The following is a 65,451-nucleotide window of genomic DNA, read 5'->3' as shown; positions in this document are numbered from 1 at the left end:
GGAATAGATCTGTAAAGGTGGTTGCCCCCCACATTTTAACAAAGACTTCAAATTTATGTTGCAATATTCCTGTGTCTGCAATCAATTTCATACCACAAAACAAAAGCTGTACCTAAGAAACAGAGTTGAAGAAGGAAATTAAATAAATCCAAACCAAAAACCTATTGGTCACCTTACTCTCTAATTCAGAGCTATGAACACTTAAAAACAGTTTTATCTGTTTATTTAAAAATAAATAACAAGGGGCATAAAGAAGATATAGCTAGACTCTTCTCAGGAGTATCCAATTACACAAGAAGAAATAATAAGCAGCACAAATTGCAATACAGAATATTCCAGTCAAACATAAAGGGAATGTTCTAACTATGAATGTTTAAGATTCCTATTAAGTTGTTGCAAGTTACTCAGCTACTGTTGATATAAAGCAGTCTTTTAACTTTAACAGAAGACCTTAAATTTTTCTGTACCTCACAGTTCAACAGCTTGGGGGTTGTTGTTAAAATAGATCTGTCTTCAGGAAATGAAGTCTTGGTCTACAGCTCTTATTCTGCTTCTGCAGAAAAACTGGAGAAACACTCACTGTCTGCCATTGGTGGATCACAGAATCAAGGTCATCTGTAATGAATCCTCTACTTCTTCCCCAAGAAATGTCTTTTAATTTATTGAATGTGGTTTATTATCTGAAAAAAACTTAATTAATAGGAGTGTTGAACATTGTCTACTCTGACAAAAATCAAAAGGAATTTCCTGCCTCTTCCAAAACTTACCAGATCTGAAACTCATTTAAAAATAAAATTATATAAAAAAAATATTTCCACTGATTATAATCACAGCATTTGAGAAGGATACCATGTCAGAATCCATAAAGGAACTAAAAAAAATTTAGTACAAGGTAAATTAGATGTTTTCCCTCTCAACTCACTACACTCTGTACCTTTTTCAGTAGTTGCACAATAGATGCTCTGTAACAAAGTTCAGAAGGAATTTACATACCCATCTGGATAAAATATAAAATTCATTAACACCTTATATTATAGATGAAAATTGCAAATTTAAAACCTTTCTTCTTGTGACAAACTGAAGTCTTTTTTTGCCAGTAGTGTGAATTGATGTTTCCCATCTTTTACTTCAAGTGTTTGGTGGGAAATGTACAATTTGCACTTCAAAGACTCACTCCAGATTAGTCCTGTGCTTTGTGGCTGCAGGAAAGTCTTGCAATTGTATCATTAGAGTCAAGACATTTCCATATATTTAAGGTGACAGGCTTATATTTATTTAATTCCATAGGAAGCATTGGACTGTATATTGTTCTGAGAAGCATTTCTGGTATTTTTAGATCTCTGATCTATTTATTTAATCACATAAATGATATGCTGGGTGCTGATTGCAGTACAAACCTTGTGTATGCGAGAAATAGTTTACCAAATAAGCCCAAAACATGAGGCAAAATTAAAGCCAGCTCCATGGCCCAAAGCAATCCTCTCAAAACTATTCCTCCTGCCTTAGGCCATTATTTGATTGTACAATTAGCTTTTAAATCCACGTGGTACCAGACTGAACCCTGACAACTTTACTCATTAAGTATTCTTGACGGGGAATGTCCATCACAGAGATTTTGTGTGGGAGGTTCATCAGGGAACCCATCATATCCTTTAAGCACCAGAAATTATTCCTGCTATGCATGTTTAGAGAATCAGCTCTGTAATAGCATGAAGGCTCTGAAAGGCTTGTTCCTGCATGGAGAATATTTCTTCACAAATGGATTTGGGAAATGTATGTTCCATAAAGTGCTATCTCAGCAAGTAGCTGAGATGGCCCCACTCTTGGTGGGTGCTGCATCCCTCCAGAGGGATGCACACCCTGCAGCATTCTGCTCCTGGCACTAGAGCCCCAGTGCTTCGTGGCAGGACACACACATCGCTCCTACCAGCTATGGGCACATGGAGCTGCTTATCCCCTGCTCACTGCTGTCTCCCCCTACATGGGAATATGGCAATAGAAATCAAGACACTGCTGCCTAAGATGTGGGCTGAATAGATCCTCTGGAAATTATCAAACCCTTGGGGGCACTATTTGCAATGAGTCTGTGACACTGTAGTTCAGGGGAGCTGCATCAAATCCAGTGGATAAAACCGTGCCAGGCACCCTGGGGGCAGTGGCTGCGGTGCCTAGCCAACCAGCCACGTCCTCAGCAATGTCCAAGAGGCCAGGGGAGGTGGCTGGGGTCAGGTGAGGTGGCTGGGGTCAGAAACAGCCCAGCCATCCCCTGGCACTTCCCCAGGGAGAGCCATCCTGGATGAGATGGGGTTGGCCGCTGCTGGAAGCCCCCAAGGCACTCAAGGCCAGAGCACCAATACTTCCCCCAAGTGAAACCAGCTGACATGTAGGGTTTTATTAGGCTTTTAAAGCTTTGATTCTGTGCTGTCCTTGACAGCCCAGCACCATCACCCTCCCAAAAACAGCACCCAAGCAGCAGAGACAGGGACAAACTACAGAGCTCTTCCACCAGCTCAGCAGGGCTGGTCTGAGTCCAGCCACTCATCCAGGGTGGGAATAGCCACAGGCTCGATCTTCCCATCATCAGACTGATCAACTTCCTCCTTGTAAAAACTGCAGCTACACCAGCAGCCAACAGAACTAACCCCAAGCTACTTTTTCCACCAGCTCCTCAGTAAAATGTAAAAAGAACTTTAATCCACACTCTAGTGAGGGTCAAGCATTTTGGGGGTTAAGTTTATTTCAAGGAATTTGTCTGTGTAAACAGTATGTCCATTCACAATAAAATGCTGATCACAAAAACAGAAGAATCTTGTAAGGTAAAGGTCTTATTTTGTCATCAACTCTAGCACAGCTCAGTCTAACATGGAAATACAGTGCTTGCAATAAAGAAAAAAAAAACAAACCAAAAAAAAACCAAAAAAACCCAAAAAAAACCCCACACCACAAAATCTAAAATCTAATGTCTAAAATCTCTAGTACTAAAACACTGTCAGCTAAAATTGATTGTTAAGCTAAAATAAATGCTATGGAGAATTCCTCAGTAGCAAAAAACCTTTTTTTTTCCATGAGGCATTCCATCCTCTATACCTTTGCATCACTAAATATCAAGTTCTTCACAAGCTTTAGTGCATTTATAACATTTCTGGAAGGTAGAGGAATACCACGATTTTTCATTTTACAGATGGAGAGCTGAGACAGAGGCATGATTTTTTGGCTGCCAAAAGGTGGACAAGAAGGGAACAGATTCTATACATATTTCTTCTTCAGGATTTGCCACAGAACTGTTCTGGGGAGCAGCCAGAAGAAATGGCTAAAAACTCTTAGTTACTTACAGTGTCTGTGGCCAAACTGTCCTAAGCCATCAGTATCAATGAAAATTTGGCACCAGCTGTAGGATCAGAATTTGTCCACTGCTGCTTTTTTTCTGGACTTTCTTAAATGGGCCTGAATTCTTTCATTCTTCCAAACACATATTTCTTCACTATAGAATACAGAATTTTTTTCTCTACAGAAGAAAATAATATAAAAAGATTACATAAACAAAATATTGCTGACTTTTCCACTGCCTTTTCCTGCATCACTTTCTATGGAATTGTGTTCTCCACAGACTTGTACAGTCACATTTATATTGTATCTCCATAGATAGTATTTCTCCTATGCTCCCAGATTCTAAACTCTGGTTATTCTGTATTCTGTCATCTAGTCTCCTTGTCTGTAGGTTAAAATATTTTATTTTTCTGTCTTTCTACTAGATAAAAAAAAATGGTATAGATTTAATGAATTAACTACATTGCTTCTGATATGAACTTATTTAAACTGTTCATGTTCATAAAACTGCATAGTTTATGAATCCTTCATACAAGTGGATGCAATCAGAGCTAGTCATTGCTGTACTGATAATTTTAGCACTTCAAAAAAGCCTGATTATAATGATCAGTCTCTTGGAGTTTGTTTTATAATTTCTGATCCTTTTGTTTTAACACTCTCTGTGGCTCTAATAAGATAAAAGGAATGCCCACTTTAAACAGAAAACCATGTTTTCTGCTTTCTTCCTCTTTCAGAAACTGAAACTCCTCCAATGTATGACAGATAATTGAATAATAAAAATGATGTACTCAGTGTTAACTGAAGAAAACCCAAACCCTCTTGCAGAGCAATTCAGTCTGGGAAGTCTGAAAGATAAGAGGAGCTGTTACGCAGCATTCAGATAAGGTCCTTCACTGTGCTTTGCAAGCAGACAAAATTCCTACTTGTTTTAATAGAAGTTTGGAGGAGACTAAAGTACTTTGATACTGAAAGCTTTTACATATGAAAACCATGGACATGAGAATGGAGGCTACCTATTTAACAAGAAAATCACCTCATAAGGAATCCAATTGGAAAGGATAAAATTTAGGGACAAGTAGATCTAATGTTACCTCTGTGAGTTGTAATGCCCTGAGTTTGGAAAATATCATGAGACCATAACTTACATAGATTACTTTAGTAGATAACCCAATTGATCACTGATACCTGCACAATGCACAACACTGAACAGAAAAATTCCAATATCATATCTGATTGATGCTATTTCCTTATACATATTGTGACAGTTTATTGTTCAAAAAATGTATTTTTAGTAAACAAATATTTATCTACTTATATTGGCTTCAATAAGAACTGCTATAGATTTGGGGGTTATTAATTGGAATTTGCTGATGGTAATTTTTAAAATTTGATTGAGAAAATACTAAAATGTCAGAGTAGACTGAAAAAAAATCATATTTTGTTTCCCTTCTGGGTTTATGTTCTTTTTATGTTCTTTTCCTATCATTACATGACATCTGAGTAGCAATAACTCCTACTGACATGTCATAATAATTGAAATGTTCTGTTAGTCATGCTCTCTTTCCATAACCAACACAAACAGTTGAATATTATCTTCAGATCTGAAGACAAGAAGATTTATTATAATATTGGGAAATATGCCTCCTGTGTCTGCTGTAATGAGAACACTGCCACTGGCACATACTCAGCTCCTCTGTATTGATTTACCAAAGTACTGCTATTTGCCATCTTGCCTTAATAATTTCAAAGAAAACCTAAAATGTAGACCAAAGGAGTGCTTTCAAACATGTTTCTTTCTTGCAGTAAAAGCAGAGCATTCTCATACTCATATTTTATTATATCTTCCCTGAGTTATCTCATACAAATGGCTGGAAGTCAGCACGGTGAGATGTATTTCTGTAATTTACTGGGTTACAAATGTTGAGAGGTGTCTTTTAGCTTGTTTTAACACAGAGGTTTTTCCATTGCTGAGTTCATACTTTTGACAGTGTGCTGGCAGAAATGAGAAAGCAATAGATCATGAGGGTAGGGGAAAAGAAAAAAAAAAAAAAAAAACCAAAAAGAGGAGAAGGGATGTTTCAGAACAGCTTCTCAATTTAAGACAAGCAGCCAGACTAGAAAGCTTAAGTGATGAAAAGACTTATGTGCAGAAAGCCTGACTCCACAGGTAAGATGGAAAACTGCTCCAACCACAGCAAGAATTTCCCAAACCCCAGAAGGTTTGCAGGCCATTGAGCAGCTGTGGTACACTCAGCTTTGGGACAAGTAACTGGAGCTACAGCAGCCAGGGACTCAATTGAGCTAGAATGACTGTGTATGAGAGAATTCTACAAACTATATCTGGGAACTGGGCTCTGCCAAAACTCTTTCCTGCTTCTGTTTTTATTATTTTCAAGCTTGTCTGTTCCCTGTTTCAATTCAGCCATGTAGTGAAGCCATAGTTTGAGCATCATTTAGACAGGAGTTCCAGCTTCTTTCATTTTTAATTACTCAAAAAAATTAGATGAGACAAGATCCAAATTAAGCAGATTGATGCAGGCTCAAGACCATTCCTTGTGAAAAAAATTCTGTAACTCTACATGCTTCCAAAGAAGCACACATCCATAAATCTTCAAAACACTCAGGATAGAACACTTCACAACATAAGCATACAAAGTAGGCAATTACTGGCTTGCTCGCTCTTTGTGCCATTCTGCAATTTCCACTTCACTTTGCCAAAATGCCTGGCAGGAAAATATGGAATAAGAATGAGAAGGAAAACAAACTTGAAGTGCCACCCTCAACAAGTTAGTAAGACATTAAGGGTAGTTTTAATGATATTTTCTGGAATGACTGTAGTGTCAAAGCATATTGAAAGAAATTCATGAAGAGCTGTGGAATAGGCACATAATAGACACTCAAATCCCTAAACTTTGGAGTGTGCAAGCATATAATTAGGAGAGTGCTACATAATAAACACCAAGTAAGCCAGAATAATCACAAGGGAAATAACAAAATGAATATGAAAGCAGGGAAACCAAAGCTATCTGCACACTGAAAAATATCATGAATTCAAAACAGTCTGTGTATGACTGCATACCTGAAATAAATAAGTAAATAAATTTATTATATATATATATATATATGTATAAGTATATTTTTTACTAAACTGGGCAGAGAGGGGGAAAGGATGTCATAAAAAATAACATCCTTGTTACAAACGTCTTCAACTGGGGTGAAATTAATATATAGGCACTATGTGATAAATTGTTTCACAAAAGACACTAAAAAATAAAAATAAAATAGGAAAAAACAAACAAACAAAGGATCACCTATAATCAATTATTTAAGATAAGAAGCTTAAATCTACTCACAGCCAAGACTGAACCTAAATACTTTAACATCAGCCTGATGCAATAACAAGAAAAGGTTTATTTTGCCTATGTGGCTTCACTGAAAGTCTTCTTCCTGTGACTCACAGGATCACAGGCATCTAGGCCATGGACAGCAACATTCTGCACAGCAACACCCTTTCCCTAACCAGTATCAATCCACCTGCTTCACATTCCTCTTTACTAACATTTCAAGTTCTTGATTACTATACCTAAAACAATTACAGTTATAGAAGTGTCTTACTTTCCCAAACATTGAGTGCTCTCATTCCCTTTGCCTGGTAAATAAAGGCCTCATTCTCACAAGGACTTAAAACTAATTTCACAAGGAATTTACTACATCAGTACTAAAATTCACATCAGTTGGGCTCTGTCCTGTAGAAGCACCCAGGTAGCTGTATTTAGTGCTGCACTTGTCACAGGAAAAAAAACTCTAGCCGTGTGAGTGTCTAAAATGTTAAACACGTGAGTTTATCTTGTGGCTTTTCATGGGGGAGTTATTTATAGAACAGAAATCCTTCCATTTCATCCAGCATCACTGTTGCAGCCTGACATCCAGCCTCTGGGTGCCTGCAAGTGTAAGGAGCCAATGAACTGGCAAATTCCCCTCTCTACAAAGTGATGGCATCAGCAATACCACCAAGAAGGAAGAAAATAAGGTAAAAGAGAAGGAAAAGATGCAAAGGCTATAGTTTAATTAGGTGACAGCTTTATTAAATCTGGGATCATTTCTCAGCAGTAAATTGTTCCAGATATAATTGCCTGAACACAGGAGGGCACTCATCACCCTGCTGACATGGTGGCAATCTTTCAGTCCCTCCTTGGCTAAAAATCAAATGAGAGCTGATCGCTATTATTTGTTACCCTGAGACCTCACAGAAAATAGGTATTTTAATGCCTTTCACCTTCTTCCTGACAGCTCATCTCCCACCTGGCTTATCAGACAACAAGACCTTGTAGTTCTTCTTCTACTGTGGATAGAGGTGGAGAAATATCAAAGCAGAACAAGCCAAAGAAACTTGACCAGTCCAGTCTCCTAATAAGAGTCCCCACTTGTTCACTTGCAATCTCCTGCAGTGTACAGCAGTCCTCAGTGTGAATTTTCAAACACACAAACAGCAAGGTGGGTGCTGGTCACTTTGTCATGTCTCAGGTGAAAGGATAAGAGGAAACCACCTCAAGCTACACCAGGGGAGGTTCAGATTAGATATACATAAAAAATAATTCACTGAAAGAATGGTTTAGCATTGGAATAATTACCCAGGAAGATGGTGGAACCACTGTCTCTGAAGTGTTCAAGGCATCTGGATGTTGCACTTGCAGATATGACTTAGGGGTTTATTGTAGTGCTGGGTTGATGGTTGGACTAGATGACCTTGAAGGTCTCTGGATCCTCCTAAATATTTACCTGTATATTGTTTAAAGCTAGATGATAAATTGTTAGACTTTTATATTTTTGACAATACATTATTTCTATAAAATGAAAAGTCAGAACAGAAAATAAAACACTATACTCAACAATATTGATTAGTATAAATTATTTATGGCTCATTTTGAATTACTTCTATAACCCAATATTCTCATCTTGCTAGTGGAGATAAATTAATAATAACATGAGGAGCCATTGTACAAAGGTTAAAAACAGGCATGCATGCATTCATCTGCAGAAAACAAGAAAGTTTAGGTTAATGAAATGTCTGAGGAAAGGAGTCTTATTAATTAGCAAGTTCACAGCATTCTTCACAGCTGTATTTTAGAGATGCCAAACTGTAATATATTAAAGCTGTAGGCAAAATCTGCATCTCCAGCTTGAAAATAATTTCAAGCTTCTTTTATTCAATGTTGGATCCTTCTAGTGATTTGTATGCTTGAAAGCTCTATCTCTTCTTCAAAGTCTTGCATGAGACAGGAACCAAGTGCAATGTTTATGTCCCTGTAGATAATGGGATAAAACTACTGCAAGACCTCTAATTATATTTATTTTTTAAAATGGATTGCATTTTCAAAGTTTCATTAACATACCTCATTTCCCCTTCACTGGCTTTAGATTTGATGTTGATATTATCACTTTTTGGTTTTTTTTTTTTGGTGTGGGGTAGATTGGGAGGGGGCTCATCCAAGCTCATTGCCATCAGGAGGAATTTTTCCACTGATTCTGCTGAATAATTCAAAGCCTGGTAAACAAAAAATAAGTACAATACCTTGCAACTTAACAAATGGGGAGCATAGAAGGCAGGGAGTGAGGAGTACTGGCACTAGCTATGACCCTGCTTCAGTCCTTTAATTGCAACCCAAAAGACATTCAGGGGAGATACTGTAGTGCTTCGTTTTCTTGTCTTTTCAGCCTTGTGCTTTGAAGAGTGTCAACAATGTTTATTGGGATTGTTTTTGTGAGATAGGTGTTTCTGTTTTTTAAACACCAAGGTTACTTTATCACTGAGCATCACCTTTAAGAACCAAGCAGAAAAGTAGGGTTTGTGGTCCTGTGAGGTTTTTTTGTTGGGAGGAAAAGTTGCTGCTGGAGGGAGGTGCAGGAATGGCTGAGTTGCCAGACTCACAGGCAGTTCCAGTGATAGGAACTTCTTGTTCTGTGCTTGAGTGGGCAGGGGAAGGAGGAGTTCACTGCTGAGCCAAGTTTGGGTGGCATGGCTCCCAGAAAAAAGTCCACTAGCATGGAGAGCTGCACTTCTTCAGCTGACAGACAGATCAGGATCCAGCTCTGATTTTAAAACTTATTCATCTGAACTAGAATGAACCCCATCTGGCTCAGCCTGGGATGGAAATATATCTATCATCAATGTCCCCCCCCGTCCCCCCCCCCAAATTTAGCAATTCAAAGTTCTTTTCCCAGGTAAAAATGCATCCAGAAATCTCCCTCTTTTACCCTGGGCAGGCTCCAGATTTTGTTTTTGTTGTTATTTTTACTGTCTCCTTCTGAAAGACTTCCTTGGTTTTCCTTGATTTCTTTTTTCTTTATTTCTCTCACTTTACACAGTTGATCAGGTTGATTTGTGTTATTTTTCAGCTCAGTTCTTTAGGACCTGTCACCCCTGTCCTTAGGACATTGTCCTTCGAGGACATTAGTTACAATGTCCTCAAAGCTGCAAGCTTCCTATATATCCAAATAAAGGTGACTGACAGAGTTTAGCTGAAGCAATTGAAACACAGAGTCTTTGACACCAACCAGAGTACACTGAGGTAGATGGAGGAGTACTAACATTTTCAGAAAAGGCAGGTGGATTTACCTGGATATAAATCAGCATAAGCCCTTCACTTGACAGAGCTAAATACTTCACCATTATATATTATAATATATATTTACTGTATTGTTGGGGTCAGTGGAAGAGGAAATATTCCCTTATCTGTGCTGACAGACTCTGACACCCAAGAGAACACTGAGTTTAACTTAAAGTCATGGAGAAAGATTATAGAACTAAGCAGAGAAACTGAGAATGTGTGTAAGTTAGACAGAATTGTATTAAATCACTGGGTGAGAAAGTTAGAGTTTGGAGTTTTAGTTATATTGATATGTGAGATACAAGATGGAGAATTTGGGGCATAGTCTCTCTTTCTTGTTCTTCTTCCTTCTTCATCTTCTTCTAAGGGTTTTTGGGTAATAATGAGTGATTGGATGAAAGAATCTGCATTGCAGCACACAGGCATCGGGTCATTGGGTCACTTAAGGAAATAATAATTGGCATTTGATTATTAGGTAAATGGACACATAAAAGGCCTTGGAGAGATTCTTTGTTTCTCCATTTTGCACCTTGATACCTTAGTGTATGTAGCTCCTTGTACTCTGTAAATATGTAATATAGATAAGGAAAGAATAAACAACTGAGCCTGAACATGAGAAAACAGCCTCTCTCTTGTAAATCTCAGTCCTGGGAAAAAGAACCAAGCCACCAATGTTGCAGTTTTTCTGACCAGAACTGACTTTCTCTTCTCTTTGTCCAGAAAGAAAGGAACAGAAAAACGAGAGTTAAAAAAAAAAAAAAAAAAAAAATCCAGCTCTTGACCATTAAAGGATGGCCCAGGAATCCTAATAACAAGCCAACAATAACTTCTATGAGGGGAGAAATTTTCATTGTGTTGTACTGGGTTTGTGTGACCAGTGTGACCTTGCAGGAAGCCCATGCTGGAACAGGCTCCTGACAGGACCAGTGGCCCTGTGGAGAGAGGAGCCCACGCTGGAGCAGGACTTGTGACCCTGTGGAGGACCCACTCTGGAGATGCTTGTGAAGAACTGCAGCCTGTGGGAGGACTTCAGATGGAGGAGTTGATGTAGGACTGCCTCCCATGGGAGAGACCCCACTTGGAATCAGAGGAGAGTGTGAGGAGTCCTCCCCCTGGGGAGAAGGGAGCAGCAGAAACAACCTGTGATGAACAGACAGAGACCCTGCTCCCCTTCCCGCTGTGCCACTGAGGGGAAGGAGGCAGAGAATTCATGAGTGAAGTTAAGCCTGGGAAGAAAGGAGAGATGGGGGGAAGGGTTTTAAAATCTTCTTTCCTCTCTCATTACCCTGCTCCGATTTGACTGGTAATAAATTCATCTGATTTCCCCAGGGTGAGTCTGTTTTACCTGTGACAGTGACTGCTGAGTGATGATGTCTCCCTGCCCTTATCTGGAGCCACAAGCCTTATGTTGTATTTTCTCTCCCATGTCCAGCCAAGGAGGGCAGTGACTGAGCAGCTGGGGTGGGCACCTGGCACCCAGCTGGGTCAGCCCATCACACACGTACAGAGACAAGGATGGAAGGCTGCTACCTCCAGCCAGGCTCAGAAGAAAACATCATTACTAACAGATAGAGTCATACTGTTCCTGGAAAATTTCCAATCTGAATGTGTCTCTTCAATAACATGGACCTACCAGGAACCCATGTGTTTTGCTAGTCAAAACATTGGGAAATATCCAAAATTTAGCTATCTTGAAGTACGGTAATATGCTGTATGTTTGTTTCTTAACTGGAACAATGGCATAAAATGCATATTATACACAAACTAAATATTTTATGATGTTTTTAAGTGCTAAAATAATCTTTAATCTCTGAGCAAAAAGCACTTAAGTGCTTGAGACTGCAATTAGGTAGGCTTCTGTTAAAGTGCTTAATTTTTGTCTTAACCAATCACATTGGAGTTTAACTTCTTTGCTGAATCAAGATCTAAAAACTTCATTAACTGAGGTTGAGCCCTCACTCAGCCCAGTGTCAAGACCCAAATTCCCAGTCTAAATATTTGGCCTGGCCTTCCATTCAGAGTTGCTGCTCAGTAGTCCAGCCCTGCCAGGAGCCAATTTACTCACAAAGAGACACAGCCACAAGGTTACTCCTTCCACTCAGGAGCAAGAATTTAAAAAAAAACCAAAAACCAAAAAACCAACCAAACAGCAAAACCCCAAAACAAACAAAAAAGAAGCACCCTAAGCAACAACAACAACAAAATCTTCATAATCTCTTTATCTGTTCACAAATGATGTTCATTCAAATTCTGGCACTTTTTCCACTGCAGTGACAAATTCACTGGAATTGTTACAGACTACTTGTAGCTGGAGCCTACTGACAGCAATGAGTTCTGTAGGAAACCAGTGTAGTCTGCCAGTTGTTTATGACATAAATTTCACTATTGGAAACAGTCTTCATGAACTACATATTGTATTTGAATAAATACTGAGACAGATTGATATGATTAAGAATACAATAATAAAGCATCATTCATTTAATTTTCTAGTTCTTTGTTCACTCTTAATCTAAAGATTGGCTTACTTCTCTGCAATATTTAAGCAAGCATCTTTTGTCCTTAATACCCCAAGTACTCAAAGTTCATTTCTCTGTAACTAAAAATAAATCTAAAAAGAAGGGTGATTTCATTTCCCTTTGTTGACTCATCTTACAATCATTTCTAACTCTATTGTCTGAATATAAGAGGAAAAAAAAATTTTTCTACAAAGCCAGGCCTATGTCCTTTGAAGATAGCACAAAAGAGAAGCATTCTTGTTGTGATCAAGTTTTGTGCATGTTCGTTTCCTTAACAAGGTTAACCCTACACTGGCATGCATAATTCGAGTGAAAGGAATAATTTCTGATGTTTTTTCTGTTGTTGGTTTATAGTTTGTGGGAAAAGGCTGCCCTCTTCTGACAACTTTTCAAATTCTTTTAAAACCTTGACATTTCTGGTTTCTCCTTTGTTTCTCCATACATTGTATCAGTAGGACTGTTATCCCTACTAATGCTCATATTCAGAATTATATAACATAGAAATGAGAACGTTAACTACACCATACAATTAATGTGTAAACTGCACGTATTTGATAAACATCATAAAAATCACCCCCTCTTCATACTCAGTCAAGAAGGAAGCAAGTGGGTGCCTGGTATTTTGAGCTGTGGTAGGAAATTTAACTGCCACACTCTCAGTTGTTAAACAGGTGTAATCTTCCCGTTTTTCAGACACACCCATTGTATGGATCTCTTTATCCACAGCACCTTGGCAGTATCTGCATAAGCCTTTTCCTGAAAAGTCTGAATCCTGACTTACCACATCACACTTTGCATTGGTCTCAGAACAAGCAGAGTGGGTTGATTTCAAATGAAATTAAATACAAAGATGCTTTCCAGGAGCACACCTAATGCACTCTGACCAGTGTTGGGGAATCAGCTCTTACATTCTTACAGTACACAGAAGGATGCAAGGGCTGAAAATAGAACTGGATTTTGATGCCACAGTGCAGAGCCTCCTTGGCAGCTACAGCAAATTCAGAGCTTTGTGGCACCAGCCATTCAGGCTGCTTCTTACCTTGAAAGGAAGGACAGATAGTTCACTTGAAACTGGCAACTGAACATAGAATTTTAGGAGTTACACATTGGCCATCCAGTATTACAATTATATTAACAGACCCTGAAGTAAGGCCTGTCACCCAGCAGTCCCTCTCCCACTGAGAACTCCAATTTCTGGGCTAGCCTGTGCTTTCTCTGTTCAGATAAGCTCAAAAGAAACCTTGGAAACTTCAAAGTGGAAAAAGAAGTTGAGGTATCAGTTAAGTGCTGTCAGTAGTAGCTGTCAAATGCAGGAGGTGACTGTCCTGTTTAGGACCCTATGTCTGAATCCTTCCTTCCTTACTCATATCAGCTGTGTTTTATTGACCCTGAGTTTCCATCCAGACATTAATGTCTCATGTGATTATTAATTTCCCTGAAATACTCCTTCAGAAGTAACCTATAACTCTATTTACAAAACTTGCATGAGAAGAGTAGATGTTTTACAGTGCTTTCTTAGAAAGATACACAACTTCTTTTCAGCATCTTATTAAATTGCTTTCCACTTAGCTGCATATAAACCTAGTCCTTAATTCCACCATCATATATCTGCACTTCACCTTATACAAATAACTAATTCCAATGTGTAATCAATCCTTATCTGAGGCAGAGATCATAAACCACAGGCTTAACTCTAAACAGCATCACTGAAATCAATAAAGCCATCCCAAACTAAACTAGCAAATGGTCTTGTCCTACATATCTTTGATCTAGACCATTTCAGCCTATCGTGAATTAAGATGGTGATGCAGCAAACATCTCCTGTCTTATACCCATTGCCTTTCATCCAAGTAAGATCCTGCTTGCTCCAGTGACTCCTAGTCATAATGAGTTTCTTGACATATCCTTCCTGTCATGCCATTCCAAACAGTATAGTCAAAATAAAAGATGAATTTATCAAATACTAAACGAGTCCTATACACACAGCGGAAAAACAAGTTTGTATGAGTTTTTTAAACCTACCACTTAACAATTTAATCTCCCTGTGACTACACACTAGATATAAATACTGCATTAAATTTCCCAAGCTTGTTGCATATGATGGAACCAACTTAGAGCTCATTACTGCAAGTACACAGTAATGAGATCCCTTTGGTATCACTACCATACAGTGGTTAATTACAGAGCCTACATTTACTCATGGGATATATCTTTCTTCCCATGTATAGAGATTCTCCCTTACTGTTTAACAAACTAGATACAAGCACATTTTTTTAAAAAAAAAAGTTAACAAATTTATCATTACAAATTGGTAAGAGTTTCCATTTTACAGATGGGAAAATCAAAGCACAGTGTCATAACCAGGCAACCCAACAGCGCTCATTGCCAAATACTGAAACAGGAGAAAACTGGAACATTTAGGGCAGTAGTAAAAGGCAAACTTAATTCCAAATCAAACTGATCTGAAATTACCTTATTCACCAATTAAGATTTTCTCAGAGGAAGCTGATTTTGTGTTTTCAGCCCTTCCTGAACTTCCCCAAAGACACCTTTTTGTATTAAAATGAACGACGTTAGTGGGTTTTTTGCACTCTGAACACAAATGCACAAATGAACTGCAACGACTCCAGCCTCTCTTCAGCCCTGATTCAGAAGTTTGCTCCACTGAGCTGCCACCACCGCTTGCTTCAGCACAGGGAACTCCCTGGAAGATTTTAATTTTCTGCCTGACTATGGCATCCTCTGCTGAGTCTGAGAGAGCTGACACAATCAGTACAAAGTAGCATGTGGCAGCGAGCCACAGAAGGCACTGCATTTCTGAACAATTACAGTCCATTTTGTTGGTGCTGGGAGACAGAAGTGCTCAGCCACTTGAGAAGTGCAATTATGTGCTGGAAATGCACTGCCTGGAACAGTCCCTCTTACGAAACTGAAATTACCAGCTCAAATCGGAAATTGGGAAAAGAAAGTTTCTTTGTCTCACACTGTTTATTGGAACCTCCAGTTATCAACCCCGCTGCTTCTTTCCTTTTTACCTAAAGCTTATGAAAATCAAGGCAAAAAAATCACTATTTCCATCCCACATATTTTATAGGGATGTTTAAATTGTGTCAAAATATAATTTCCTTTATAAAATTTTATCTTTCATTTATCACAGCACTGAGCAACACTCAGTCATGTCTGTATGACTTCCTGTGTCACCAGGGAAAACAGAAAAAATTTAAGGAAGGTATCACAGTCTGATTTATTTCTATGCCTGAATATATGTATCAGACATTTAAAGATTCTAGTTCCAGACATTTGAAATCTAGCCTCAGGTCTCTGTGCTTGTTTAAAGGGATATAAGTAGAAGGTATTTGGAGGCAAGGTGAGGAAAGAAAGGAGACTCAGACACCTGTTAAGGTCAGGCTAGGGTAGATAAGAGAAAGGCTGGACAAAAACATGAAGAATGAAATAAGGAGAGTAACAGCAGTTTCAAAAAACAGAAAAGAAGAGAAATTTTAAAAATCCATCCCTTCATACACAAGCATATAAGCAGAAAAAAATGTCTTCTCCTGTATATCTCCTAATGACTCCCTCAAAGGAAAGAAACAAAGAATTACATAGTAAAATGCTAAAGCTGAGAACTTGACTGTAGCTATGGTAATTGCCTATGGTAATGTAATTACTATTTCTCTAGAATTAATTATTTTTAAAGAGTCAGCCCATAAGCATGTCTGGCCACAAGTCAGTATATTTTTGGTTTGTCTGAACGAGTAAAAGCATGTGCAATGCCTGGTTCAGAGCTTTGCAAGGACTGACTAGTGCTCTGGAGCTGTCTCCAGCAGTGAAAACACGCCTGCCTGCCTGCCTTAGGTCACTATATTCCATCTTCCTTACAACCCAGCTTTAGACTTGCAACAAAACATAAAATTCAGCTTTTGAACATCCCGCTCCACTGACATTCAGATGAAATTGGTTAATAGGTTTGACCAAGCATTGATGTCTAGCATAGGGACAGAGGGGGCATAGGAAGTAAAGGAAATGGATAATGTGCATAGGATGCAATTGCATGAGAAACCAGCATAAAACACATAAAACAGCCTAACAGAAGAAATATACACCCATCTGTCCTCCATTCAGTTCCATCAGGAAAGACAGTCTGGGACAAGAAAGCATTTCTTTCTCAACTGGAGGAGGTAATCTTTTTGTACCACTTATTCCTGCTCACATACCAATAGGTGGAAAGCTGTAATCAGTCTCAACCTGAGCAGCAGCTCTAATTCCAAGAGGCCCAAACAGAAAAAAAATGAAAATAATATATTTATTTCAGTTCTAAGTTATTCTCCTCAGAATATACATTATATTACTTTATATCTGAAACAACACTACCCTGTCCATAGCATTTTTAAAAACAAATCTGAATGCCTGCAATAGCATTCATGTACAATGAGCATAAAGACAACAGGTTTAAACTGTGAAATTTACAAATGTGCTCACAAATATTATTGTTCCATTTCTCATACTGAGACATTGTATAAAGAGAAAATGTGGATTCATTTATCCAATAAACACAGCACAGAAAAACTGTTGTGTATTAAATCTGTAGATCACATGTACAGTATATTAAATTCACTTAGTAGAGAGATCATTATGTTTCCATGTAAAAGCCATTACAAATAATAAATATTTAAATATTTATGTATGACAAATAATGTGCCAGAATCATGCAGATAATTCATATTTAATTCAGTAGTTGCTTCATTGCTAACAAATAGCAATGAACAGACCACTGCATGTTCTCCACCATGATACATTTACTTTACTCAATTTTCCAAGCACATACATGTCTGAACTTTTCAATTAATTTCAGCCTAAGGCACTCAGAGCAAGTAACGCATATTATCAGGTAGACTCTTGAAAAATAAATCTAGCTTATCTCATTTCCTTCTCATTGCAGTCTTTATCCTGAGGAAGCATCAAAATGTCACTGCTCTGAGAGAAATTAGGTTAGTAGTAGCTCTCTTTTCATGGACCCCTCTCAGAGCAAGGGATAGGTTTGAAGGTCATTTCAGTATTCTCCATCAGTACAAAATCGTATCTGCACAGCTGTGGCCTACAAAAGCAGAAAAAGAAAAAAAAAATCACCACAGAAAAAGTTAACTTTAACAGAAAAATATTCCAGTGTTTGAACTATTAAACCTCCAGTATTTACCTGCTCTCAAAGACAGTAGTCAGGACAAGTGTCTCCTTGTCCGAGTTTATACACTATTTCATGCATTCCTAGAGAGGCTTTGACAAACTGAAAAACAACCAAACTGGATGTTGCAAAGAAGTGTATCACACTAGTCTGAGGTACAAAGATGCAGCATTTCATCCATTACAGCTACTAATCTGCATTCAAATTAACTCTTTAGCAGCATGACCCGAAATCCACACAATTCCTGTTAACACAGGGCCTGAATAATTTCTTTGGAGTTCCCTAGGTAGGAAAATTTCGCTGCTTTTATTTCAGGAGAATAAAGAACCACATCACAATATTTTCTCTTTTACTTGCAATGACAGCATGTGTAAGAAATTTTAATGCAGGAGAGCAATTTGTCTTCTAAAGACCTAGAAAACTCACAGCAGACTAATACTACATGAACACATAAAGAAGTCACAAAGGGAGCCACATATACGTGAAAAACGTGCTTTTTGAGGTTGATATAAGTGCTCTGCCTTTTAGGGCAGAGGCAGGTCACAGTCCTGCTCTTCATGCACTACTAGAATGTTTGTGGAGAGCTGGTTTAAACAGGAAAATGACAGACACACCCTCTGATGGCATTTCCATAGCATACAAGCTACGAGACTTGACTTATTTAAAATTATCTTCTCTATTGCTCTGAACTCATAGATGTGGCTGCACCACTCAGTTCAACTCATCCTGGGATGTAGAATACAGTGAAAGAGCAAAAGGAGAGAACAGTGGACCAGGCATTTCCATTGTTACCCATTCTTTTGAGATTTCCAACCAGTTAAGGCTCCACCTGTCTGTATGTAAAAGGACAGTCAGATTTTTACTTAAGAATATGACAACTTTTAAGGTCTCCACAAATTAATGAAAGTAATTTTATGACTAAAAAGATCAAGCTGAATTCTGGTGTTCTGTACAGTGCAAAGCATAGAATTTCATCCAGTCCTTCATCAACAATTAATTTTGATTTGAATTCAATGTTTCATTATCATAGTATTTTTGCAGTATTATTTATATCTAACCAGAGGGGACAAAATACCTAGCCAAATCATAATTCTGAATTCTAGAAACATAAGCTTATGTTTTCCAACATATTTTATCTCATTTGAAGTGCAATTCAAATTCATCTCAGCTTGTGGTTACTGAATAACAGGAATGCCTCACAGGAGAGTAGCCCGGAGCAGGGAGCAGGTTCACCAACAAGGAGCAAAACACAAAAAATATTTTTGTTAGGTGAGGTTTCCCTCAACACAAATGGCTTTTCTGCTGTCTACTAAAAAACATGGGCATGCCACACTTGTTAAGAAGAGGTATTTGCAAGGCCTTCTTTATATTGTGTCTGTTCTTGTTCTGGTCAAAAAACCCTGGAGGTGTCTGGGCTAAGTATCTTTGAGACATTCACCTTCCCCTTTAACTGAGTTTGAATTCACTGACAGGTTCATAAGCTTTTTGGGATAAGTGGCACCTGGACATGCACAAGTTAGCAAAGCTTTCTGGTCTAATGGGTGAGCAGAAATGATTTATCTCAGGGATCAGAAGAAGAGTATGAAAATTATGTGTACCTTTCAGCACTCCCATATTCACACAACATCTGTGTGAATAGTGGACCAGCCCAGCAGACAATTGACTGTGATACTCCCCAGACTCTCCCAGTTTGTCATTAACCCAGACCTGGGGAGACTGAGACTCCTATTGTCTTTTATCCCTGCATCTGTCCCCTGTTTTTTATCTACTACTTTGTTGTGAATAATTGAAATATTTTTAATGTAGTTTCTAGTTGATTGTCCTGTATTCAAGTAATTGCTGTAATTATATGTAAATAAGGTAAATATAGGTAGTTATAATTACAATGTGCAATTAGGTAATTATACCAACCAATAGTGCTGTAACATCTGCATTTAAATTGCCTTAACATGCTGATTCAATACAGTATTTTTCACTGTTCTCTAAAAGTATCTAAAGTGCCTCTACAGCTGCAATCTGATGAGGCTCCACATGAAGGACTTCAGTGGATCCTATATTAAAGCATATCAAGGGCATCTTACATTTAAACTAACAAGAGCCAGACTAACAGGAATGAAAACTGAAACCCTAGGAGGGCTCTTCACTGAAAATCTTTCTTGTTTGCTTGCTAGATCATTATCTGAGACAGTCCCAAGTGCTGATAGGCTTACACAAAATATATCTTCTGATTTATCACCTTTGGGCTGAGAAAAAAATTGGAATATGATTTAGAACTTTTTCACCCTCTCTCATCACCAAATGCTTTCAAATAAAATCATGCCATTTTCACCTGAGAGCTTGAGACTTATGGCTTTCAATAAGTTAATAAAGTCAAATGTATGTACATTCTGAGGTACTATTTTGACTACTGAGTGCTTTGTTTCTTCCTAAGTCTCTCCCATCCATCTCCTCATCTTTCTTGGTAAATCTGAAATAGTAGATTAATTTAAGAAAGTTTCATAATTTTTGCAAAGTGTCATACCCAATTCCTACTAGGCTATTATCATACACCACATAAGAAACCCTCAAATGTTACATCTCAAGTAAATAAAATATACTGACTTAAGACTTACTAAGTATTGTAACATTATTCTCACTCATTACTCATTTGGTTTTACTTATTTGATAAGCATTTTTTAGGTTTTTTATTTTAAATTCTGACTTTCTTGGATCTGATGATCAAAATGTTAATGTACACAGCAGCTCTTCCACATGACAAATTTGATCATCAGGAGAATGAGAAAAATATTCATACACTCAGGAATATGCAATTAAAAAAAAAATTAATGCATGGAAATACAGGTTATTGAGAAAACATCCTGAGCACCTTAGTTGATACCCAGTGATACATGACAAACACTCACCTTTTTGGATTATTGAGAGATTTCAGCTTCATCTGAAGAATCCTAAGTTTGTGTTTTGGGCCTATTAAAGTCTTTGTAGAAAAGGTCAAGGAAATTTTTGAAATTTTTTCAATGTCTTGGTGAAATCCAATCAGTATTTTGACTCTTTTATATTGCTGAAATGTTGACGCTTCACTAAAGAAAAATATTTAGTCAGACTTTTGTTGGCTGAACAATATTCATTATTGCTAAGCATTATTATTAAACTGGGAAATCTTGTGAGATGTATCAAGTTTGAGCATTCAGAAGGACAACTAGAACAGGATTGAAATCAGTTCCAAGCACGGACCTGGGAAAGGATCATTTCAGCGTGAGAGCATTGCTCCCGACACCGAGCCACATCCAGGAAATGGTGCCATGGCCAAGCCTTAACAAACTCAGGATACTTTTTCAACTTACAAGTTAACAAGTTAAAAGGTTTAGAAAACTCATAAAATTAGTCCTATAAAGTGAAAAAAGAAAAATTTAAAGAGAAAGAACAACGTACCTATTCATCTGTGACTCTACTGTGTTTCCAGCATAGTCTATTATTTTAACTTTAATGAAACCTCTCCTAATGCTTTTGTTCCAGGTAGTAATGTCCAGTAAGTAGTTATACACTGCAGGAAGAAATGGGAAATCATGAGAGTCAAAGAATGACCTCAACAGAAAACAGTTGGCATTACACCCTGTTAAATGTATTCACTGGTAGATGGTAGGAATTGTGACTCTACTTTTATGTTACCAGTTCAAAGGAGAATAAAAAGCTGACCTGCTGCTGACCTGCCTCGTGCCCTCAGAAACCCTGACCTGGCCTTCTGTAGCCATCACCTGTATTGGAACCACACACCTTTATTGCTCCCAGTCAGAACACCAAATAAAGCTTCCTTTATTTTTTACATGTTGCTTATTATCATTCTCTCCTAAAAGACCAGGCCTCATATGAGGCCTTGTCTTGTTCAAGTTCCAAATTTCCCTTCTTTTTAAGACCTCTTGTTCATTTCTGTTTCCTCAGCTTTCCAACTATCTAATAATTAAGGCTTATTTAATAAATACACTTTTTTTCCGACTGATTTGTTTTGCTCCCTGACTTTGTATGTTTTTTTTCTTCATGATTTTACATATTTTCCGTTAAATTTATACTGTCATTACAATATCTCTTATTCATCTCCATGTGCCTGCTGCTGTCTTTGACAATATTTCTTTCCCTCTTTTATCCCTTCTACCACCACCAGCGAGAGGTAGGGGAGAACAGTAGTAACAGGTTTGGGTTGAGCTGAAAGGCACTGAGGAGTTATTTTATGTAAATTTTATGTAAAAAAAATTATGTCAAATCCATCACTTCATTCACCTCTCCTCAATCCTTTGGAAGATACAATGATGTCAGAAAACATGACTAGGGCCATGTGTCCCTGGTCACAAAACTTGCCAAGATGATGGACAAAACTGGGAAAACCGAATTTCACATGAATTCCCCACAAGCTTACCCCCACCATACCCTAAATGAAAGAACCTTAACTAATTAGAAGTGTGTGTTGCACTTGTTCAGGGTGCTAAAGTCTTTTAATACAAACAGAAACTGGATGAGAATCTAGGATGGACCTACATGGGTAGGAAGATAACTGTTGCAGCTGAAGCCCACGCCATGAGAGCTCATTGCCACAGACTATAACTCTGAAGCAGTCAGAGGAGTTTTCCCTTCACTGTTTTACTCCTGGGGAGATGGGGAGTAGCTTTAGTTGACTGTAGAGTGATCTCCTCCTGGGGTGGAACACAGAAGTCTTTTTTGTCCCCCACCCAGGGCAGCCTTGCTTCCCTTTCCTGCTCTCTGCAAATGGCAGCATCGAACCCATCTAAGCAGGTTCATCAATCCAGCTTTTGCCCTCCCACCTGATTCTCATTTTCTGGCTTCCTTCTTCCTCTTGGCAATCCATCCCATTACTCTTAAAGTTACATTTCTTTCCCAGTTCACACAGTATTACTTTTTCTTCTGCCACCATCATTCTTCTTCCTCCAGTCTGTGGGCTGACCCTTAGTTCATGTTTTTACATCATTTTACACAGTGGCTAACACTAACTTGCTACTTTTAACATCTTTTCACTCCAGATCAGCTAAAAAATAACAGTCATAAATTTTTGTAAAAAGGTTTTATGTATGCATTTAGTCACTCACTGCAGAATGGGTCTTGGTCTGAGGTATCAAAGTAAGCTTCTGTTGGTGAGTTATATGGTATCAACAGTTTTTTCCATCTATCAGCATGATAACCTGAAATCCAAAGTTTAAATATTTCATTTCAGACATTTAGCGAAATTGTGATACACATATGTTTACACAAAAGAATTTTACACAGTGACAAATTTGGCTTTAATTTTCTTAAATATTCTTTGAGAAAGAAAACTGACTAGAAAAAGGAAGGAATCCCCTGAGTAGAACAGACTGTAGTATGAAAGTATTAAATTCCTCTAATATATTAGTATCACTAAAATTGCCATAATGTAATAGTTACCTCTTTAGTCTAGATACTAGCTCCAAAAAGTAGTGCTCACAAAATCCTGCACAGGTAATAAAAACAAACCCAAAAATGTAGCCCACATATTTGCAGACAGCACTTATAGAATTGCTTTCCTTTCTTTCTTTTGAATAATTAAATATTTTTACATTCTTTAGCCTATTTGTAGATATTGTTTAATAAAATATAAGACACTCAGCAAACCCCCTCAGCTCATGGATTTAATGTAGAAAGCAATTAATACAATTCCTGATATTGTCTTTGGGGCTTGATAACAGTCCTTGTTTCTAGAATGGATGATCCTGTTCTCTCCCTGTTAATCTCTCTACCTAGACTGGAAAAGGAGGGCTAATTCCAGGCTGCAGAGCTGCCACTGCAAAGCAGGAAGCAGGAAAGGCTGCAGCAGAAGGATGCTGCTTCTCCACTCAGTTTCCAGACTCAGCAGGTGACTGGGGAAATATTTCTCCACCTCTACCTTGGGCATTCTGTCCAAGTGCATCAGGCATGGCTAATAACCATGCTGGGGAAGTCCTGGAGTCTTTCTGTCCTACTATAAAAGCTCATTATGGTTGTTTTTTTTTTATAAAATAACACACAGATCTATCTACACTTTTTCTTCTACCTTGATCCAACTAATATAGCATGCACATCCCAGCATAAGGGTGCAAAAAAGGACAAGATACAAATTGAAAGTTAACTTCTAATTATGTATTTTTAAAATTCCACTTTTAAGAAAACCCTGCCAACTAGGAAATGCTCACACTATTGTAGCTCTTTTCAAACCGCATCCAGATGCTGTCTAAAAGCAACAAGCTGCCAAAACAATTAAAATCCCCTCCAAATAAAAGCTTGATTCCAAAGGAAGAGTGAAAGAAACTATAAAGTTGCTTTAAATATTATTACTCTTAAATAAAAACCACAGGTCCTCTAAGGCTCATAAGACACTCTTAAAGCCTGAAGTGATGAACTAAGCACAAGCAGTTTCTCTCTAAAAAGGGGAAACAATCCATTACAGACTGGAAAGCATAAAGATCAAAGAGTAGGAACATTCAGCACCTGTGCCTAACAGAGATAACTATAAAGCAGACAAACCCATGAACTTTAAACTACTTTAACATCCCTGGAAATCTCACCCAGCCCAGAACAGATATGGTAAGACTTACCCAATACTGGGCAGGACATTGGCTGGAAAGCATCACAATCAACACATTTTCCTCTCTTGTAATCCAAATAAGAGTCACAAGGATATGTTATTATATTGCACTTGTTTTTCAAAGATGATAAGAAAAGGAAGACAGATCTCTGATGGTCACATTTAAAATACTGAAATCCTTCAGAGCAGAAAAAAAAAATATAAAAAGAATATTTAATAATTTTTATTAATGAATAAAACATGTTGTATAAGTAGAATCATAGAATGGTTTGGGTTGGAAGGGACCTTAAATATTATCTTGTTCCAACCCCTCTGCCTTGGACAGGGACATCTTCCACTAGACCAGGTTGCTCAGAGCTACATCCAACCTGGCCCTGAACACTCACAGGGTTCATGCTGTGGTACATCCAAAACTTCTCCATGAAACCCGTGCCAGTGCTTTACCATTCTCTGAGAGACAGTTTTGCCCAAAAAAATTACAATGAGGAACATTTCAGAGATTCTTCTGTCTAGTTTGCTAGGAAAATAAGTTCCTTCTTTTCCTGACAAAGCAAAATTTGGGAACTGTAGAGAAGATGGTGCTGGCTTAAGGGATCCTCCCATATTCACAGACACACAGGTGGAAGATTTATGCCTTTGCAGCAGCTCTAACTGGTAGCAGTACTCTTCAGATTAGTAATGGGAAACACTGACAGAAACAAGCATATCCAAAAGAGCAAACAAGAATAATTGCAGCAACATTGCCTAACACTCATGCAAGTTGAAATAAGCAAAATTCTGCATCAAAGTATCATTTCATAAAACTGTTTTCATCCTAGAGCTTGAAAGACTTATCCAACACCAAAACCTGGTTCATCATTGCCAGCCAGGAGGAACCTAAAACTCAGTGGAGATGTGGAAGCCTTGCCTTCCATGTCCTAGGCAAGGGATCCTGCCAAAACCACTGGGACACAAATGCGCTCCCCCGTGCCTGGACCATAAAACCATGGAAAAATAATGATCACTATATTCAGGTTGTATATATGATACAATAACATAATTACACAATGCCAATATTAATGATATGATGGGATATGTATGTTATAGCAAGATTATTTTGCTGCATAGGGATGGAAACGAAAGAATGCAGTCTCAGGTCCCATATTACTGACTAAGTGCAGTGTACATTTGATTTGATTTAGCCTTTATTAATTTGACCTCAAACTTTTCTTCCCATTAAATAAACAAATTTTTACTTACCACTGAAAAATGTTTTTGGACAACCAGGCTGATCCATTCCTCCATTTGGATAGAAATCAATGGTTCCTAAAGGCTTCTTGAAACCTAGTACTAAAGTAAAAACATCATGAATGAAAAAAAAAGCATAAACAGAATTAGGATGGCAATTATTTATCACTCCAAAAACCATGCAGGTCTTAAAGAAAACTTTTGCAATTATACCATTCTTTTTGTACTGTAAATCAGTCATACTATGAAAAAAGTCAAGGGTTTTTTTTCTCTTTAAGAAAATTATATATATGTAAAATGTTGTATACAAATGTATACAAAATTGTGTAAGGTTCCTACTGCTGCAAAAGGGAAAGAACAGAAACAGCCGTAACTGAGATATTATTTACATAAAATAATGTATTAACTTCATGTTCTCTCCAGCAATCAAAATTCTTTCCCCATGCAATTTTCATTAGAGAAAATTTTCCACTTTTTGCAGGACATTGGATTCTGAAATACACTAACATTAGCAGTAAATCAAAATATGAAAATCTATATCTGTCCTATAAAAATAAGCAAAATTCCATGAGTAAGAGTTAATTCAATCTGACATACCTTCCTTTTTCCACACATTATCTTTATTCACATTATGGGAACATTACAAAAATTGGTATTTTACAGCCTCACATATAAATTTGTAGAGGAAAATGCTTAAATTTTAATATTATTAAAAAAACTGATATGAAACTATACAAATAATGAGACAACTGTGGTATTAAAGGTTTACTTATGGTTGTGAGGAGAAAATGAAAAGAGAGATTAAAGCATAGATGAAGAATTTATAATGTTCTTCTTTTTAGCCTTACAGTGACATGGTTTAGTATTTTAAGCAGTGTCTCTGTGGTGTTGATACAGCAGAGCCTGACTGTCTCAGAAGGGATTAATTGGTGATAACCATGTGCTTACAACCTCTGTGTTCGTACACACTCGCACAGCAGAAGAACGTTCGTGGTAACACAAAATATTCTCCTGCAGTACTATTTGGATCTTACTGAAACAGCTTATCCCTTCTCTTTTGCTTTCCTGCCCTTCCTCAAGCTGAAATAAGCAAGTCAAGGCTATGTTATTACCATCAATATCTGAATGGATTACATCCACAAACTGTGCATCAGTGGGATCCAGTCTGCGCTCTGGTGGTTCTCGAGTGAATGAAGGGCCTGCTGGATCCAGACCTGAATAAAAACAACATTTGCATCATAAACCCTGGGCTTCTTCTACATATATATAAAAGTTCAACATCTGAGCATTATTAAGCAATGATTCTTCATTTTCTTGGTACAAAAATTTTTAAAAAGCGTATTTTTTCTCTTCAATTTGCTAAGAAAAACAGAGATTCCAAACACAAGACTGATCAACCCATATCTACTAATTTCTCTCTTTCCATAATTAGATGTGCTCATCTCCCATTTATTCAGATGAAAATAAGCCAACAGCAATGGGGATCAAATCAGGAAAATTTGTTTTGTCCTTTTCCCCAGAAAATACTGTATCTATTATACACTTCATAAAACCAAAATGCACAATATAACTCACCTCCAGAGCACAATTAGTCAGACACTCAGGTAGCATATCATTTAATTTAAGTGGCATTTAGATGTAGCATTCAATTTTTATTTGAGAGACTAGAGCAACCAGGTTGGAAAATTTAATCTGTACTTTATGTCCTGAAGGCAGACTTGTCCAATTTCCTGAACTGCTATCAGGCCTATATTTTTCCTCATGTGTACCATTAAATATTCAGCTCTCATTTGTTGATGTCTCAGTGCTCTGACAACAATACAAGGTACAATAGAATATGTGCTCTGGGATCAAAAGCCTTACCTGTGATTCTGCCAAGTTTGCCATTATACTTCTGGCCAACAAAACCAGCTACATGAGCACCAAGACTAACTCCAATCATATGTATAGAGTCAAGAGAAGCTCCACCCACCTATCGGGGGAAAAAACACAAAAGCCAGTCACACACAGAATTAACAGAACAGAAATCAGTAGGCTGATTTAGTTTTCACTTTTTTTGTCAGTACTTCAAATTATATTTCTAACTTTATAGCTCTAAAGAAAAAAAAAGCTATTATGAAGCTCCTTTCAGTTTGCAATTCTATTTTAGTTAAAGTGTAGAAATTATGAAATTCTTTAACTAAAAAAAATGTAAAAAGGAAGCTTGAGTCACATTTCTCCTGAAATGTGACATTAGTTAGAAGGGGAGCAGGGAAGGGAACAGGAAGACATTTATCAGATACAATAAAGTTGAACCAATAGTATGAATGAGGAAAAAAAAATCTTGCCCTGCTTTATCCTTCCAATAAAATAAATTCAAAACATAATACCATTAATAAATACTTACATCACACAACTGCTGAAAAATAATGTCACATGCACACCTTAAAATGTCTGTTCTACAAAGCAGGCATAATTCAAAAAATCCAAATAAAAACCTACTGAAGGGCTCTAAAACACCATCAGCTGACCTAGTTGGAATCCCTGCAAAATGATGGAGTGACACACAGGATCTGAAATATTAATATGTCTCAAAATGAATTAACAAAGGCCTCACAACAGCTTGTAAGTGTGGAAGCAATAGCTGTGGGACCCTACAAACCCCCCTCCCACCACTTTCAGGACTCACACACACTATCACTGTTTGCCAGGCAAATCTGTAAATAGCAATTAACTTGAAGACTTTTCTTATAGTCCTATTTATTTTTTTTTATTCCATAACAATAAATCTACTGGCACAATTGCAAATTGCTATCACTGTATCTTGTCCCAGAGGACAGGCTTTCTGATAGGCTTTCTCTCCTTTCACCTCAGCCTTTCTCAAAATGTTGCTTGTTTTTCTCAAATTCCACATGATTTTCTTTTTTTACTGAATAGCATTCAAAATTTCTGAGAATGGCTGAGAAATAAGTGGTGAGAAAAGATGAAAATTCAAGTGACAAATCAGACAATGGCATATATAACATCATGACATGTCTTGTTCATTTGATCAAGCAATAAATCTAAAGCCTTGTTAAGACCACTGGCATCAATTATGGTTTCAGCAACTGCCTCTAGAGACAAGAAGTTTATACCATTTTGGAATTAATATTTATATCTCTCCCAGTGGTTTATTTCTAATTTAAAACCTTTATTTATAGTAGATTAATAGTAAAAAAAAAAAAGGAGTAGTGCAATGCCTTTGTAAAATGTTTACACTGCATATTCTTTGAACATCTCTCCCTGCACTTCCCCACTGCTGAATTCAGTCTTTCCAGAAGACCTGGAAAAACTTCCATCTGGTTCAAGAAATCAGATGCACTTTCAGGCACATTTCAGTGAAAGGGAAATAAGAACTCAGGTGAAGTTAAATATATGCAATAATAACTGCATGTAAAGTTAGTAATACCTCTATAAAGAAATGTGATTTGATATTGTTCACTGGACTTCTCTATAGATATATTTTAAATATCCATTCCAAATCAAACCATGCTCTTAACACTTACTCAGAACAAAAGCAACACTCTACCTTACCAGCATCTGATCAACATAATTCTTCAGTATTTCTGCAACTTTTCTGCAGTTTTCCACAGCAGTTATGTAATTCACAGTGGTAGCACCACGATTCCAATCAACTATAATGAGATTAATATCCTCTGAAGACAGTAAAAGCTTCTTCATGTCGCCCAGCCATGCCGGAGGAGATCCAGTTGGCCTGAAGCCATGGATAACAAAAACAATTTTCTTGGTTGTATTCAGGTATTCTGATGTAGTAACATTGTGTTCAATGAGTCTCTCAGAACAATCTTGATTTTCCCTTGTGTATAGAAGTAGCTGAACATGGAGTTCTGTTCCAGACAAAGCATTGCCTATGTTAAGATCTGTAAATTCGGGACATTTTTGTTCCTCATCTGAAAAAGATGAAAGTGTTAAGACAGCCATTTGATGAGTTTGGCTACCTGAAATACCTGAAATACCACCTCCTCACTTTTCTCTCCATATCTTTTTCTGCTGAAAGTGGAGAACTTCCATTTTCTTTACTTCTGACCTTTAGAAAGAGGTGTCAAAACATGCACTGAGCAAGGAACCACAGTTTAACTACAGACTCTGCAGATACCACTGTGCTCCTTCAAACCCTTCAAATGTGAAATTATTCTAATTTTTCCTGAACAGTGTATTTTCTCCTTATAAGTACTAATTAGCAGTCAGTGTTGATAAGATCCTTTACTTCACTATCAAAGCAGGTTCTTAGAATTTTTCAGAACAAATGTGTTCTATATAAACAGGAAGGCTGTTGTGGTTGTTTCTTCCTCTTTGGGCCAGAGTGGTTGTGCTGCCAATCCTTAGACCTTATTTGTTTGATCTAGAAATAGGAAATAGCTGCCTATTTACAACAGGAATGATCTAGAACCCCTTCCTGGCTTTGGGTCACCATAACAGCACTATTGCCAAGAAACAAAGGCAGAAGAATCAAAGAATCTTGCTCTGAGTTTGAAATAATAAGAATTAAGGTCAGTGTACACAATGGCACAAGACAAAAAGATTTAGAATTTCTGTTTGCACTTGGACAGTTAGGGTGTACCAGGTTAAGCTGGTTCAACAAGAGGATGGAGATTTTCAAGATTCTAAAAAGACTGAATTTCTCCCCTGTCTGGTTATCAACATCCAACACACTTTAAAGACATATTTTGGGTGCTGAAGTCACATTGTGTAGATAAAGCACTTCAGAACTCTGGGCAGAACAGCAACACCTGTCACAGATCCTCTGTATGGCCTCTTCACCTTTGCTATGGTGTTAGCCATGGTTTTTGGCCTACTTACTGACTTCTAGTTACATTACTTTACACAAGACTGTTGTCTCTCTGGTCCTTGATGGCACCTTTCTCAACTCTTCTGTCATTAAAATCTATTCAAAACAAGTCACTTTCAAGAAAGCAAGTGACAAAAGAAAGAGTGTCTTCTTAGTTCCTTAAAAATAATATAAAAAAATAACCTGATTTTCTCAGATTTTTTGAGTCATAAGAGAAACAATTCCAGCCCTTCTCTTTTTCCCAAAGAACAGCTCACAGGTAGAACCAAATCCATCACATCTAAGATGGACAGCAAGCCTGCACCCTTTCTTAAAGCTGCAAAAGGAAAGTGTGGGTGGCTTACAAGGTATCTGAAATATATGTTTAATATTACAGGTCAGGTCTAAGCAAAGCTAAATGATGTGAATTATGCCAGTCAAGGTGCAGTAAAGGTTCAGTAAAGGCACTAAAGACAATACTTCTCTAATGTAGGGAACTAGACCAATCGCCTCTAATGCCAAACATGTATCTACAAAGACTAGACTAGTCACCTCTGGGCTGGACATCACACAAAAATAATGGATATAGTCCAAACAAGAGCAGGCTTGAAGTTACACAGTGTTAAAAATAACCTGAAACCACTGCAAATCAACCAAAAAAAAAAAAAGACAAAAGTTTCATGCCTATCATCATGTTATGACAGTAACTACAATTATTACATGGAGAAAAAGACAGAATTATATTTAAAAATAAACACCACTGTTTTCCTCATTTAAACATGTAAGAATATAAGTAACTTGTACTGAGATTACTAGACAGTTTATTAACTAACAAGTGATACAGAAAGGCAACTCATTTCATTGCTTGGACTTATGCAAGAAGTTTTGAAACAGAACAGTTCAGCAGAAGTGGACTTGAATTTAATAAAAATAATAATCAAGAACCTGGTAAAATGTCATGCATGTGACATGATCCTGAGATGTTAACAATATGTTTCACATTTGATTTCTGGTTTTTATATATTTATATATGATGATAAAACTAGAATGTAAATTACATTACACTAACTTCATCTGCAGTGAACTAACACTGTACACTAACATCATCTAAAGTGAAAATAAAAACCTGTCATTTGATTATAGTCTCACAGGTACAACATGAAACTCTCACTTTGCCTAATGTGTTCTTTAAATCCAATCACTGATCTTTAAAATTCACTCCTTCATATCTAAAATATAGAAGATTCATGCTAAGATATTGTTCTGTATCCTTTTAAATATTTTGATTTTTTTTTAATAATTTGATTGGTAGAAATAAAAATTACTTCTAAAACCAGTGGAAAGACAGTGAGATGAACCGGACATAGTCTGTTCCATGGGAGTGAGAAATCTATCACAAGGAAATTATTTTAACTGCCGAACCTATTTACTAGCTGGCAAATGTCAAAGGGAAGCAACTTGTTTACTCTTGGCTGTGAAATGACAGAAGTTATTCTTTCAAAAGTAAATAGAGAATAAAACTGAAATGATGATGCTTTTACTGTGGAATTAGATCAGTTCTACAAATAGGTTTATAGATTTAATACTTTGAATTGTTTAGCGAGGCGTCACTGGGGGAAGTTTTTCAAACTCCGGTTTCTCATTGAATACTGGAAGCAATAACCAGCTGCCCTTTGTGCACTCTTGTTGGAATACTGACTCTTTCCTGTACAATCAAAACATACATGTAGGCATTGAGCTGTTACACACACAGTTTAATCAAGTTAATGTATAATTTTAACTTTCTTGGGCACATTTGTAAGCATTATAATTTTCTTGGGTGGTTGAAAAGGGGAAAATCTTAAGTGAACAGTCTTTTTTTGTAATTAAATTTTATTATTTAAAAATGTAACACATAACTTGAAAATCTAAGCACCTATCAAACCAGCAACAACCAATGAACTCGCATGAGTATATTAAGATTATTTCATGATTACGTCTACTTTGTACAAAGTGCACATACCTGAGCAGGTCTCTGGGCAAAGTACAGCCAGAGATAAAGTATCAGGCTAGGTTCTATTTACTTTAAAATGAAAACTTATGTCTCAGTTTCAAAGTTACTGAATTTTTTTTTACTAATCATCTGCTCAATTAGGCATAATTAATAAGATTTTATCTTAACCTTTCAGCCAATTTAAATGATAGAATATTCATTTTTTAAATGTTTGATTAAAGCCAAGATTCTACATCACAAGTAAGCTGATGGTTCTTACCTGATTTCACCCAGTATATCAAACAGATGAAGAAACACAATTTCAGCATGTGGAAGAGGAGAAAAAGTGATTTGTAATATCCACAGAAAAGTGGCAAATTGAGTGTTTCCTTATGCTAGATGTCTAACACAACTGAATGACACCAATGAAGTGAGTGAGTAGGAAGCAGAAAGTAAAGCTGTAGTCAATCTTCTGCAATTTATGACTCCTCCTATTGAGTGACTTCAGTAGATAGGGTGGTTTCTGGGCTTTGAGGGTTGGGACTGATTTTTAATCTATTTCTCTCGCTTTCCATCAGCAGATTTACACGTAAGCAAGTGATGTCATATATACTGACAACTCCTGCATGAGTGTAATTTAGGAAGTGGGGTAACTAGTGGTGCACCCCATTAAAGATCCACAGTGTGGGGGTCTTTAAGTGGTTCACTGAACTGCAATTAGGGGCACTAAGATGGGCAAAAGGAGCTTAGAACAAAAAGTCATTCTGCTGACAGAAGGATCCTCCTGTAAGAATTTGAAAATAATTCTGAGAACTCTACCTCCAGAGATCATTTTCCTGTAAAACTATTCTGAGCTTTTCCAAGGATTCATTCTCTAATCTAAATTCTGAGAGGGTCTGCAAAAGCCTCTCTGGCAGAGAGATGGAGCTTAGAGTCCCACAAACCTCACCCAGATACTGATTTGCTTGTGTGTTTTTTTACTTCATTCCCTCTGCATTCCAGCTGAAAAACAAATTAATAAATATTTATTTTTATGAAGCTCATTTATTTACAAATCACTTCACTGGGTAAATACAGGAGTGCAGACTACAGGTTTTAAAGTTTTTGGTGAGGCAAAGAGGCAGATAAACACTGCATTATTCATGTGTGAAGCATGGTTGCTCAGTTTGCCTGTATCTGTGTCCCAATTATTTCCAGCGCAAGAGAAAGAAAACCATACCTTAACCATTCAAATATGATGCAAATGAACTGTAGGAATGTTTTTTTGCATAGTGTGTCTTTTACAGTGCTTCTAAACATAAAGTCTAGGTTTCCTTTGTTTCCTTCCACTACAGTTAAGGGGGTGAGTGTTTACATGTTTCATGACTTAATATTGAGTGATCAATGTCTTCAGCTTTATGAATCTGAGCAGCACATCAAAGCTATGCTGCACAAGTTTTTGCAGCAGACAGCCTTTAGGAGGTGTCATCAAAGGTGTCTTTTTCACTTTGAATGCAGTGACAAGGAGAAAAAGATGCTATATATCTGCTGGTATGAAAATCAACTCAGCTCAACAAATGACTTTTAATTAATTTTTGCTTCCATTTCTCAAATATGTCACTTTGTTTGGAGTAAAGTTCACCATGGCAGCTCTTGAATTCCTTTGCACTTCTCTGTTATCTCAAATCTTTGACACTTTGCCCAACTACTATTATAAAACCACAGCTTTACTGACATCATGTATTGCTTAGAACAAGCAATGGCAGTGTCAGTCTGGCTCTTCCCTCTCCCTATTTTTAATCTAGATTATTGTTACTACTTAGTGCACCCAAGAAACCTCCAGTCAGGGAGCCTCAGCATGCTCTTTTGTATACAGCACCCATTCATTTACAAGTTAAAGCAAGGAGAGATCAACTCCACTAAAACCAAACAGCAGCCCCAGTAAAACATTTACTGGGCTTATCCAAGAGCCAATCACCTGATCTTAGAAAAATATCTTAGATATGGTCTTTTAAATGTACCTAATACCACTAGCTATGAATAAACTGCTAACATTTGTTCTTTTACATAGAAACAGGGAAAAGAGTGGACATTTTAAGTTTCTCTTGAACTGAAAACTGAAACAACCCCAGCTCACAGTAATGTTGATATAACCCCCATGAGATAGTTTCAAAGCCCTCTGAAACCAGTGTTGGGAAAGGACTCCCATACCAAATCAATGCCCAGAAAGTTTTGTGGTATTAATCAGGATGTTGAACTGGGGTGAACTCACATTTCTGTCATGTGACATGGGAACTGTGCTCACCAGCAGTGGCACTTGTACTTCTGAGAAATTCAGAAATTCCAGCTCCTCTTACTGGTTATACTGTAGGTTCTACTGACAGCTCTCTGCCAGATAAATCCTTCATGGTGACTCAGAGTTTCAGGTACACTCTCACAAATGTCAAAATTCAGCTATTTCCCATCCCACTTTGCTACATTGTTGTTATGCCCACTCATTATCCCTCATGCTTTTCAAACAAGGATGCACTCCCTCCTCACATTGAAACTCAGAGTTATCTGCTTCGAAAGTGCCTTATGTAAACCAGTGGAAGATGCTGGCACTGCCTCTTCAGGACTTTGTCCCCCACAATTCTCAGGACTGTCAGAGTGACACCTGCTGAATAAACCCCGATAATTTTAGGGGACCCCCACTACCAGCTACTAAAAAAATCTCAACACTGGCTAAGTATTCAAGCTGAAAAAAATATACAAAAATTTAATTGTACTACAGTACAAGATTGCTATGGTTTATCAATAAAAGAATGGTACTATTACAATTAAATTTATCCCCAGAAATTTTTGATATAATAGCATCTAAAAACATTGCAGTGTGGTTTTCCAAGATTAAGATCAAATTCTTAGACAAGCCTTGATATGCTGATCTGTGGTCACATGCAAATGGTATTTCCCCTTCTAATCCCCTCTCTGCCCCCAGGGATCCTGTAGTGTTGGGAAATCCAATTCTCAGAACTCTCATTTCTCTTACATCTCAAGTCACATCTACAGAAAAATTCTTCTCTAACCGCTATGCTTAAGAGCACTGCCCCCTTCCAGGCAAAAGGAAATCCCACCAGGCTTTTGCAATGCAGTATGTTTAACTATGAAAATAAGCTGTCTAAAGATTGCCAACAGAAAAACTGTGACTTGTTGGAAGAAATTTAAGACTTACTGTCTTCTACACTGATATTTGCAATTCCTGTAAATTGATAATCCCTTCCTAAATAGGCTTGACAAGTTGGTAACTAATCCTCCATTAGAAAATATGGGCACTGAAGCAATGCACACTATTTATGCTTTGGAAAATAAATTCTTTAATGATTATTTTTCACATTGCTGTCATCAGGATGACTTCTGAAAATGCACTCCTTTGTAAAATAACACTTTAAAGTATACTTGGAATGCTGAATATGTGTACACAATTGAAACCTGTTTGTAGCAACCAGGCAGCTGTGGGTTATAAGGCAGGTGTAACTCCAGCTTTAAAGATGGCAATCATACTCCAGTAGTTTCATTTTTTTTTTTTTGAGAAGTGAACATCCAATATTGTTTATGTGTATTTTTTCAGTAACTATCACAATGCTTTACCATGCTGATGAGGGCAGCATTTGGGGAGTGTAGTTTCTTAGCCCTATTTTCACATAACTATATAGTTTCCCAGAAGTTATTCACTGTTCATTTGCAGTTTTCCTCAGAGGAGAAGGAAATACTCTAGGGCACCCACAGTTCTTCCCAGGGCCTTGTTCCTGTACCATTCACGCTTCCACTGCAAGGTTTGCTACCATCAACCTTTTCCTCCTGTCAGCAGGGGAAACCCAGGAAAGAAAAACTGAATTAAATGCCTTAAAACATTGAAGTGTCATGCAACCAGCATGGCATTGCCCACAGCTGGACCTGTGCCCACTGTGCCACTCTTTGCTCTGTCCCCCTCCCTGTCTCCTCCAGCACACCCACAGACCGTGTATCCCCTCACATGTCATTCTTTTCTGTTTCTTTTCCTAACTATACTAGATGTTAGAATAAGGTAGATCAGCTTTATTTTCAAAATTTCGGTGTTATTTTATAGCTTGTCAGTCTTTTAATTTTTTAAGCCATAATGTATGCAAAATTAAACTCTTCAGAACTTTCACAGTGTTAACAATTCAAGTTCCTATTTCTCTACAAGTACCATTTTTTTAGCACAACAACATACAGTAAAGAGTCCATCAGGTCAATGATTTCCTTACCAGGAGATGCCTCCACCAGTGCCTTCAAATGTATAGTTTTGTCTTTACCAGAAACAAGATGCAAATGTTGAGACTGCACAGAGCTCTCCTGAACTGGCCCTGCCACATTCAAGTGAATGTGAAGGATACCAGGTGGAGGAAAGGCCCTCTGAAAGAATGATAAAATGGCAGAGTTGTGACAATGACATACAGAGTACCAAAAATAACAACAGGAGACAAAGAGAGTGTGGCCAGGACCACAGGAAGTAAAAAAAAAGCCATGTTAATACTGGATAACTGGATTAATTTTTTTGTTGTTGTTGGTTTTGGTATTTTGGTTTGTTTGTTTGTTTGTTTTGGGGGGGTGTAGGGGTTTTGTTTGTTTGTTTGTTGCAGGTTTTTTGTTGGTTTGGGGTTTTTTTGGGAGGGGTTCTGTTTTTATGTGAGAGAAATTTTCATATCTTTGAACTGCGTCAAAAAAGGAATGTTCAAGATTGATACTATTTTTAAGATGTGTTATGCATACAATAGCTACAGCACCACAGAATCACAGATTACGCTGAATTGAAAGAGGCCCATCAGGATGATGGAGTCCAACTCTTTGTTTTGCACACGACCATCCCTTAGAGTCACACCCTGTGCCTGACAGCACTGTCCAAACACTTCTTGAAGTCAGTCAGCCTTAGCTCTGTGCCCACCTCCCTGTGAGCCTGTTCCAGTGCTCAAACAGCCCCTGCGGCAAGAACCTTTGCCTGATATCCAGCCTAAACCTCTCCTGGCTCAGCCTCGGGCCGTTCCCTCGCCTCCTGTCCCCGGTTCCCTCACGAGGTGCTGGGGCTGGCGAGCAGCGGGCCCGGCAGGAGCGGCCCGGCGAGGCTGAGGAGAGGCTGAGGCGGCAGCACCTCCCTCCCCTTCCCTCCCCCGGCGGGCGCTGCCGGAGCCACGGACCCCTCCGAGGGCCGTGGCGGGGATGCTACGAGCTGCTGGGACCCGGCCCAGAGGTGACGGGGCCGGGGAGAAGGGAGAAGGAGGGAGGGGGGCTCTCGGTGGAGCTCCGGGCGGCTGCGGGACCCCGAACGGTGTCCTCTTCCTCCCCTGGCCCCTGAAACCCGCCGGCACTCCGGGTTGGATGCCAGGTAGTCTTTCCTCTGAGCGCGCAGCTGATGTGGCCTGGGATATATCCTTTGCATGGATAAGGAGGGAATCATTTCAGGCCGCAGACAGGAGCAGGGTTTAAGCAGGGAACGGGCACGACCATGGGTGTCCCTCCACAGCCAAGCGCGCCGTGCTGTGAGGGCGCGTAGGTGCAGGAGCGGGTGTGTTGGCCAGGGAAGGGGGACATACATCTTTATCGCCTGTTTGCAGTCATATGTCGCATTATCGTGTAACCATTCGTCATTTTACTGAAAGCACAACAAAAATTATTGTGGAAAACTGCAGCGGAGCGCCGGTTGCGTCGGTGGGTGTTTCACGGCACCTGCTGGAAAAGGCTGCAACTGCGTCCTTGGGCTGGGATTATTACAAGGAGGAGTGACCGAGGGACAGACTTTACTCCTTGGGTGTGCTGCAGTCCCTCCTGGGCGTGGATACACACACATTCCTCGGGCACTGCGGGAGAGTTCGTGTTTGTTTGCCTCTGTTGCTCTTATCTCTAATGCCTTATGAAATTGGCAGCAGTGCACAAGCCTCATACACCTTTATGTGCATATAGCGCATGTTAGTGGTGTTTTATTTCTTAGGGTGTCCTGAAAGGGCTCTGCTGTTCTTTAAGTATTAGCTGTTGATAACTTCCAATAGCTATGCTATCAAATAAGAGAAAAAAAATGAAATAAACCCTGCAGGATTTTAACTGACAAAGATTTAATGAAGCCAGTTAAGTTGTTCATTCATGAGGCTGTAGATCTCTCTCATTCTGCAAACCTTTGTTGGAGTGTATTGGTGGGAGAAGGTGACAGGCAAAAAAAAACCAAAACAAAAAGGTTGTATAGGTATAGGCCTTTTGATAGCTCAGAATTAAATATCTTCTAAAACTATATGTTTAATAAAGAAGAAAACAAAAAAAATCCAACAAGAACATTGTTCTTTCAAGCATCATTGATGCTTTTTCCTTTGTTTGTTTTTAAACAGAAGTGCAACACTGAAGAGGATACTTCTTTCTTCAGTAAATTACATATTCCTGGTTTAGCAGGTGAAAGTTTATTAAACTGGTTGTTGCTGTTTATTGATGCTCACAGAATTGTAGGCTGTGCACTTAGATTCCACAGTGTTATTCTGACTTGAGCTTGACCTTGAGAGTGCTGTTAGCTTTTTGCACAAAAACCAAAGTTTGCAACTTTAGAGATCATATTCAACTAGTTGGTGGAGTACTGTTTATACATAGTAACAGATACATTATCTAAGGGCATTATTTAACAATGGCAATATAACAACTTTTTAGATCTCCAGGAACGAATATTCTGTGGTACATGTAAAGTATTTTCTAGATAGCCAATTTCATGCTCATTTTCCTTCCTCTTTTATGGTAGACCATGAAGTTGTTATTGTCACTCACCTGCTCACATACACCAGGAACTTCCTCTGCTTCTTGAGAAATTTTCCACCAAAAAATAGGAACTGAAAGTACAATTCTATCAAGTCTTACAACTTCCTGTCACTTAATATATTCAACGTTATTTCAAGTAATTTTGTATATTATGTTTTGTGACCATTACTGATTTTTAACATTTTTTTTCTTTGAAAAATTATTTGGTATGATATACAGATGATATACACACTTCAGAAATTTCAAATGGGAAAAAAAAAACATGTGAAAAGTGTTAGAACTGTTTATTGCGTTATTGTTCGTATCTCAACCGGAGATCTTTACCTTTTGTGCCTCCAGTTCTCCACTCCATCCTGCCTCTGAGGGAAGGGGGAGAGGAAAGCAGGGGAGGGAGAGAATGGGCATGGTTTGGAGGGTCTCTGTGGGGGCACTGAACAGGGGAGTACCATTCCTAAACCACAACAGATCCCAGTGCTCCAATCCTCCACACCCCCAGTGCTCCCAGTGCCCCCATTGTCCTGGGACCCACAGTGTCCACTGATTCTGGCTCCCAGTCCTCCCAGTGCTTCTGGCTCCCCATTCTCCTGGTGCCCAGCATTTCCAGTACCCCAAGTTCTCAGTGCCCAGTGACAGGAGCTCAGCTCCAGCATCAGGACCACAGCTGCTGGTATTACACACCAGTCTTGGGACCCCAGCCACACCATTGGCCCCAGGCCCCCTTGTGCAGCCCAGGACTACCTCCCAGCCCCAGCCTGGCCCCGTCTCCGTTGCCAGCCCCACTGAGCTGGTAACCAGAGCTCCGATAGCAGCTGCAGCTGAGGTGACACCATCAATAATTGAGTGGCAGCAGGGCTTCACACAGGACTGCCTGCCTCTGCCTGCCTGGAGTGTGGGAACAGGTAGGTGCTATCCCCATTGCCCTATCCTGTCGCTGTGGCTGGGCACCACCAACAGCTTGAGCAGGGTGTGGGGAGCAGGGTATGGGGGGTGGGAGCAGCAAAGCTGGACCAAGGGGGGTGCAAGGGGTTGTGCTGTACAAGGCCCCTCACTGCAGCACAATCCCCTGGGATGCCAGCCCTACCGACCCCAGTATCTGGACTCTGGCAGATGGGTCTCCAGAACTCCCCAGCCCTGGCACAGGGACCTCCACAGCATCCTGGGGTGCCCCAGGCCTGCAGGCCCAACAGCACTGGAGCCAGGGAGAGGTACTTCCAGCCAACTCATGCCATGAGTGGGAGCTGGCACCCTGGGAGGATGCCCTACCACAGCATCCCCTGTGAGGGGATAGATTTGCCTCATTATGGTTTAGGACTCACGTGCTTCAACAATATCTGCACAGGGTAGATTTTCAAAGCCTAGGCCCAAGTTTATGCTACTGATAGTAGACACAAAGGGTGCAGAACTTCCCATTTGGCAGAACTCCCAAGATAAGTAGGAAACTAACCAAGTCAACTCAGCAACTGTACAAAAATCACAGCCTCTCTCGCTTGTGATGGTGTCTCCGGCGATTGCCCTGGCCTTCCTCCCCTTCATTGTCACCCTGCTGATCCGGTACCGGCACTACCTGCTGCTGCTGTACCGGGCAGTGCTGGTGGCCTGGCTGCGGGACCGGCTCACCGGCACCTCGCGGGAGCAGCGTGCCTTCCAGTACCTGCTGGCCCACGCCATCCCTGGGGACCCCCACCACATCCTCCAGACCTTCGACCAGTGGTGCTACCACTGTGAGCACCTCAGCTGTGTGGGGCCTGACAAAGGTGAGTGCCGCCCTTGTGTGCTCACCCCACGTGGGGCACGGCACTGGGCTCAGCCATGGCACCACTGGCACGGCCGTGACACCACTGACGTGGCTGTGACAGTGTTGGTGTGGTGCCAGCACCATTGGCATGGCGGTGGCATTGTTGATATAGCCGTAGTACCACTGGCATGATTGTGGCACCATTGCCACGGCCATCACACTGCCAGCACAGCCACGGCACTGCTGGTGTGGCATCACTGACCTGGCTGCGGCATTTCCTCCATCCCTCTGGGCACTGGGAACCGCTTGGCACCTTCGCCCTGCCCAGGGCTGGGGTGGCACAGGCGCGGGGGTGCTGAGAGGCTCGTGCCACGTCAGGGCGGATCGTGGAGCGGGTGCTGTTGGAGCGGGCACCACTGCGGGTGCTGGAGCTGGGCACGTACTGTGGCTATGGCACCGTGCTGCTGGCACAGGGGCTGCCCCCGGGTGCCCGCCTCTACACCATCGAGGGGGACCCCCGACACGCTGCCGTGGCCGAGAAGGTCATCCGCCTGGCTGGCTTCAGTGAGCAGACGGTGAGCACCCAGGATCTGGGACAAAGCCCAGCTCTGCAGCCGAAACTGGGGAGGAGACGGGTGGGGGTCCTTGACTGCTGTGGCAGGGACTGCGGCACTTGCTGGGTAGTATATGTGGGAATGGAAAGGTCCTGTCCCATCTGGACCTCTCAGCACCCTGTGAAGCAGGGTGGTGGGTGGGCACCCTGACACCCTGCCCCAGCAACTGAGGGTCCTGCAGCACAGGTGGAGCTGATCGTGGGCCCCTCGGAGGAGGTGATACCCCGCCTGCGGGAGAAGCACGGCCTGACGAATGCCAACTTGGTCTTCATGGATCACTGCAAACGCTGCTACCTGCGGGACCTACGGCTGCTGGAGAGCCACCAGCTGCTGGCTGAGGGGGCCACCATCCTGGCTGATAATGTCCTCTTCCCTGGAGCACCCCACTTCCTGCAGTACGCCAAGACCTGCGGCAAGTACCACAGCAAGGTGCACCGCGCCAACCTGGAGTACTTCCGCGCCATTCCTGATGGGATCGCCGAGCTGCGCTACACCGGCACCCACTGAGCAAGCAAGGAGCTCCTGCCTTGTGGTGGCCATGGTTACTGGCAGGGTGCTAGGTCCCCAACCCCCATCTCAGCCTCAACATGGGCTCTGGAGGAAACACAGTGGCTGCTGTGGTCTGTGGTGGGGCGCAGTGGGTAAGGAGGGGGCTCATTCCCTGTAGTGCTCCTGCCTGCACTGCACAGGGAGGTCTGCCAGGCACACCAGTGGATGGTGGGGGGCAGCCCTGCACTTGCCTGAGTGGCACCCCCTGCCTGGCCTGGTGGCCTCAGACACCAGATTTGGGGTTGTTTTCTTGAAAACTGAGTTTATTAGAAAAGATGTGTCAGCTCCAACGTGTCAGGTGGCAATCTCCCCTCAGAACCCCCCTGCCCCACACAGCACCCACGGCAGGAGGAGCTTCACTGAACTGTCCCCCAGAGCCGTGAGGGGCAAAGGCTCTCCCCCAGCCTCCAGTTTGGTGTGGTTGTGGCAGAATCAGATCATCCACTGGTCCTGATCCTGCTCTGTCCCCTCCATGTCCACCTGGGAAAGAAAGAGGTTTGAGATCTCACACCAGAGCGAGAACCCAACAGAGGGAGGGAAGGAGAGAAGACAGCCCCTGGAGCTCATGCTCAGGGTCTCAAACTACTTACCTCATTGATCTCCCCATCATCAGGAGACTCATTATAATCATTCATCTCATCCATATCCTGCATGTCCTCATCGTCTTCTGAGTCCTCTTCGCTGTCTTCATCATCTTCGTCATCCTCCTCCTCCTCATCATAGTGCTGTGGACATAACAGCTCCAGCAACCCCCTCTGCCCCTCAAGCCCTGTGACAACCCCTCACTTCCCTGCCCACACACCCACCTCGGATGCTGGCTTTCCTATGGGCACCAAGTTGTTGTCCTTTTCAGCAATGCTCTGGAGCTGGGGAAGGCAGAGAGGCGGGTGAGCACCCCGACAGCTCCATGGTACCCCAGCAAACAGGGCCCTCGGGCTCAGCTGCTGCCTTGTGTCACTTCCTGACCATGTCTAATTGCAGCCCGAGTCCTGCTGCCTCCCTGGCAGCCCCCAGCCAAGCAGGGAAGAGCAGCTGCGGACACCTGCCTGAGCACCCTGGCTCCAGGCAGGGCCCCAGTGCCACTCTGGGGCTGAGAGGGTTCCAGGTGTCCCCTTGCGTGGCAGGAGGAGCTCAGACACAAAGCTTACGCATTTCTTTATCAAAAAAGAACCAAATCTGAGACATCTGATCAGCCAGATGAACTGTTCTTCCCCCCATACTCAGGGGCACTGCAGCGCCAAACCAGGCTCACAGCACAAACACTTGTCACTTACCAGGATCAGAAATCGCTCCTCGCCTCCCTCGGGAGATTAGTTAATTCATTAATTGGGAGCTGATGCGGGAGCCTTGGTTCAGCAGCAGCTTATTAATTAACCCCCCCCCAGCAAACGGGGAGCTCCGGTATCAGCCCGCCGGAGCCAGTGTGACACACGGATGATGCACACGAGAGCAGCAGTGCCCGAGCCGGCAACACTGGCACAGGATGTGGTGTGTGGAAAGAAAAATCCATGACCCACAGAGTAAGATCTAAGAGTAGGTTTGTATTTATTCAGCACTGAGGTGCATGGGGGTATCCCCTCCAAAAACATGCACATCCTGGACACTTGCCCTGCTCCTTTTATTCTCTATAGGGTTACACAATACGCCTAATACATATTCATTTCCTAACTCTGCCTGTCCCCACTTGATATTAAAATTAGCTCCACACCTCTCTGCGACTGCACATGGCTCATTGTTGGTCACTCTGGTCGTCTGGGGGTCTTTGGGATGAAAACAGCGATTTCCCCTCAGTTGAACTCTTCACCTTTTCTCCTTGAACATGCTCCTTTTAGTCCTTTGACCTTTTGGACTTTGATACCATTTCTCCCGGCTTAGGGGTCCAAAGAATCCCCTTACCCTGTGGTGCCTTTGTCCTTGCATCCTGTTTGTGCATTCTAGCTCTTTATCTTATTTTGTAGTCTTGCTCTCTTCCTGCTCTTGTGGGAGCACTAAGCATTCCATACGGTTTCGGCAGCCCCCCTCTTCTAGTCAAAGCATTTCTTTATGCCTGATTCCTAATTCTTAATTTTTCTGTTTCAAACGCTGAAGCACGGGCACGGCCGGTGAACAGGCGGGGGAGCGATGCACCGGAGGAGCCCCGTGTGCCGGGACACGCGCGAACCCCCACCCCTGCACTGAAACGAGCACCGCGGCCGTGCCCGCTGGAGGAGCGGGGGCCGCTTCCCCGGCCCCGAACCCGTTCCCGGCCTCCGGATACCCGGCCCCGCATCTCCCCACACCCCGGTGCCCACCCAGGCCTGGTGCTGCTGCTCCTGCTGCTGCAGCTCGGTCTCGTCAACGCACGGCCGGTCGAGGTTGAACCAGAGGGACTCGGTGAGGCGGGGCAGGAGCGAGGGGAACAGCGTGGACATGGCAGGAACATCGGCAGCAGCGCCAGGCCGGCGCCGGCCGCCGAGCCGGAAGTGGAGCCCGACCCGGAAGCAGTTACAGCGCACGGAGCATGCGCAGAGGGAGGGCGGTGATGTCCGGCGGGCCCAGGCCCTCAGGAGGAAGAATGGGTGGGCGTGGCCTGGGGCGGGGCTGGGGGCGGGGCAGGGCCTGATTGACAGGTGGTGGTTGAGTCTGGGGCGCTCGTGACCACCCCCAGAGATGGCTGTGACCCCAGTGCGGGGGTATTTGTGATCCCCACGGAATATCTGTGACTAATGGTGGGTATGTGACCCCCCCACGGGTACCAGTGACCCCAGGGGGAGGTATCTGTGATCCTCATGGGGTATCTGCTCCTTTGGGGGCAGCTGGCAGCCATGGCTGGGGGTCTCTGTCATCTGTGCTGTGAGGGCGGTATCTGCGACCCCACCAGGGTGTGTCTTCCCCCCTCCTCAGGGCACCTGTGACCCCCGGGGCATGTCTGGCCTCCCCATCATGGGTGATCTTGGAAGTATCTGCATCTTCCAGGGTATCTTCTCTCTCCTCGAGGCATGTCCCACACTGGAGAGTTTCTGTCCCTGGCGAGCCACAGGTGACTGCTCTTCCCCAGGGCATCTGGTCCCCACGCCATGGGGCATCTGTGATCCCCTGGAGTACCTGTAATTCCATGAGGGGTATTTGCCTCTACCCTGTGGCCATCGGTGACCCCACAGGGGTTCCTGTCCCCACCAGCAACATCTCTTACCCACTGTGGTGCTCCCCCCCGGTCACTCACAGGGACCCGGTGGTGTTGGGGGGCCAGGTCCTGCCCCTTGTGCTGGTGTCAGGGAATCAGGCCACCTCCCACAGGAGGGAAGGAAAAACAGTTGGAAAAAAGAGCAGGGAGGTTGTACTGGCTCTGAGACAGAGAGCTAGTGCTGCTCAGCAGTAGCCAAAACACTGGTGTGTTATCAACACCTTTCCAGCTACCCATGCAAAGCATAGCACTGTGAAAGCTTCTAAGGGAAAATGAACTCTAAATACTCCCCCATCAGCAAGGGTCTGGGAGTGGACAAGATCCTGGGAGGGGACACAATGAGGCCAACTGACCCAAATTACCCAAAGGGATATTCCACAACATGTGATGTCAGCTCAGATACAAAAGCTGAGGGACGTAGGAGGAACAGAGGGCATTCATTATTTTAGTGTTTGCCTTTTGGAGCAGCCACCCCATGTTGCTTCCCAGGAAGTGTCTTAACATCACTTGCTGATGGGAAGTAGAGATTAACTTTCCTCTTTGCTTCTGCACACATAAACTTTTCCTTTTTTGCTTTAGAAAATTGCCTCATCTCAACCTACTAGTTCTTTTCCATCTTATTTTTCTCTCCCCTGTCCTGCTGGGAAGGGGAGTGATAGCAGGGTTTGGTGGGCACATGGTGCCCAGCCAAGATCAGATTACTACAGGGACAAAACATGCACCCCCTAGGTGTTACTCAAGCTGTAGCCAACATGCTCACCAGAGCCCCACCTGCTGCATCCCACCGGGAGCTGCCCAGTGCCTGCCTTCCCTCCCATCACACCCCCAGTGCACCTTGCTTTCTCCTCAGCCTTGTGCCACTCTTGGACCAAACACCTTTTTCTCACCCTGCTAAGGAGTTGAAATTCAGACATCATTACACTGAAGAAATAGTCTGATTGCATCTGAGAAAGATGCAGGACATTTTAACTTGAAAGATACATTGAAGTTTTAGTTGGTTGTTACATACCTCTTGTGGTACAGCACATTTTCTATAGAATTTGGAGATAATGCTATTTTTTTAACCTTGCCAGTAATTTATATACTGCACTTATGTCACATTACAATGTTGGTGTGTCCCAAGAGACTGTAGGATTTTTTTCTGTTGTGAATACTTTTTTCTGTGTAGACAGTCTTCCAGTTTTTTTCCATATTGAACATTTACAGGGATAACCTATCAGAATCCTTAACTGGAACCTGTCTGTGTTGTTCTTTAAGTGCTACTACATCACGAGTTCTCAGCAAATCCAACAGCTGGCAGGAGCACCACAGTCTCCAGTGACCTTCTCCTTCAGTGAGACTCTGGCAGGGAGATCAACAATTCAAGCATTTGGCTCCCAGGAGAGATTCATTAGGAAAAATAATGATGTTGTGTGTGAGAACTTGGTTTGGTTCTACAACAACCTCATCTCAAACAGGTACTTGAGAGCAGGTTTGCATTTGTAAGTAAATCTTCTTCTGTGGAATTCCACAAATCAATGTTTAGCTTTAGTCAGAGTAAAGCCACTGAGAAACAGAGAAGTGTTTGGACAATACTCTCGGGCACACAGGGGGACTCTTGGGGATGGTCCTGTGTGCAGGGCCAGGAGTTGGACTCGATGATCCATGTGGATCCCTTCCAACTCGGCACCTTCTGTGGTTCTGTGACAAGAGCAATTTATCTACCACTCTTTGCACTGAATGCACAGATTTTGTCTATATCTACTAGAAACTGGGAGGTTTACAGAAAGTATACATATGCTGTCTGGGATGAGAATATTTAAACAAAAAAAGAAAAAAAAAAAGTTTCACAATAGGTCATAAGCATGGACTATGCTACATTTCATCTAACAGTTCCTCTTGCAAATTTATGAACAAATTGAATTTATATTTCAGTAGTTCATGTGGAAGTAACCTGGTGTCTGTACTCACAGGCACCAGGGAGTTCGTGAGAGTGGAATCTCAGGTTTAAAGAAATAAAATCTGTTTCCTCACATTCCTTTGTGATTCAGTGCAGTTACAGTCACAGAGGAGCTAATAGATTCCTGGTCTATTTTTCAGCCCTACACCTGAATTTTTTTTTAGATAGGAGGAGCAGGAAAGCAGTATGAGGAGTGAAGGGAGTTGATGTATGCATCTTGGTTTTAGTAGTGCTACCAGTTCCAGATATGTCATATTGCCCACCCAGCTCATCTGTAAAATGGGAATGATAGTACTTACCTCTTTTGTGAAGTGGGTATATTGGTAATATAATGATCTCAGAGCTCAAGAGGCTATAAAAATATTGGTAATTCCATTTTTTCTTTGCCTTGATTTACTACAGGTGGCTATCTGTCAGGCTTGAGTTTTTGGGAAATTTAATGGTGTTCTTTGCTGAATTGTTTGTAGCACTGTCTGGAAATACAGTGAGTTCTTCTACAGTGGGTTTATCAATATCCTATGCTCTAAATGTAAGTAATCATATAAACATTTTGCTGTTACCACATTGCATATGAAAAGAATTACAATGAAGTTGAGTAGGTGACTATACAGGGGGGCATCAGTGACACCACATCTCCTGGGCAGGACAGAGTTTCCCTTTTAATTTCATTAATTTTGGGAAGCTTATGATAAATTATTTTCCACTTTTGAATGCAAATGGAATAATAATTATTAAAATATATTTAAAATCAAGTTAATGAAAGTAGGCTTATTTTTAAGTGTTTGGTTAAACCAAAGAAGTGGCATAGTCATGCACAACTGTACTTCATATTTAATTCCTTTTCTATGTTCACTTACTGAATGTTATCTAGGAGTGTTTACTTAAAAGATCAGTAATATCATTTACTTTGGCATTGCCTTTGCAAAGGTGATATATGAGAACTACATATTCGAAGTGTGTCTTAAGTAAGCTAAGTTTTATTGATGAAAAATTAGAATAAATCTCAAGTATTATGTAGACAGAAACTAAGCATCAAATTTTCTTTAATCTTGTGATGCTTAGGAGCCAGTGTTGTCCAGATTCTCACCATGGTAAGAGCGTCAGAAACACAGCAGAGAGATTTGAATGAATAGAAATGAAAAAAAAAACCATAGAGACAATTATCTGTCATGGCATATCCACACCCCACCCAGCTCACAAGAGTTCCTTTATCTCATACTGTACAGGGTGATGACAGTCACAGTTTTCCACCTTCATCTATTGTCCAACTGATACGGTTCTTTCTTTAGCTGCACGCAACATTTCCAAAAGGCTGACCTTCAGAATCTGTTTGGCTCGCTCTTTTGCTACAGAAGTGGGAATATTTAACCATGGAATTGGTACCATGGGGGTTTGGAACTAGGTGATCTTTGTGGTCTCTTCTAACCCAGGCCATTCTATGATGATTCTGTCTGCAGAAGCATCCCCAGTGCTTGAAGGTGACAAATTTGGCAGAGACAATATATACCTCCATTACAAATCCATTGTTCTACATTACCGACTTGTTTTACCTAGGGAATAGTGCAGTGATTGTACACACACCATGAACCATAAGCTTTTCCTTTCAACATTTCATACAAATAGTGCACACTTGCTGATGACCCTGATGTAGTTTCTGATATTTGGAGCTTTTATGTCAGTGCAAATTACAACAGCCATTGGGCAGTTTGAAAGCAAGACAAGAGCTGCTCAGAGGAGCACTGAGATCAGGGATTTTCTAACCATTGGTTCATGTGATGTGCCAACATGTTCTATCCATTTTTTGGCCTCTGTCATTAAGCATGCAGCTTATGAGTTGTTTAAGTTTGGGTAAGTTTTTGAATTAATGTGCTGTATTCTAGTACAGTCAAATTTCTTGTTCCTATTTTTGTATGTATTTCCCCAGGTGATCCAGATTCTAGATGTTTGAGTGTATAGAGCATGTGAAATTGAGACCAATGCACTTTCAGTTGAAGGAATTTGTGAATGTGCAACAGTCGATAAAGAGGTGAGCATTCATCCCAAATGCTGAACATTCATTTTGAATATTTAATTTCTGTGCAGAGAAAATGACCAATTAGATTGACTTTCGTATTGGTGAGTGGTGGTAGCAAGTATAGTTATTAATTTTCTGAGTTTTGTGGAATTTTTATTTGAGAATAATGTGTAGAACCGAGCTCACAGAGACTGCACACAATTTTTGTCCTCCCATTCACCAGTTTCAAACTGTTACAATTTCCCTTGTAAAGATCAATTTCCAAGATTATTTGTCTCAGTTGCTTCTGTTGGTGTAAGGACTTCTTTTAGGATCATGGTGGAATTGTGCATTCACATTCTGCTGCTATTTAGGACCCCGTCTTGTTTTCTGGGACACTGCAGTCAAATCTGGATCCACTTGGAAAACACTCATCTTGAACTGTAGGAAGTGCTGGAGCTATGTGACTTAAAGGATTTTGTCCAGTCACTGAAGAAGCTCCTCCATGAGATTTCAGAAGGTGGTGAAAATATTAGGTACATAATCAAGAAAGTGCTAATGCCATTATTTTTCAGTACTGTAAAACTATATCATTCTTCCAGAGAATTTACTTCAGAAGGTATCAGGATAGAAATGACACATCTCCTGTCATTATTGGTAGAACTATTCTGGTAGTGCAAGTTACTTTGAGGTGACCAACTGGTCACAGTGGTATAAATTCTGATGGCCTGGGTTGTATGGGAAACCAAGGACTATTTTCAGCTCAAGTATATACGTAAGTGTAAAGAAGGGGGGGAGTGGTGTTGCAATTCATGCAGCACCTCATTAGACTTGGGTAGAAAAATGTTCATTTATTTAAATTAAAAAAAATAAATCAAACCAGAAAAACAAAACAAATCCAACAAAACAAAAACAAACAAACAAACAAAAAACACCCAACAACACCACCAAACAATCAACCAAAAAAAACCTCAACAAATTTGAAATCCATGAAAGCGCAGAGAGCTTATTCTTCTGTTCTATTTGCTTAGGCACAGCAACTCAGTTTTAACTTTAAAACATTAAACCATAGTTATGCAAGGAGGGTGACAAAATAAAAGAACTCTAAACTGAGGAGACAAATATTGAAGATAGCAGCAGCAAAGGGACAGGTCTTGAATAGTGTACTGAATATCAACCTGAATTTTTCTGACAGATCATTTTCAGGAGGACATTTCTAGAAGGACATGGTTCAGCTAACATACAGAAGTATCCAAATTTTTACACTGAACATTATTAAAAAGTGGTTCAGCATTCAATCTGGCTCATTCTGAGTGCCCATTATAATGTGAATATAGAAACTGAAGACTGGGTTTAAAATTCAAAGTTCAGCCATGAATGAAGAGCCCTACCTTAACTACTATTGATATGCTGAGCAAGAGGAAAGAAAATTCCAAAGCAGGATGAACATATTTCAGTGGTCTTTTCAGAAACATAAGGTGTTGTTAGGAAAGAAGTACAGACATGCTTCACAGTAATCTCAGCTTTATATTGTGCTCCCTTTTCTCCACGTGCCTGACTTGCCCTTTTCAAATGTATTTTTAACAGTGTTGGGCACTGTGCTTTGCTGTGAAAAACAAAAATCCTGGTCCTAGATGAGCTTCTGTTGACATGGAAACAGATAACTTTGTGCACTCCACCATCAAAACAGAGTTTCACAACTGCACAGTGTTAACTATAGCCCACAGGTTACACAGAGTCATGGATTCAGAAAGGTAAGTTTTGATAAGCCATTTGAAAAATAAATTACTTCCTTGAAATGCATTCCCATAACCCAGAGATACCTGTACTAGGACTGGAAAATGTGGCTGAGGAGCTGATTTGTCTTCTGTAATCTTTCTGCTCTTGTAGAGTTCTTGTTCTGGATGCAGGAAGGATTCTAGAATATGATACACCACAGAATTTGTTACTACAAGAAAGTGCCTTTTCTGAAATGGCTGCAGGGGCTGGGATAAGATAAAGAAAACTACTGGGTGAATTCTGAAGGAATGCTCAAGGAATCTCTGCATTTTATATATATATATATATATATGCATATATAGGTGCAATATTTTATATTCCATATAAAACAACTGACTTACTCAAGAGCTCCTCACAGCATTGCTCTTCACTACAGCTACAATCTGTATACATTGATCAGGTTTCATAAAATTCAGATTTTATATTAATCACTTATTTTTATCATATTTGCATTGGGACAAGGGAATGAAGCAAGGATTTTCATGGTGTATGTTAAAACTGTTGCATTAGTAAAGACTGATTGAAAAACAAATCTTGTTGACATGCTGGTTTTAATTGAACTAAGTTGCTCTGACATTATGCTCATGTAGTTAATAATTCTTACTATGATTACACATTCAGGAAGAAAACAATGCTTGTTGTGTGGACACAGAGACAGATGTCACTTGGGGCTGATTTTTAGGATATGCAGATCCCCATGTATACTTAGGTAGTTCTTGAGGCAATAAATGTGCCCCATTACGTCAGTTTTCCTCTTGTGATTTCTGAAAAACTGAAACCCACCTCTTACATATTTAACTGAGCATTACAAAATCCCATTGTGAAAAAATCCCAAAAAGTGCAGTCAGGTGGAACTGCCTCTTTGCTAGTAAATATTAATGTAAACCTCCATACTAATTATAGCAGCAGGACAGGTTATGTACACTTACTTGAAGTGCCAGCTAAACATATCTGCTTCTGTAGGCCACATAAATAGTCATTTCCACTCTTATTGCCGTTCCTGAAGCTCTTGAAATTTAATACCAACACAACCAATGTAATCAATGTTCTCTTAAGATCCCCATCAACTGCTTAAAAAATGCCAACAAACTGAATAAAGTTCCTGGGTACAGCCCTGTTATATTAGTTTAAAATTGACACCTGGTGTATCAAGTACAATCTTAATTTCTTGCCCAAGATAAAGTTTTAGACACATAGGCTAGGAGAGGTAGCCTTTAGTACCTCAGGAGCCAATCCCCTTTGCAAGTCCAGAGAAAACAGTCTGAGGAGAGGCATCAGTGCATGGTAACTTCTACTTTACTTTTATTTATGAGGAGGGCTTTCTGTGCTTACTTCCAGCTGCCTTCAGACTGCAGCTGGGAGAGCCACAGACTGAACAATGGCAAAGCCTGAGAGAAAAGAAAATGCTGGACTAGCGTCAGCAAAGCCATTCCTTCTCTTTCAGGAGAAATAATTTCAGAAAAGGGGGTGCAGTGGAGGCAGAAGCAGCAGGAAATGCTCCTGCTGTGTTTCCATGCAATAGCATTCCAAAGCAAATCCCCTAAAAGGCTTAGGGTGGGCAGGGAAAGGAAGTGTTGCTTTAAGCACGTCAGCCAGGGTCTGCAGCCTCTCCTCTCCTCACACACGTCATGCTGGAGACTGACTCTAGGAAATCAAGAAGGGCCAGTTGGCTGAGTTCAGAACTGACTCAACCCACCAACATCAGGGCACCAGCCAGCACAAAGCAAGCCATGTGGTAGCTCTGGAGCTTGGCACACACCTCACCCCCACCTTCTTCCTCCAAAATACCCTGAACTTCCTTGGTATTTAGGGATTGGGTTCCAGTCCTGTCCTGTGGGACCACTCACAGGAAGAGGGGGACAGGTAGGGGACCAGAGCAGACCTGAAAAATGAGGCTCATAAGGGACCAAGACTCCATCATTCTTTTTCACATGAAGGAACAGGGACCCGCTTATACTCTGCTTCCACTTCATTCCCCACAGCGCTCAAAAATCCCACATGCACCACCTTCTGGAGCTGCTCCCCTCAGCCCTGCTTGTCGTCCTTGCTCTACACTTTCCTGGCAGTGTCACAGGAGAAACTGGAAAGAAGTTGAGCAGCAGCTTCCCGTTCTAAGGAAGAGACACACTTCTGCTTTTTGCCAGCTTTGAAACACTTATGAAACACTGTAATTGTTCAGGCTCTGCAGACTTTGCAGCTCTTCAAGACAATACAGAAGTAGAAACTCTCTCACAGCTGAACACAACCTCATCTTCTACGCTTCTAAGGTATTTGAGGAAGCCAGAATTTCCTTGAGAAAGTGAAAGAAGACAGATCCAAGGGGTAGAATTTTTTTTTATTAAAAAATCTAAAATGTTATTTATAAAATGCATTTCATCATCTGCACTGGGAAACAATTAGGGAACACACAATTGTTGAAGTCACTTGATGCTTTCAGAATTTCAACTTGCCAAATAAACCTTAGCTAGAGAAATTTGTTACACACCTACCACTAAAGGCAATCATAAGGATTACAGAAAGATTTCAGCCTTCAAATATCAACTTTTTTACAGAGAGCCTTTTGGTAAGCAGCCCATGTGCATACCTGGAAATATCCACTTAGTACAGTGGACTCGTCTTTAAAATTCCATTGTTTGTGCCAAAATACAATATTAAAAGACACAAAATAAATAATTCAGAAAATTTAATAAATAAGGATGCATTGTGATATCCAGTGTACAGTAACTTCTCTACTAAAAAATCCAGCCTGTATAGAAATCTGAATAAATACCCTTTTGTGAATTTAGTTTTTACAAGTAAACAACCTGTGCTTCCCTTCCAGTTCCCAGATTAACACTGAAGGAGATTTAACTCCCCCAGGCTAAAGGAGGATGTGAAAGAAAAAAGTACTTAATTTATTTGCTTTGAGAGTTTTAACATCTCCTACCTAACATGTCCCAAAACTGCAAAACCTTTTAATCATTTAACTTCACTGTGATGTGGTTCTGTTTCTATATTGGTCTGCTTGTTTTACACAGCACATTAAAGGCATGAAGACCAAAGCCCAACCATAACTCCAGTGGATTTTGGGAACTTACAGCAGGGCAGAAGGAAAGGCCACAATGACTGTAAAGACACTGGTACAGATGTTGAACACATACATTTATATTGCAAAGCAAAGGCCCCCAACAGCAACCGAGGACTCTACTGCGTAGTGGCATTCATCCATGGTGTCACTGAAGAGGCACTTCTCTCACTGCAAGACTTTTACTTATTGGAAGTTCCATACAGACTTAGTTGGGGTCACCTTCAAAGAGGCACAAAGGAAAAGAAGAATCCTCAAATAAAAAAAAAAACTTTGGTTTTCAACTCAGGAAAATTAAACAGATGTCAGCAGTACTTTGGGAATCCTCTGTCAAGTTAAACAATGCTGATGGAATGGCTGTGTGCAACTATGATTCAATTTAAGAGGTTTTTAATTGGATTGCTTCAAAGATGCACTTGGACAATAGCTGTGCAAACAGCTGAATCAGCACAACAGATTTATGGCAGTGCCATAAATCAGGCCTACTGCCAGGTGAGTAATAAGCCTATTTTAATATAGTCATAGGTTAAAATAAATCTAAGCCCCACACTTTATCTTAGCAAGGTTAATGCAAAATTATTCTGGAGAAGACAAGAAAATCCTTAAAACCACCTGTTATTAGAGCTTACCTGATGAAGACTGGGCTGATGGATGCTAAAACCAGTCTTAGCTGAATTACGTTTTTTCGGTAGGAAGTTACAAGCAGATAATATAATTCAGCTGGTGTTTGATTATTGCTTAATCCCTCCAAAGAGAGAACTGTCACCAATTCGGTTTTTTTTTCAGGTCAGTAACTTTGTTCCCCTCACACATTTTCAAGGTATCTGGATAGCAACCTGTTTGCCTAAAATAGAGTCCTAGGAAGTGCCACCTCAAACCCCAAGTTACACAACACTGCTCCTTTCCCAATAGGACAGCTACAACTTCTGCTCAGTTTAGAGGGGGATATGACAAAACTTAAACCACGTAAGAGCTGAAAAGCAGGAAGTAGCTGGGTCAATTTTCATTTACTAGGGCTACAGGAACTACATTTCAACCCTTCTGTCCCACACTTTCTCCCTAAGGACAGTATGGCTTGGGGTACTTCATGGAGAAGATGTCACATGCTTGTAAATGCAGAACAATGAAATTCGTGTTGGTCAAATGCAAGGGAAGACAGGCAGGTGTGGCTTCAAGATACATAAAATCTCCATAGTTTTAAAATAAGGCAGGGGCAGGTATGAATATTTGGCAACATACCCTCATTCTCTGTGGAGAATGCCAGTGGTAAAACAGCAGCACCTGTGTTTAACCATCACAGCCAGGTCAGGAGTGAAGCCCTTGGAGACCAAGAAACTGCACTGGCAAGAGCTACGTTTTCAATAAGGTTTCCTAATCATGGGACTGTTTGCCACAGAGCATCAGCAATACCACTATGCTGTTATGAACAGCAGAAGAATCAAGTGAATGCCTCAGTTTCACTTAAGCTGCAAGATGCCTTTAGGAAAGGTGCTTAAATCCTCAAATGGCTCAATCTAATAAATAAGTGTAAACTGAACACTGCCTGTGCGTTAAGGCTGCTTCACAGTCCTTCCAAGAAAATACACTGGACCCAGGAATACCTTAGTACCACATCATCTCAAACCTTTGGTCACGCTCCCTTTAAATACACACTGCTCCAGGATTTGCTAATAAAATTTAGCAAGAAAATGTGTGTCATCACTGGCATTTTCATCCAATATCCCATCTCCAAGTAAACACAGCACACTTCAGAACTTGTTTGTACCTTTAAAGTAACACCAAGCTTTAGCACAGGTAAGTGCCCAGTAACATCTAACTGGAACAGGTGAAAATTTAATAGAATGCAGCTAAGATTAAGTTCTGTTGCCAGTCAAATAAGTGTGGATCCTTCTGGAGAGCTGGAATGCAACTGAGAAGAGTTTCTTTTCAGTTAAAATTAGTCTTCCGTAAATGCTTGTTAGGAATTTCTATAGCACTGACTTGGAGAGGCCAGGACCCAGCAAGAATTCCTGCTTGGATGGCTACGCCCATCACAACTGCCAGGTCGGGATCTACAGAGGTGTTGGGCTCCTTTCCAAAGAAGTCCCGAATAACCTCACGTATTTTGGGAATCCGTGTGGAGCCTCCGACTAACACAATTTCATCCACTTCTGCTTTGTGCAGGTGCCCTTCCTTCAACACTTGTTCAATGGGCACAAGAATCTTCTCAAAAAGGTCCTCATTTAATGTCTCAAACAGCTTCCGAGAGATTTCTGTTTCAAACACAACTTCGACAAAGTCATCCTCTACTTTGGAAGTGTCTCCAAGATTTTTCAGGCCTTTTGTGTCTTGTGAAACCTCACCTTGTAGCACACTGTTTGTTTTTACCCGGCTTTTTGCAAGTCCTCTTGTAAGCTTGTTTGCTGGCAGAGTCAACAGCACACTCAGTGTAGCTGCCTCGTGGACAGTCAGGTTTAATTTAACAGCTTCCACAGCCTGCCTGAGGCGGTGAACCTCCTCTTTTTGTGTTGGCAGAGAACCATACGTTTGGCGGAGCTGATCATATAAATACAACATCAACCTCTGATTGAAATCCTGTCCTCCAAGTTTGTTGTTACCTGAAAGACCAGAATAGAAGGCATCAGACAGAGTACCTGGAAAGCCCCAGAAAGCAGCACACTTCTCTTTCACTCGGGGATGGTGCTCAAGGGCCAGAACAATCACAGAAGGACCACAAGCACATGAGCTCACGGAGCTGTGACAAGAGACAAAATTTTGTCCACTGCATACATGATGGGTAATGATTTCCACTGTTTTGTTTTGACTGAAAACAGTAACTCACTCAGTGGACCTCTGTCTAAATCAGAGTGAAGCTGCTGAATCTTTCTTGCTGTTTCACTCTAACTGGACGGAGCAGCAACAGCTCACATCAGAACTTACTTGTTGAAGGCAACACAGGCAGCTGGCACTGCACAGAGCCATGTGTGCATGCAGGCCAGCTGAAGCACAGCTGTCTCTCCACCAAACACTGCTGCCAGAGCTCTGTGCCCAGGGACGAATCATTCATACAACAATCACAAAACTTGTGAGTTAACAGCCCATGCATTCCCAAACCCAGCTCAACTGAACTGGCACCAAACACAAGACAAGGACACACCAAAGCACTGGTTAGTGATCTGACAATATTCCCAATTTGGGCAAAGGTGACAGAAAGATTTTAAACAACTCCAGCTCTGCAAAAGTCCAGTAAAAGTAACTGTAACATGCACCTGCACTTTATTAATGGGCACAAAAGTTAACAGACATGGATAAAATGAAACCACAACTTACCCCTCTGGGTCAGCCAAAACCTATGACTCTGGTCTTAATTGCTGAAACCAGCCACAAACCTAATTTTGCATGAAAATCGGCTGAGAATGCATTGGGAAAACACTCTGTGACATGGTTGGTATGTTTTAAAAAGTCCCTCCAACTTCAAGGGGTTGCACTACAAGGTGCACTTGCCTCCCCTGAACCCCTTGAGAAACAAAAGCATTTATCTTACCTGCCATGGCTCGTGTGACAAACATCCCTCCCATCTTGTTCAACAGAGACACATCCAAAGTTCCTCCACCCAAATCCACCACCAGAACATTAAACACATCAGCTTTGTGGAGCCCATAAGCCATAGCAGCAGCCGTGGGCTCATTGATTACTCGCAAAACGGTGAGCCCTATGAAGAGCAGAGACAACAAGTAACACTCAGGTACATCTCAGAAAACTGCAGTTCTTAGATCAGAATGACATTTGCCAATACTTTTTGGGTTTTTTAAGTGTCAGATCTAAAGGAAGTAGTTTCATAAGCAGTAATATCCAGTGAACTCTTTTCTTTACTTAATCCTAAAATAGTACTGCTTCAGCATCAGGGTGAAATCACGAACCATAATGTGCCCAAACACACTGCTTCCAGAGAAACCTTGCTAAGGAGATTTATATCATGCATTCTATTTCTGCTTAAATTATTGTCCAAGGGTGCTCTATAGAGTCTCCCTATTTGGAGATTATAAAAAAGACTATTTTCCCTGAAGTAAAACTTACTTTCAGCCATCTATGTCCGCATTAGCCAGCTAGACCTGTCGGTACTCACAGTAAATCCATTCTAAGCTTCTCTGTCACTGATTCACTGTTTCTATATCCTTCACAAAGGCCTTACTGTTAGTGAAATAGACCACAAGGTCTCCAAGATAAACTCTGGAATAGAGAGACATCACCTGCAAGGTTAGCTGCCTTAATGGTAGAATTCCGCTGCCTTTCATCAAACTCTGCTGGCACAGAGATGACTGCCTTGGAAATGGACATGCCAAGGTTGGCCTCTGCCATTTTCTTCAGTTTCAGCAACAGCTTAGAGCCAATGCGCTCTGGAGTGATGCGAAAGGTTTCATTAGTTGTCACAGAAAATTCAGCTAATCCTTTGTTGTTGACAACCTAGAAGGATAAAGTGACACAACCCCCAAGTGAGAAATCTTCCTGTACTCCCTCACCCTGTTCCCACTAAATGTTTATTTGCATGTAGTCTCTTCATTCTGGAAAAGTTCAAACGTGCTTTTGGCATTTCTGGATCACTTTTATTCCTTGATTAGGATTATGCAAAACATGCCACTTAAGGGGTCAAAGTATATCCAAAGAATTACACCCACTGTGCCCCACTAAAACACATTAAAAAAAGTTAAGACCTAGATACTGTGCAATCAACTTCCAACACCACATTCAAAGACAAAAGGGATGCTTTTTTCAGTCATTAGGTTACCTTTCAGGTTTCTGAAAGGAAACAAACAGCTTGGTACTGAAACTGGTTCTCTTAACAATATTAAAAAATTAAAAAGACTTCAAAGACCACTTGCAGTACACATTTTTTTTTTTTTATTTTTCCAACCAATTCTGCGCCATGCTCATATAATGCAAACTAGTTTTTTTAAAAGTAACTTTCAAGTTCTGCTGCTGGTTAAGTAGTAAAGTGCTGAAGGAAAAAATACGATGGGACAGAGAAGATGTGACTTTAAAACTTTTTTGGGTTTTGGTTTTCTGCGTTATTTTGGGGAGCGGTTTGTTGATTTTTGTTTGTGTTTTTATTTTACAATTTCAGGGAGAACTAAGTTTCAGCAAAGCACAATTAGCATTTCAAGTTGAAATTTATCCTTTGAAAGAAAGGACTGGAAGGTTACCCAGAAAAACATTTCTGAATAGGAAAACACAGGGTTCTCTGGAAAATCATTATCAGCTCTCATGCAGAGGTACACAACTTCCACAACCATTTTCTTCAGTTTTCAGGTACATCAGATTAAGCCAAATGACTCAAGGTGTGACAAGATGATCAACCACATTTCAGGTGTCATAGAACTGGGCTGGAGGGACCTTACAGCTCATCTCCTTCCAACCCCCTGCCATAGGTACTTTCCACTAGATCAGGCTGCTCAGAGCCCCATCAAACCTGGCCTTCAACACTTCTGGGGATGGAGCATCCCCAGCTTCTCTGTGCAACCTGTGCCAGTGCCTCACCAACCTCACAGTAAGGAACATTTTTCATAATCTCTAATCTAAACCTACCCTCTATCAGTTTGAAGCCGTTCCTCCTTGTTCTGTCACTCCAGGTCCCTGTAAATAATCTCTCTCCATCTCTTTTGTAAGCTTCCTGTGCTGGAAGGCCACAATTCGTTCACCCCAAAGCCTTCTCCAATCCCAAGCCAATCTCAATTCTCTCTGCTTCTCCTCACAGCAGAGCTGCTCCATCCCTCTGATCACCTTGGTGTCTCCTCTGGCCCGGCTCCAGCAGCTCCCTGTCCTTCCTGTGCTGGGAGCCCAGGGCTGGATGCAGCCCTGCAGGTGGGGTCTGAGCAGAGAGGGGCAGAGGGGCAGAATCCCCTCCCTGCCCTGCTGCCCACGGGGCTTTGGATGCAGCCCAGCACACGGGGGGTTTCTGGGCTTCCTGAGCACACGGCCGGGGCATGTCCAGCCTCTCATCACCAGCACCCCCAAGTCCTTCTCCCAGGGCTACTCTGGGGCTGTTCATGTCCAGCCTGGATGGCATCCTGCACCTTACTGCTTGGAGGCAACTGAAGGCACTGTCTGCTTACCTTAAAGGGATACCTGCTGCTTTCACTTTGCAGCTCTTCTGAAGTGAAGACTTTCCCAATGAATCTCTTGGCATCATATATGGTGTTCTGAGGATTGGCATCGGCCAGTTCCAGGCCCTCATAGCCCACATGCACCCCTGTGTCTGTGAAGGAGACGACACTGGGAATGCTGTTGTGCCCCTTCTCATCTGCAATGACCTTCACGTCTCCGCTTCCAGGCAGGAAGACGGCAACAGAGCAGTAGGTGGTGCCAAGGTCGATCCCAATCACTCTGGGGGTGGGCAAGGGCAGATACTGTTGTGCCAGGTAGCTGGCTAAGAGCAGGGCCAGCACAGCGGAGCCTGAAACACGGAACAGTGAACAGCAGGGTTAGGGGATCAACTCTGCAAACCTACAAGTCAATGCAAACGACACGGTGTGACACATTGCACCTCCTGCAGCTTTATTTCACACCCTAGAGCCTGTTTAGCTACCTAATTAGTTTTTAATTTCCTTCTCAACAGAGAGAATTTCAGGCATTAAATATTAAACTGATTGAGGAAAAAAAGCCCAAGAGATTGCCAAGCCAAAAATATCACCACACTGTAATAATTCTATTTCTCTCTGCATGTTACTGCAATAACACAGGCTAATTAGTACTTCTGGAGGAGTTGTCTATAAATGACCCTAAAGGACACTGAGTTAATAGGACTGTCCAAAATCACAGTTAAATGACAAACTCCCAATTCTAACACCTCCATCTTCACCAGAAGTCCAAAAATAAGGGGAGAGAAACCCTCTCTTATACTAACTCATTCTGTTTCAGCCACAGCTCCAAAAAAAGCATCTCCCCACAACTCTGAATCTTTTCTGTACCTTGAAACCCAAGGAAAGACCAGTTTATGTGCAGAAGAATTCATTGTTTGGTTGATTTTCTTTTAATTTTACTTATAATCATCAGACACAGGAAACCCAAAAGTCTAGCATCAAGTAATAACCTCAGATGATTACCAAAAAAAATGCACCAACAAACAAAATCTCAACAAGACATGTAAGTAAGTTAAATTTCAAAGACTGGGTGACCTCTTTTTTTTCCCAGCAGGGAAGGGTGGTCATAGCAGTGCTTCAAACAGACTGGTCGGAAAGCCCTGGCTTGCTCTGGGCTGCAAATCTTCCCAGGCATTTCTGAGCAATGTGCCGCTGAGCACTTTGGCTTTCGTGGAATCCACAGTGGGTCAGGTTGGAAGGGACAACAATCTGGTCCAACTTCCCTGGTCAAGCAGGATCATCCCAGAGCACAGGATTGCATCCAGATGGCTCTGGAATACTTCCATTGAGGGAGACTCCACACCCTCCCTGGATGATCTGTTCCAGTGCTTGGTCACTGCACACTGAAGAAGTTCTTCCTCATGTTCAGAAGGAACTTTCTGTGCATCAGTTCCTGTCCACTGCCTCTTGTCCCATTGCTGGGCACCACCGAGCAAAGCCTGGTCCGTGCTCTGACCTCTCCCTGCAGACATTGATGAGCTTCCCTCTCACCCGTCTCTTCTCAAGGCTAAACAGCCCCAGCTCCCTCAGCCTTTGCTTCTAAAAGGTCCAGTGCCCTCACCGTCTTTGCTGCCCTCCGCTAGACCCGCTCCAGGAGTTCCATGTCTCTCCCGTAGAGAGAAGCCCAGAACTGGACATAGCGGAAAACACAGAGCTCGTGCCACCCTGGAGAGCAAACCCAGGGCGACACCGGCGGCAGAAAGACGCGAGAGAGGAAGTAAAGCCCCACAAAACCCCCAGCCCAGCCACACCACCGCCTCACCCAGCACAGCCATCTGCCCCGCCATGTCTGCCTGCGGCTCCAGCTGCTGACGGCTCTTTCCGGGCCGCGCGGGGTACGCCGGGAACGGTAGTACGCATATCCCGCTCACCCTGCTCACGTCAGCAGCTGCTGGGGGCAAAGAAACCACAATTCCCTGTGCGCATCGCGGCGCGGCCGGTTCCGGCGGGTACCAGCCAATGGGCGGGGAGGCGCGTTACCGTTAGCAGGGGAGGTGGTGCGTGCCCTCTTAGGAGCGCATGCGCAGGTCCGGGCGGGGCGGTCGCGATGGCTGCTGGGAGCGGTAGTCCGGAGCCCCGGCGCCATGCTGCTCCGCGGCCTCCCGCCGGCGTGAGGCGTCAGAGACCGCTGCTGTGTCAGTGCTGAAGCAGAGCATCTTTCTTTATCCCCCCCTCGGTTTTCAGCTAGAAAGTACCGAGTTCCCTCCTCTGAAAGGGTTTCGGTGTCTTTTACACGGACAAGAGCCAGGTTCGGAAAGGAGACGTTGTTTATTCTGTGCAGGTTGCAAGGCAGAAGCTTTCCACAAATCAAGCACACCGATTCTCAAAACTTCACAATAAATATGTATTTCAGCAAACCAATCACAGTTCACTGGCTACAAGTTACCTAGTTCTCTTATTAATGGTGAGGGGATATTTCCTTCTTGCCCACCCGGCATTTAGACAAGTGAGGAGAATGCAGGTGAAACCTGCCCCTCAAATGCATCCTGGAGGGGCACAATTGGTAACTGCTCTAAGAAATGCACTGTGAAGTACTGTGTGGGTTTGCTTCTCATCAGTTGTCCCTCTCCTCTGCTCTGCTCCACTCCCCTCTCATAAGGAGTAATGGATTTTCAGGTTCTTGCAGAGCAGGTTTCTGTTTCAGGCAGAAGCCCAAGTTAGAAGCTTTTTAAATAGAAAATATCCATAAATGAGTAGTTGGTAGCAAATTGCATAGTGGAAGAAAATATGTGCACTATTGCATAGTGGAGGAAAGTAGGCTAAATCCTATTGTAGTTATCATCTCCAGCATCTCTGTTTCTCCTAAGTGATGGAAAGATACATAACCCAAAAGTAATTCCCAGGAGCTCGCTTCTTAAAAGCTTCTTCTATATGCAAAGAAAGTGGAACCACTTTACCTTAATAGTAAAAAATGTATTTGTCCTCCACTTATGGTTAACATATAGTGATGTGCTTCATTCTCAGCATGAGGAGGTGGAAACTCTTTGGAAAGGGAAGAGAAGGTTGAACCATTCAGCCTCCTTAATGACTCATGATCTGACTGTTTTCTAATTACTTAGGTAACTTAATTTCTTTTGCATACTTTAACAAAGTTTCTTGAAGTGGGACCACGGTAATTGTGCTCATTTGTAAGTGGGGGGAAACTCGTAATCATTGTTTACAGTATTTTTTCATCCTTATAACTCATGAGCAGGCACTTTGTGTTTTATGCCACTGTCAGTGGATGGTGAGCAGAAAAACAGGTTTAGCACACACAGGGCATATGATCAAACTGTATTTTGCTCATAATTTTGATATTTAATAGCAGGTATTTTTTAATACATAAGGACCATCTGAAATATGACACTGCAGACTTCTGATATGTAGGGATGTGTTTTTAAGAAATACTGATACAAGCCTCTCATTTCAGAGATTTCTTCCTTTTTTGGAGCAGAGGCCAGGCTTTGTTTTTTGTCCTTGAGGTTAAACCTTTAAAAGACTTGAGGATCACTTGTTACCATACCTGCCCAAGGACAGAACTCAAATGCCCTTTCCTATTTCCCTATTTCTCCTTAGCAAAGCAGCTTAATGAATTCAGTGTGTCAATCAAAGCCTCCCCACCTGACTGACTCCCTGGAGGCTTGGCTGTTCCCTGCAGGATTACACAGCACAGGCCACCTGCCTGGGAGTCAAGTCAAGGGGAGCATCTCAGCAGGCTTTCTGCCCTGCAGCAAAGCTCTGCCATGCCAGAAGCTTCTGCAGAAGCCACTGACTCCCCTGTTGCTGGTTGGGGCTGCTGCAAGGTTTGAAGGCTCAGTCCACCACACATATTCTGTAGTCATTTCAAGGGAACACATGGTCTTCAGCAGATATGCTTAGAAGAAGTCCAGAAATGCCTAATTCTTTCCCTCCATATTTTCTCCATGACCTATTAGGACCTGCTCATGGATATGCCTGGACTCTGCACAGTGATGCCAGACTTGTCTTGCATCTGCAAAACAGGCAGAACTAACCCTAGTGATCTTGCCCTTGTAATGATAATTGGGCATTACCACTGTGTCTTTTGTATCACCTTTTTTTAACTACTCTGGTTTGTGAGGGAGGCCTGTGTCCATTTTCCTCCATTATCTGAGCGAGTGGTACACTCAAGAATGGGCTGTTCGGGAACAGAAGGGAACATTCAGTGTTTCTGGAGAAGACAGCTTGGTTTTGCACAGAATATTTCAATATTCATTGGGCAGTAGAGGGAGAGGCTTATTTGTTTGGGAGAAAAAGATATGGGTAACTCCTGCTCCATAGAGTGCCTCACGGGGAAAGCAAAAATGTGTTTGGGGCAGACACTGGAAGGCTGGCCTTTGTTTTCCTGGAATGCTTCTGCCACTTCCCTGTAAGCAAGGCACATCCTCCATGGTGAGCACCCTCACCTGAGGGTGGGCAGTGAAAATTCAGACCTGCACAACTGCTTTGCAAAAGCTGTGATAAAGCTTCTCTGGATGCCCCTAAGTAAAAGTGCGTGAGGTGCTGTGGTGCCAGGGGCTGCTAGTCCTGAGCTGCTTGCCTTGGATACCTGGGCTGGGCCACATCAAGTGGCCCTTGGCTACCACACACCAGGACCCCGACACCCACCTGCCTCTGACGCGAGTATGAAGGGGGTGTGCGGCCAACTCCCTCCGAGGGGCTGGGCAAATGCTTGTTTATCCTTCTTAGTGCATCTGTTCACTCTGGTAGTAAGCTGTTTATAACATTTCAAACGCTTTTCAGGGATTAATTTCCTTCAAGGGGCTGTTCTTTTCCCCTGGTGCTTTGATAGGTGGAGGTAAACATGTTTTTGCCTGCAAGTAGCTTGAGGGAGAGAGTTGTTCTTACAATGTAAGAGCAGAGGCTGGTTTTAAAACAGTCTCCCATCAGATGTGATGTCTGCAGGAAAAATCCTGCTACACTGGGGATTATCACTCAAACCCTACACCTGTGTTGTGCTAAACACAGTTCAAGCATTCTGTGTACGTGGAATCAAATACAGCTTGTTTCCATTTGCAGGATGCTTTGCATCAGCTGTATCCTTGCATTTGGAGAAAAGGCAATTGAGTTTGCAAAGCATCCTCTTTTCTGCTGATGTACAAAACATGGTTTTGTCTTTCTAGGGTTTACTGAGTGAGTGCTTTCTGCATTGTCTCAATCATTTTAAAGCCAGTGTCTAAAACTGAAACACAGGATGCTGGGATATGCTCAACGCATAATGTGATCCCATCAACCCAGGATGATCAGTCCATGTTTTCCCACTATGAAGGAGGAAGGGAAAGAGGAATTGAGATCCACTTTGTAGGTGGAGAATAGAATCAATATCTCTCTGAGAAGGGAGATGATTGATGCTAGGAATTTAGAAGATGCTAAAATCTGAAACCTCATTTTCAGTTTTTAACTTAGGTAACGGCGCCTTAGTGTGTTGTCAGAATTGCATAGGTCCCTGATAGTTCCTTTCCCTAATTAAAACACTGATCTTCTCCTGCTGTCTATGCTTGGGAAAGGGAAGAATTTC

The 65,451-nt window shown here is 41.4% G+C and overlaps 4 protein-coding genes across 4 annotated transcripts; 1 reads left to right on the top strand and 3 right to left on the bottom strand.

Annotated features, from left to right (window-relative positions):
* Nucleotides 1-16,802: 16,802 nt before the first annotated feature.
* On the bottom strand, nucleotides 16,803-32,692 carry LIPI (lipase I). The gene is made up of 10 exons (XM_005524201.3): nucleotides 32,500-32,692; nucleotides 28,993-29,369; nucleotides 27,304-27,412; nucleotides 26,553-26,654; nucleotides 25,453-25,542; nucleotides 24,224-24,391; nucleotides 22,724-22,816; nucleotides 21,060-21,171; nucleotides 20,534-20,707; nucleotides 16,803-17,546 (listed from the first exon to the last, which is right to left on the bottom strand). Exons 1-10 carry the CDS (start codon nucleotides 32,546-32,548, stop codon nucleotides 17,459-17,461), a joined length of 1,362 nt encoding a protein of 453 aa, XP_005524258.2. The 5' UTR covers nucleotides 32,549-32,692; the 3' UTR covers nucleotides 16,803-17,458.
* Nucleotides 32,693-39,847: 7,155 nt separating this feature from the next.
* LOC102103860 (transmembrane O-methyltransferase homolog) lies at nucleotides 39,848-41,980 on the top strand. The gene is made up of 4 exons (XM_005524125.2): nucleotides 39,848-39,883; nucleotides 40,462-40,722; nucleotides 41,082-41,294; nucleotides 41,520-41,980. The coding sequence occupies exons 2-4, from the start codon at nucleotides 40,477-40,479 to the stop codon at nucleotides 41,838-41,840; spliced, it is 780 nt and encodes a 259-aa protein (XP_005524182.1). The 5' UTR covers nucleotides 39,848-39,883; nucleotides 40,462-40,476; the 3' UTR covers nucleotides 41,841-41,980.
* Nucleotides 41,981-42,124: 144 nt separating this feature from the next.
* On the bottom strand, nucleotides 42,125-44,344 carry LOC102104038 (anaphase-promoting complex subunit 15-like). Its single transcript, XM_005524127.3, has 4 exons — nucleotides 44,174-44,344; nucleotides 42,689-42,748; nucleotides 42,473-42,607; nucleotides 42,125-42,362 (listed from the first exon to the last, which is right to left on the bottom strand). The coding sequence occupies exons 1-4, from the start codon at nucleotides 44,291-44,293 to the stop codon at nucleotides 42,315-42,317; spliced, it is 363 nt and encodes a 120-aa protein (XP_005524184.2). The 5' UTR covers nucleotides 44,294-44,344; the 3' UTR covers nucleotides 42,125-42,314.
* An 8,728-nt stretch (nucleotides 44,345-53,072) lies between these two features.
* HSPA13 (heat shock protein family A (Hsp70) member 13) lies at nucleotides 53,073-61,806 on the bottom strand. The gene is made up of 5 exons (XM_005524128.3): nucleotides 61,699-61,806; nucleotides 59,910-60,250; nucleotides 58,050-58,263; nucleotides 57,344-57,511; nucleotides 53,073-56,417 (listed from the first exon to the last, which is right to left on the bottom strand). The coding sequence occupies exons 1-5, from the start codon at nucleotides 61,721-61,723 to the stop codon at nucleotides 55,747-55,749; spliced, it is 1,419 nt and encodes a 472-aa protein (XP_005524185.2). The 5' UTR covers nucleotides 61,724-61,806; the 3' UTR covers nucleotides 53,073-55,746.
* Nucleotides 61,807-65,451: the final 3,645 nt, after the last annotated feature.

This window comes from Pseudopodoces humilis, chromosome 2 (genome assembly GCF_049639895.1).
Source record: "Pseudopodoces humilis isolate 2021_Gansu_Grassland_sample_001 chromosome 2, ASM4963989v1, whole genome shotgun sequence".
Classification (NCBI taxonomy): Eukaryota; Metazoa; Chordata; class Aves; order Passeriformes; family Paridae; genus Pseudopodoces; species Pseudopodoces humilis.
This window is presented reverse-complemented; position numbering and strand designations above follow the sequence as displayed.

Coding starts and splice junctions, on each gene's coding strand:
- LIPI (XM_005524201.3), bottom strand. CDS start 32,548: ATGCTGAAATTGTGTTTCTTCATCTGTTTGATATACTGGGTGAAATCA. Junction 24,392..25,452: donor TCCAAAAACATTTTTCAGTG/GTAAGTAAAAAT, acceptor TCTGCTCTGAAG/GATTTCAGTATTTTAAATGT. Junction 22,817..24,223: donor AATGTCCTGCCCAGTATTGG/GTAAGTCTTACC, acceptor TTTGGATTTCAG/GTTATCATGCTGATAGATGG.
- HSPA13 (XM_005524128.3), bottom strand. CDS start 61,723: ATGGCGGGGCAGATGGCTGTGCTGG. Junction 60,251..61,698: donor GGGGCAGATGGCTGTGCTGG/GTGAGGCGGTGG, acceptor TCCGTGTTTCAG/GCTCCGCTGTGCTGGCCCTG. Junction 57,512..58,049: donor TAAGGCAGCTAACCTTGCAG/GTGATGTCTCTC, acceptor TGCTCTTCATAG/GGCTCACCGTTTTGCGAGTA.
- LOC102103860 (XM_005524125.2), top strand. CDS start 40,477: ATGGTGTCTCCGGCGATTGCCCTGGCCTTCCTCCCCTTCATTGTCACC. Junction 40,723..41,081: donor ACTGTGAGCACCTCAGCTGT/GTGGGGCCTGAC, acceptor GGGTGCTGAGAG/GCTCGTGCCACGTCAGGGCG. Junction 41,295..41,519: donor CTGGCTTCAGTGAGCAGACG/GTGAGCACCCAG, acceptor CCTGCAGCACAG/GTGGAGCTGATCGTGGGCCC.
- LOC102104038 (XM_005524127.3), bottom strand. CDS start 44,293: ATGTCCACGCTGTTCCCCTCGCTCCTGCCCCGCCTCACCGAGTCCCTC. Junction 42,749..44,173: donor AGCAGCAGCACCAGGCCTGG/GTGGGCACCGGG, acceptor TGCCTTCCCCAG/CTCCAGAGCATTGCTGAAAA. Junction 42,363..42,472: donor ATGATGGGGAGATCAATGAG/GTAAGTAGTTTG, acceptor TTTCTTTCCCAG/GTGGACATGGAGGGGACAGA.